The sequence below is a fragment of the Panicum virgatum genome, chromosome 6K, assembly GCF_016808335.1.
Source record: "Panicum virgatum strain AP13 chromosome 6K, P.virgatum_v5, whole genome shotgun sequence".
NCBI lineage: Eukaryota > Viridiplantae > Streptophyta > Magnoliopsida > Poales > Poaceae > Panicum > Panicum virgatum.
The window spans coordinates 37,139,747-37,209,078 of NC_053141.1; the positions used below are offsets into that span (position 1 = coordinate 37,139,747).

At 48.9% G+C, this 69,332-nt stretch overlaps 7 protein-coding genes and 1 long non-coding RNA gene across 11 annotated transcripts; 4 read left to right on the forward strand and 4 right to left on the reverse strand.

Moving 5' to 3' along the window:
- Positions 1-11,796: 11,796 nt before the first annotated feature.
- Positions 11,797-12,807, reverse strand: LOC120712458 (mini zinc finger protein 4-like). Its single transcript, XM_039998244.1, has one exon. It carries the CDS (start codon positions 12,524-12,526, stop codon positions 12,167-12,169), a length of 360 nt encoding a protein of 119 aa, XP_039854178.1. The 5' UTR covers positions 12,527-12,807; the 3' UTR covers positions 11,797-12,166.
- A 4,524-nt stretch (positions 12,808-17,331) lies between these two features.
- LOC120712459 lies at positions 17,332-19,001 on the forward strand. 2 transcript variants are annotated; one of them, XR_005690891.1, is made up of 4 exons: positions 17,332-17,516; positions 17,774-18,188; positions 18,405-18,547; positions 18,618-19,001. It is a non-coding gene; the product is annotated as an uncharacterized LOC120712459 (long non-coding RNA). The 2 variants fall into 2 exon arrangements; XR_005690892.1 differs by having other exon boundaries at positions 18,464-18,547.
- Positions 19,002-20,503: 1,502 nt separating this feature from the next.
- Positions 20,504-24,292, reverse strand: LOC120712460 (mitogen-activated protein kinase kinase 3-like). Of its 3 annotated transcripts, none has more exons than XR_005690894.1 (6): positions 23,662-24,292; positions 23,141-23,392; positions 21,664-22,476; positions 21,097-21,472; positions 20,882-20,989; positions 20,504-20,769 (listed from the first exon to the last, which is right to left on the reverse strand). XR_005690894.1 is itself a non-coding variant. In XM_039998246.1 (3 exons), the coding sequence occupies exons 1-3, from the start codon at positions 21,753-21,755 to the stop codon at positions 20,972-20,974; spliced, it is 486 nt and encodes a 161-aa protein (XP_039854180.1). In that variant the 5' UTR covers positions 21,756-21,993; the 3' UTR covers positions 20,504-20,971. The 3 variants fall into 3 exon arrangements, 1 of the variants encoding a protein (XP_039854180.1); XR_005690893.1 differs by having other exon boundaries at positions 20,504-20,774; XM_039998246.1 differs by lacking the exons at positions 23,141-23,392; positions 23,662-24,292 and having other exon boundaries at positions 20,504-20,989; positions 21,664-21,993.
- Positions 24,293-28,901: 4,609 nt separating this feature from the next.
- Positions 28,902-29,726, forward strand: LOC120713448. Its single transcript, XM_039999410.1, has one exon. It carries the CDS (start codon positions 28,902-28,904, stop codon positions 29,724-29,726), a length of 825 nt encoding a protein of 274 aa, XP_039855344.1.
- Positions 29,727-43,483: 13,757 nt separating this feature from the next.
- LOC120639201 lies at positions 43,484-45,130 on the forward strand. Its single transcript, XM_039915200.1, has 2 exons — positions 43,484-44,569; positions 44,665-45,130. Exons 1-2 carry the CDS (start codon positions 43,496-43,498, stop codon positions 45,124-45,126), a joined length of 1,536 nt encoding a protein of 511 aa, XP_039771134.1. The 5' UTR covers positions 43,484-43,495; the 3' UTR covers positions 45,127-45,130.
- Positions 45,131-52,194: 7,064 nt separating this feature from the next.
- LOC120712461 (zinc-finger homeodomain protein 9-like) lies at positions 52,195-54,009 on the reverse strand. The gene has a single exon (XM_039998247.1). It carries the CDS (start codon positions 53,638-53,640, stop codon positions 52,588-52,590), a length of 1,053 nt encoding a protein of 350 aa, XP_039854181.1. The 5' UTR covers positions 53,641-54,009; the 3' UTR covers positions 52,195-52,587.
- Positions 54,010-61,122: 7,113 nt separating this feature from the next.
- Positions 61,123-65,647, reverse strand: LOC120712462 (GTP-binding protein BRASSINAZOLE INSENSITIVE PALE GREEN 2, chloroplastic-like). The gene is made up of 4 exons (XM_039998248.1): positions 65,347-65,647; positions 62,659-64,280; positions 61,899-62,066; positions 61,123-61,660 (listed from the first exon to the last, which is right to left on the reverse strand). The coding sequence occupies exons 2-4, from the start codon at positions 64,126-64,128 to the stop codon at positions 61,286-61,288; spliced, it is 2,013 nt and encodes a 670-aa protein (XP_039854182.1). The 5' UTR covers positions 64,129-64,280; positions 65,347-65,647; the 3' UTR covers positions 61,123-61,285.
- Positions 65,648-66,886: 1,239 nt separating this feature from the next.
- On the forward strand, positions 66,887-68,914 carry LOC120712463 (probable arabinosyltransferase ARAD1). Its single transcript, XM_039998249.1, has 2 exons — positions 66,887-68,134; positions 68,223-68,914. The coding sequence occupies exons 1-2, from the start codon at positions 67,130-67,132 to the stop codon at positions 68,730-68,732; spliced, it is 1,515 nt and encodes a 504-aa protein (XP_039854183.1). The 5' UTR covers positions 66,887-67,129; the 3' UTR covers positions 68,733-68,914.
- Positions 68,915-69,332: the final 418 nt, after the last annotated feature.

The window sequence follows — 69,332 nt, forward strand, 5'->3', positions numbered from 1 at the left end:
ACAAAGTAAAAAAAAATATCTCAGCCAACCAGCCACCACCACACGCCCCTCTACTACTGAGATGCCCATTTTTATGAAATATGCACACTTGCATCAACCGGAATTCGAACCTCCTTACCTCAAGCCTCACGTGTGTCATCCTATTGTTTTGTATTAACTTTAAAATTGATTTATAGGAGTGGGTGACGCCACCATCCCCCCTGAAACTATTTTCTATTTTATTCATAAATAAAAATATAAAACTTCTACATTATGGTTATTGTGAACTACAGATACAGAAAAATATGCCAAGCATAATTTCAGTGAATATAAAGATTAAGATTGTTAAAATCTCAAAGTATGACTTGAGTTGTAGGAGATATTATATAGTCATAGCGATATGTCGGGCACAACTATTAAATGATGTTATGATTCTAAAATGTCTTAAATGAATAATGTATAAACTATAAAATTTTAGATCTTACCACTGCAACTTTGATACGAATATACTCTACATCCGAGGTTATTTGAAAAAAAATCAAAACTTCTAGATTTAAAATTAGATAAATTATAATAACTTTAAATATATTAAATGATCTTAGGTAAAAAAATTATTAACTACAAAATTTTAGATCGCATCAATCTCTATAATTTTAATATAAAGTTTGACTTAGTCCAAAATTATATGAAAAAGTTATGATTTTTTTTGCATGAGACCATTTGTAGGAGTTGTACATGCTATCACCCGCCTCTAGAAATGCATAAAGATTTCTATGAGCCGTTGAACCGTGGAGCCATCCCAGACGAGCTAACTCACTAGGCGCTGAAGTCTAACCATTTCTATGAGCTGGTTTTCACAACCTGCTAATAGATGAGAGATTTGTTTAGGGGATCTATCAGATTTGATTATTTCCCTGCCGATGATCCAAAACCAACCTTTTAAAGTTTTTCTGTTTCCTTGGGGATGATCCAAATTGAGGGAATTATATTAAGAGTCAAAGAGGAAGAGGGAAAAAAAACGAATGTAAAGCTTGGAGCATTTTTACTAGTATCTCCTAGAGTCATGAATATTAGAGCAGTGCATATTGAATTTTGTCTTGATGTTGGATTGAATTGATCCAATCATTCATGAAGGCATATGGTATTGTAACATCCAAAGCTTTGCTCGCTCTTGATGTGTACCCAACTAATGTCCTGTCCGTTGCGCGGTTGTCTCCCCTGATTTTGTTTTGTATAGATTGTTTCTACACTAGTAATTCTCACAAGGTCGTGTAAGAGTCTCACCTAAAAGCTAAAAGTACAAATCTTTCACCTTCTGACTGCCATAAATTTGGCTAGGTTGGTATAATTTAATATAATTAAATCTAGGCCCTGTAATACAGGGGAATGCTCTAAACCTCTAAACGCAGAGTCGCAGAACACTACATGCATAAAGATTTCAGAGCTGTGTTTTTTTTTCCTTCATCACCATCAGTAGGGGGGAGAAAAAGATGAGAGCTATAAACAGTACCACACATTGATCAAGAAAGCAACAGCACTAACAAGTAGTAGCATGGAAACGTGAATCATCTACGCATGGTGCAGAACCACGGCGCATTTTTTGCATGACAGGCATCAGCAAAACATAACGAGCACTCCTACGGCTCAAGACGTTCGTGCAGAGGTATGCCGTGAGAAGGCACCGGAGTTGAATGTGCGGCACAACGCCGCCGTGTCCCGGAGTGCCCCTGTGGCCTTGCTGTCCCTCGCTACTGTGCGCGGAGGAGGATCAAGGTTAAGCATGGCTAGCTTGACCCAGCAGGACGCTTAACCTAATTCTTCCATCCGTGATGGCGACCACCAGGGGGCCTCGGCCACAGACCTTGACACTGCATTTAAGCGCCAATTGTCTCCCGCGGTTAGCATCTGATGTGACCTGATGGGATAGGCGCGTTGTAGCTAGTGAGGATGCAGTGAGGACGCAAACTGGCTAGGTAGCTGGAGAAGATTTCCCCTTTTCTTTTTTCTTTTTTGATTATTTTGCTGTTTTTGGAGTGTCCTCAATGCATTTCAATGTCTAAGAAAAGCTTCCGGAGTTTTTGTTTTTTGTGAAATCCCGTGGTTCAGAGTTCAGACAAGCCTAATTGTCGGAGAAACCAATGAATCACTGCCATCTTTGAACCTTTTGAGTTTGGAAATTCATCTGCATCTCCTCCTTGTTGGCTTCACACGAATCACACGGTTAATACAAGTAATTTTTTTAAAAAAAAAAGAGTAAAGTCAATCAGCGGTCCCTAAACTTGTACCGCTATATCATCCCGGTCCCTAAACTTGCAGATCAACCATTTAAGTCCTCAAACTTCTTCATCTGGATTACCTCGGTCCTCAAACTTGTTCGGTTGTGTTATCTCGGTCCCTAAACTTAGAAATAACCCATTTAGGTCGTCAAACTTGTTCAGTTGTGTCATCCCGGTCCCTAAATTTGATTTTGAGTCTCATTTAAGTCAACACAATACGATCTAAAAACTCTATATAAAAAAATTATCATAATTTTTCATATAAACTCGAATGAAGACAAACTTTATATCAAAATTGTAGCCTTCGACGCGATCTATAACTTTGTAGTTGAAAAGATTCTAAATTAAAACTGTTTAGGGTCCCAAAATATTGCTGTAAGTCTATAGATTTTAAAATTTAAAATTAAATTTTAGGACACTAAATGACTTCAAATAAAAAAGTTTTCAACTACAAAGTTGTAGACCGTATCAAGGGCTATAACTTTGATATAAAGTTTATCTTCATTCGAGATCCTATGAAAATAGTATGAATTATTTTCTAATATAGAGTTTTTAGATTGCCTATTTTGACCGAGACTTAAAACTAAGTTTATGGGCCGAGATAACACAAATGGACAAGTTTGAGGATCTAAACGGGTGATTTCTAAATTTAGGGACCGGGATAACACGGCCGAACAAGTTTGAGGACATAAACGGTCGATTTTCAAGTTCAGGAATCGGGATGACACAGCTGAAAAAATTAAGAGACCGGTGATGAGCTTTACTCTTAAAAAAATACAGGGAGTTGTAATTGTTGTCTTGTTACTATCTTCGATTTCCGTCCAAATTCTTCCAAAACCAAGGCAAAAGAAGCAGTTCCTGCATGTAAAAAGGGATTGTAAACGGCAGATTAAGGTTTCCGGTGCGGGCTTGCGGCCCTGGTGTGATGCGAGAAGACTTGGCCGAGGCACCGGCAAGGAACCAACCAAGCAGGCAGGGGCGGATCCAGCAGGGGGGCTGGGGGGCTCGAGCCCCCCTGCCCCCCGGAAACTCCATTGGAGCCCCCCAGCCCCCCCTTAATTTTTTTTCCCTGCCATTGAAGAAAGCTCAAAGTTGAAGATGAACAGTGTGTAGTTGAGCTCCCTCTCCCTTTCTAGTCTGGATCCGCCACTGCAAGCAGGACTGCAGGAGGTGTGGGCTGGAGAGCAGGGGAGGTGTCACTGCCCTTGGAAATATGCTGGCGAGCCTTGAATGCTCGCGCTCGTGGGTCGTTAACTAAAGCCGCAGCCGCCCTTCGTCGCTTGGACCCTTTCCCTCCCCTCGCTCGAGCCACCACGGATTGCGTCTGCAGACTGGCTGTGCTCTTCCTTGGAACGCATGGCAATGGATGCGCCCTTTCCCCCAGCCCGAGCTGTAAAAAACCACTCGAGGCAAGGGACCCCAGAGGCCCTCTCATGGATGGCATGACCTGCTGCGCCTTTGCAGGGGCCGTAAACTGAAGCGCCGTACCGTCGTTGCGACCTTTTATTTGCAGCTGCTTTTGAGCTTCGGACCGTCTGTGAGAGGTGGCCACTTTGGCACTCAAGCTCTCAGCTGCTCGCTCCGTTTTTATATACATGTCGTATTAGATTTGTCTCAAATTAAATTGAACTAACTTTGACAGTCTAAAGGAAAATACAACAATAACTACACTATCTAACATATGCGCCATCAGTATATATATATACTTCATAGTGGATTCAATGAAATAAATTTGGTATATATTGAATACCAAATTTGTTTCATTGAATCATTAGTATATACTTCTATAAGTTTGTTTGTCAAATTTGACTTAAGACAAACCTAATATGACATGTCTCATTGTCCGTCAGTTAATTCTTTCGAGCTGAATGTCGTCTCATTGTCCGTCAGTTATTTAGGCTGTGTTTAGTTCCAACGCAAAAAGAATTTGCAATGAAATCTTGCTAATTTGAAGTACTAAATTTAGTCTATTTACAAAACTATTTGCACAGATGGGTTGTAAATTGCGAGACGAATCTAATGATGCTAATTAATCCATAATTAGCGGATAGTTACTGTAGTATCACTGTTGCAAATTATGGATTAAGTAGGCTCATTAGATTCGTCTCGCGATTTACAGCCCATTCATGCAAAAAGTTTTATAAATAGACTTCATTTAGTACTCCATGCATGTGTCAAAACATTCGATGTGACATTTTTTTTTGCGTTTACGGAATTTACGAGTAAAGATCTAAACAGGGCCTTAGTCTCTTTTGTAGACTGTCAGCATCCTGGCCTTAAATTAGGGCCATCCTGTCAAGTGGGCAGTGAATTACCAAAAAAAACAACAACAAGAAGTCTCTGTGTGTGTAACGCAGGGCGCGCTTGAATGCTGGTGATGGAGCGAAAGGAGAACGGCGCACGGGCTTGAATGCGTGCCTCCGATCCCACTACGGGCTACGGCCCTGCTGCTCCTCCTCCACTCCACACGTGACGATCCCATGGACGGGACGACGGGTAGAAGAAGAAGAAGCAGCACTTCACTGCAGCAGCGCATGCTCCCCCAGTCCCTTTCCGTAGCTGTAAGGGGCTGAGGGCCCGAGGGCGAGAAGGGGGTATGTAGCCATACCGGATCGCCTGTCTCTGTCTGCAGCTACTTCTCCGGTACTGCTAGATCGGTTTGGACTTGGAGGATACGCGAGTAGAGCATTTGATGCGACTGACTGCTCCTCCTCAAGGCTACACACGCACAGACACTGGATCACGATCCCCGCGTCAGCTCCAGTCTCATAAATACTACAGCTCCGGGACCTGGAGTCAACCGACGGCCGGCCCAGCCGTGTCTACGGCACCGGCTGGCGGCTGCGAGAGTCAGCGTGATCGAGTCCAACACAGATGCCGAGATTGAGTTGCCTCCGGGGAGAGTTGCAGCGATCAATCGTTGGTGCCTCGAGCTATTCGCATCAGGTGATCAGCTCGTCGATCGAATTATCCGCGCGCACTGTGTAACGTGTGGACGGGCGAATGGGATTGCCCCGTTTAATCGCTGCAGAGATGATGGAGAACGAGTCAGCCCCATCCCACGCGCGGCCGCAGGCTCGCAGCCCCGCAGCGAGACCGCCATTACTCCCCCCTGGAACGGGAACAGCGGCTGCCTGGGGCTTGGCCCCGCTACCGCCAGTCCGGCACAGGGCCCCGCCCGGCTCCCAGTCCGTCACATCACGCGCCCTCGCCGCTCGCCGGCAGCGCCGCTGCCCGGCCAACGCGCCGGGCTGCCAGAGGCGCGGCGGCCGTGACGCGACACACGAGTGGACTTGGGGTCTCTTCTCTTCCGGCGCAGGGCGGCGCGTTAATGCGAGCGAGCGAGCGAGAGGCTGGTTACTGTCCGAGGGAGGAACCGGCTGACCTGCGGCGGCGTGGATGACGCCGCGGTTACAAGCCGCAGGGGCGCCGCCATTTTGGACGGTTTCTTCCTTCCCTTGGCGCGAGGGGTGGGGTGGCGCCGCGCCTTGCCGGCAGACTTCTGGGCTGGGACCTGGGAGAGGCTCGTAGTTAGAGCTGTCGCCGCGTGTGGTCAAGCTTACCCGGCAAGCCATGCAGAGTTATTGCCGTCGCCCGTTCATTGGCCGGTCCTGTGACCTGCTGCGCTACCAATTAATGGATTGGTGATGGCGATTAGCCACCTTCTGGCTAGCCCAAAGGCCAGAGGAGAACTGAAGACTTTTTTTTGTGATTGCTCCATGCGGGAGGACTGTCTAGTACCAAATTTAGATTAAAAAATATAAAATTAGTACCATTTTTTTTTCTAAGAACGTAACCAATCTATTATTGTTCTATTTGAATCTTAGTTGTTTAAAAATAATAGGCATAAGTACAAGTAATCAAATACTATGAACATAAAAAATAAAAAATTAGATCTGAGTAACTGACAAGTATCATGCCAATAGATATGTTACAATTTTAGAAAATTTTGATACATATTTCGTATTTTTTGATTTAAAATGAATTACTTATGGATATTTTTACTTTAAATTTGAATAATTTTAATTATCACAAACTGGAAAAACACATTCAAAACCATGTAAAGGGCTAAATTTATCTAGTTTCAGCAATTGGATGATCTTTGTTATTTTATTCGTAGTTAAAGGTTGAAAATTGAGTTTTTACGATAGTTCGAGAGTGTAAACCAGATTTTTTTCCTTTTTAAGTGGCGAACTTTATCCCCTTTTTTGAAAAAAGATGGGAAATTAAAAAAAATCATCCCATTTGTCAGTTGGAGTATGAAGAATTTCCCCCAAAAGCCGATTTTATTGCCAATACCTACTCGTCGTCAAGTGCACATTAGAAACTACGCAAGTAAACATATTGTAACATCCCAGCCCAATGGGCCGAGATGGGCCAAAATGGGCCGGGCTGATTTACTCAACATACTGGAAACGGTAGCTAAACCAGACCAGCTTAAAAGGCTGGGCCTGGAAAGCTAATAACTCCGGTTCGAATCTTTTGCGCGAAGCGAGGACGAAAGCGCAAGAGGGTTATTTAGCAGGTGTGATTTACTCAACATGCAGAGTAAATCTTAGCCGTTATTCCGGGTCGGATCCTTACACATATGTTTAACAAAGTTCGCTCATTGTGACAATGTAGAGTCACGAAAGTATATGGTTGTCAAAATATCGATTCCATCATTTGATTTTCAGGATTTTTACATGGGCTTGATTCTAGAAGTCCAGATGGAACCTAAGTTTCCATGATTTTTATGTTTACAATGCTTATAATTGAAGTATTAGCTAAGACCTCTAAACCAATTTATTTGAATCTATATGCAATTTTGACACTGATTTCAGATTTGGCTCCACCTATTTCACGTAAATCGAGATACGGTAACGCGAAGTCATTTCACAAACAGGTGCTAAAATGGATTAGAAGCTGAATGAATCTAGTTTTTGTTTCTTCACCGACTTCGACTTCACCAGTGAAGCTGTTTTGGGTCAAACTCTTCCAAACAGCTTGTGCACCGTGGGGAGGCCTCCTAGCTAACACAGTGCATACTAGCGATCCCAGTTGTGCACATATTCACCGGAACGCGCCCTCGAATTCCAGTCGATCGTGACTCGTGCAGAAGCGAAGCAAGTCCATGTGAAAAACTTGGGAGAGTCGTCAGAGGCCACTATATTGTTGGCGCCGCCACTTTTCATCAGTTTGTCCTGATCATGTTTTCGATCCAATGCTAACTGATCGATCGATGCAAAGCATCAGTCTTTCTAAACGAACGTACGGGCATATGCAGCTTGGGCACGATGCCTAGCTGTTGGCGCACACGCCGCCGCCAAAGATTCGCCCCATCACCCGTCATGTCGCTGTATCCGCGCACACGCAAGGCACGCTACCCGGCCGGCCGGCGACCGATCGGGGCGAGCCGGCGCGGCGGCGGCGCGTGATCTCCGACCACGCGTGCAGCACGGGCACGGCCCGGGGGGACCCGTCGCCCCATGCCTCAAATTGATGAGGAGTGCCCGTACGAGGCGAGCGCGACGCGATAGATGCGAGCGCGCGGGGTTTGCGCGCGCGCTTTCAGGCAGGCGCACGGCCGCCGGCGTGGACCCGGGGGGTTCATGGCGAGTTATGGAGGGGTGGCCGGTGCCCGTGCCGCGCAGTGCCGACGGAGAGAGCAGAAGGCTGCTGGCTCCGGCGGCCGGGACCTCGGACTCGGCCGGAGCCGGAGACACGCCGGCGCCGACCGCGCGTGTCGGCGGCGTGCCCGTCTGCCCATGGCCCATGGGCCTCGGGAGGGCGTTGGTGGGAACAGAGCAGAGCAGGCCTGGTGGAGTCGAGGGCCCTCTCCTTTCCAATGGGCCGAGTCGGATCCGGGCTTTGTCTCTCCTTTTTTTTCGAGAAGAGCACGGGTGGGTTTTCTAACTTGGGCCGGACCGCCGCTTGCGCACCTACTACGCGTGGGCCTCTTCCAGAAGAAGACGAGTCTCGCAAAAGGCCGCGGCGGTAGATCTGGACGGAACGGCCGGAGTCGCGCACGACGTCGCGGCAGCAGCTAGCATTCTGCCGGCCGGACACCGGGTCCCAAGTTCCGTCCGCCGCGTTCTCATCGGAGATCGTCCGGTCGGCGCGCGGCTGCTGGTCGGTGGAGAACACGTCGGGAAACAAAACAAGATGGCCGCGAATATGTCTGGATTATTTTTTGGTCGGGATCGATCGCCGAAGTTGCGAGAGTGGTCAGTGGTAGAGACAGTAGAGATGACCGTTCAGTTCTGGTAGTGTAGGAATCTGTACAAGTTTTTTTTTTTTTTGCGAAAAGGAATCTGTACAAGTTCCAAACCTTTTCGCAACCAAAGAAAAAAGTCTGAAACATAACCGTAAAAAAGTAGCACTTCGGCAGCATGAATAAAAGGCTTGTTTCCTCTTATTAATGATGAAAAACATACTTAAGCACGGTCGCGGAAAAAAGTAGAAAGCTTGACTTGTCATTAAAATTCTGTTTACCGTACGATCTGGATTAAATGTGTTTGAATGTATGATTCTGATCAATTATAGAATCTACGGTTCGATGAAGATTCTACGGTCGCGATCTTGCTTAAAGACCACGATCCAATTTGCCATCGTGCCTTGATATATGTTCATGTGAGCTCAACTCATACCCTAATACAAATCACATTCGTATAATAAATTTAATACAAATCACATTCCTATAAAACTGCCAAGAACACTATTTGCCAAGTAGAGATTGCACTTCACACACGCTTGAACCGAAAGCACAGGAACCCATACTTTCCTTCTCCTTCAAAATTACGGCACTGTTCGTTCGCTGCTCCTACATGGTACACAAATATGGCTACATGGGTGAATTAGCGCATGAACCTGTGATCGAATTCGCACGCCCAAACCTAAAAGTTTCCCCATGCTCCTCCTACACGGTACACACAGCACACATGGCTACATGAGTTCTTGTGAAATCGAGAGCCCAAATGCCCAATTGGTACGGTGCAGCAGCAGCAGCAGTAATGCATACGCACGCCGTGCGTCTTTAAATGATTCCGTACGAAGACGATCGAGTACTCGATCTATTCGTTTCCCATCATTTCCAATCATTCACCGTCGTCTCAAAAAAAAAAGGCCGGCCGCCATGTTAGCGTGCATGCGTATAGTTCCTCCGCGCCACTGATCTAATTATTCTAATCTGATACTACGCATTATTGTAACCATGGCTCATGATGCCATCTAATTTTTCCTTTCACATAAGAGAATGTATTAGGTGTAAACCAACCTCTCCATGTAAACTATGGAAGCTCCAATATGAATCATTGGATCAACATCCAAAGGGTACGGGGGATTGAGTAATTTTACAATCTGAACCCTTCACATAAATGTCAAAATGATTAATCTTGTTGTATTAGTGCTGCTACTTCAATTTGTGTGATATTTGTTATATACTCTCTATTAAAAAAATAAGACATTTTGGATTCAAAATTGGTCCAAAAAAAGTCACTTTGCCCTATTTAGCACGTACACGTGCAAAATATAGGTAACAAATAGGAATAATTAAACACAGTTATTTTATCTTCTTGTTAATCTGCCCTACAATTTCTAGAATGATTTATATTTTCGGATGGAGGGAGTACGCACAAAGTCGCTACAGGGTTCATGTGCATCAGCTGCACACAAGTATGACGGCGTACACTCCATCCCATTGATGCGCCAAATTAAATCAGTGATCAGTAAAGTGGATGGACACCGCGCAGTGAATTGAAGAGAGTTTTGTACAATGGGTTCTCGTACCAGCTGCTAGCTTGGCTCAGTTGGTCAGGTGAGAGGGGGCTCACGCTGCCCGCGGCGGTTCGAGCGCCGGCTCGACGCGGTGCCTCATCTTCTTCTTAAACGATCTGCCAGTGTTTCTGGCTTACTTCAAAAAAAAAAATACTAGTGCCTTTTTAGGAACAATGTTGTGAACGGTTCATTGCCAAGACGCTGTGTATGTGTCCAAATAAATAAGCAACTTTGGTGTATATACCGGGCAACATAGGAGTGCTACACAGTAGTGCCGACTCCCAGCTCCTTCGTTTTTATAATTATATAAGAAAAGATTCACAGAGTATTCAGTGTTGGTGATTTTGGTCCAACATAACATACCCATTAATTGCGTTCTTGTTTGAAAGCTTGCATATATATATGATCGTTATTTTGTCGTTATGAACAATATATTCTAAGAAAAATTAACAGCAAAATCACATTATTTACAGCTTCAAATATTGTGTTATGCTACACACTACTATTTTGAAATATATAATGGCTGGAAACAAAATATAGTAAAATAAAAGTCCAATTTTCACTCGCGAAGTGGCACAATAGTTTGATTTTCAACCCTCAACCACAAAACCGGGTAACGGAGGCTATCCAATTGTGGAAACCGGATAAAATTTCCCCTTTGGGATGTTTACAAAGATGATTTTGCATTTTTAGAAAACACTACAAAAATTTGTTAGGTTGTTAGAGCCACTGTTTGAGGCAGGCGGAGAGCTAAAACTAGCATGACTTTTCGCATATGAACTCAAATTAGGCAATTTCTTTTGAAATGGCGGAAATCAAATTCCGCTTCTGAATTTCCCTAGCTTTGTTGGGTTTACTGATTTTGGATTCGTGAGATTCAGCTCGGAACATTTCCCAACTTTTGGTTAAGCCAATGTCTAGAGATGCAAAAAATCAAAATTAATTCATTTTAAGTCAAAAATTTGAAACATGTACTAATTTTTTCAAAAAGTAAAGTATAGCCTATTTGTTGGTCCTCTATTTGAATATTATTTGTTCAAAATAATAGGTATAACTACAACCAACCAAATAATAGGAATATGAAAAATCTAGATCCGAATAACTAACAAGTGGAGTGCCAATAAATAGGCTACATTTTTTTTAGAAAAATTGGCACTTGTTTCATATTTTTTTGATTTAAAATGAATTACTTATGAATTTTGAGTTTATACCTGAATATTTTTTATTTTGTTAAAAATATAAAAGCACTTTTGAAACCACTCCAGGAGCAAAATTTGCCCGGTTTTAATAGTTGGGTAGTTCGTGTTATCCGGTATTGTACTTGAAAGTTTTTATAGTTCAATGTTGAAAAATATGACACAAATATCATAATAGAGATGGGTGAAAGTGTTTATTTCTCTTGTTTCTATTTTTTTTGAGATAAATCTCTTGTTTCTATTGGCAATATATTCCCTCTGGTTTTAAAGAAAATGTATTTAGGACAAGCAGTGGCGGAGCCAGGGGTGCTCAAGCCCCCCCCCCCCTCCCCCCTACCACCTTGGCTTCCATGGAAGCCCCCCTACAAATTTTGTGGAGGAAGAAAGTATGAGAAAATTTTGAGGAGTAAGAAGAAGGAATGAGAGGAGGGAGGAGGAAAAAGAAAAGGAGAGCCCCCTAACTCTAGATCCGGGCTCCGCCGCTGAGGACAAGCTAATTAGTTTAGAAATATATTTGAAGACAGATAATCAGATTAGCTAGCTTTGTACATATTCGTATACCAATTAAAGTACACCACCCTCATCTATAGTGAAGAAACTGTATATATATGGACTTTATGGACAGAGAGCCAGAGAGACAGGAAATCACTCATGCATAGTGGCCTGACAAGGCTTCTTCCATCTGTAGATCTCGCAGCAAGCCATCATATGGTAACTCAACAATCTCATGCAAAAAGAAGGACAGCAGGCGTAAAATTGTACAAACACGGGTAGCGTGTGATCGATGAACAACCTTACAAATAATTTTGCAGGGGGAAAAAGGCAGTAGCAATAATTTAGCTAGGCAAGAGACCTGATCGAGCTAGCTAGCTAGTTAGAGGAGAAGAAGCAGAAGCTCGGCGCGAGTTGCAGGCGTGGGCTTGGCACCTGCGTTTGTTGCTGATCTGATCTTTGCTTTTTCTACCTCGGCGTGGCGCTGGACGCCGAGGACTCCGGCGAGCAGCCCTCGCCGCCCCGCCAGAGGCGGGCGCCGGCCGCCGAGGCGTCGTCGTCGTCGCGGCAGCAGCAGCGCCGCACGACGCGGCGGTGGAAGCTGCGGTGGCACCCGCACGCCGCGCAGCGGAGCGCGGCGGCGGTGCCGTCCTCCCCCTCGGCCAGGAACTCGCGGCACCCGTCCACGGCGTGCCCGCCCATGCTCGCCGCGTGGTTCCTCCGGCACTCACCGTACCGCACGCCGCCGCCGCCGCACCCGCCCAGGAGCACCGCCGGCGGCGGCGGCGGTGGGTGGCACCGCCGCAGGATCACCATCCTCTTCATCATCACACACACACACCGGCGGCCACCTAATTAATCTTTCCGCTCCGATACTCCTGCCTCTTCCTAATCTTCTTGCTTGCTTTGCTTGGCTCTGAATGGTCGAGTGAGGGAGAGAGAGATTATGAGGGGAGTAATGGCTAGCCCAGCATCTCGCGGGGTTGACGAGTACAGGAGGAGGCGGGCGAGGGAGATCGATCAATCGAGCAGCTGCCCTAGCTGCTAGCTAGATCACAGATTCACAGTGCAGAGACAGGCAGATATTTATAGCCCAGCTTGGCCGGGGGCCATGGCCGCGCCCACACACGCCCACCTACACGCACCTAACGCGCCCGCCAGTGGCTTAGGTTGTTTGACATGCCGGGGCGCGCGTAAAGCTCCCACATGCATGACCCTTTCAGTCATGCCTGTGGATCGGATTAGCTAGGAGAAGACCTCCTGCCTCCGGCTGGCTGAATTGATGGTCCAGCCAATTCCAACTCATCTCACCCAGCAGAACATGCTGAGCCTAAGACCTTGTTTAGTTTCTCTGAGTAATGTTTTTGAAATAAAATATTTTCACATTCCAAGTATTAAATATAAACTAACCACCAAACTAATTACAAAATTCGTATGTAAACTACGAGATGAATTTATTAATAATAATTAGTTCATCATTATTAGCACATATTTACTGTAACAATTTATTGTCTAATCACAAACTAATTAGGCTCAAAAGATTTATTTCGCAATTTACAGGCAATCTGTGAAAACCGATTTTTTTCGTCTATATTTAATACGCCATGCATGTGTCCAAACATTAATGTGCTTGATGTGTAAAATTTTCGACGGGGAACTAAACAAGACCTAAGCTACACCTCATACATATCTCATTATTATTATTATCACGTCCATTTGCACATGAAAGTTTGAAACAGAAGCTCAATAAGTACCAAAAAAATGGTTTGGATGGGTGGACTTTGCCGGGCAATTTAGCCAAGCGACAATAGTGTGTGCTCTACATTGTATATTTTTTAGACTAGAATTATGCACATATTTGCTGGGCAATTTTTTTAGACTACAATTATGCACATCTTGAGGAATTTCTGTCATGTTTTGGTTAGAAAAAAGGTCCCCTAGTTGCCTGAGTTTGATGAGCGGCTTTGTACATTCTCTGTTGATGCAGCGGCTAGGATAACATATTTTATATGCATAGGGTTACCAAGTTCACTGCAATATCCTCTCATTTAATCCTGTCACAATGGTTCCTAGTAATACCTCTTTGTTGTAATACCTCTCATTTATATGCATATATAGACTAACATACTCTTTCAGCTCCATAATAGGCACAGTACCTCTTTGTGTTTTATTACTGCCTAAGGACTTATGATGCTCTTAACAACTGAGTATGGCATGCTGATTTTACTCCAAAATTAAGAACAGCCGTATCAAAGCATTTTAGAAGCCAGATACAGTACGACGTCGTCACACCATTTAATTACATCATTGCTGTTGCTCTGTTTTGTCTTGGAAAAAAAACATATACACAGTACAACAAATAAATGTGATGAAATGAGCATAAGATGTGTGGGTCCAGCTGCTGATGAGCTGATGTGAAGGCAGGATGCCACAGCGGTGGAGCGCCACCACGCCAGCCTAGCGCGACGGCGAGGTCGGCAGCTGGGATGCTTGCCTTGACTGGTTCTCCGATCTCCTGGAGGCCCGGCTAGCCGTGTGGCAGGCAGGGGTCGTCTCGCCCGTCACTGTTGGCTCTCCCTTTGCCGCCTCCACTGTTGGATGGATTTCCTTCGCTGTTGCGGCATGTGCCCGGTGAGCATCTGATGGGAATGTGCGCACGATTGGGGATCGAGAAGGAAATTGAATGGCCGAAGGCCGTGGTTAGTTCCCACCCGTAAACGTAAAAACGCAAAATTTTGCGAAAGAATTTTGCTAATTTGAAGTACTAAATGAAGTCTATTTACAAAACTTTTTACATAGATGGGCTGTAAATCACGAGACGAATCTAATAAACCTACTTAATCTATTATTGCAACAGTGATGCTACAGTAACCATCCGCTAATTATTGTTTAATCATGAATTAATTAGCATCATTAGATTCGTCTCGCGATTTACAACCCATCTGTGCAAAAAGTTTTATAAATAGACTTCATTTAGTACTTCAAATTGACAAGATTTCTTCGCAAAATTTTTTTGGTTTACATGTAAAGGGAACGGCCTGAGATTCCATCGGCTGATAGATCCTGAGCAACGAGAGTTTCCATGTTCAGAAGTTCTGTAGCTACTAGTAGCAACCAGCCGAAACCCAAAACCATCACCGCCTCTCCCTTTATCATATACTGTCACAGTTTTTTTTCATAAGCACATCATTTTTTACGGAAATTCACTTATGAATCCGATAACATAGAACAATGGGAAAAGAAGCTCAGCTGGGTAATGTTCCTCGGTAGAGTTTGGATAAAGCATTCCCAATTAAAAACTTCATACACATATGGCAACAATATCTGAAGTACTTGGTAGCGTGTCACTATGTATTATGTATAAGCCTTAATCTAAAAAAATGTATTATGTATAGGCCCGGCATTATACTAGTTTTTATAGACTATAGAGTGAGGTGAAACCCAAGAGAAAGTTGCGACGGCAGCAATAATAAAGTCCATGGTCCCGTACTCTTGGCGATGCCATTGCTACCCTGTCCTACACGTAACGAAACCTGCTCGGCTCTGAAACCATGAAGGCGCTGTAGACTGAAACTGTAGAGCACTGTAGAGAGATTGGCCTATACTACTACGCATATAGCTGGTCCCTGGTTTGTTGGTTCATGGGCCCACCAGCGTGCCGTGGGGCCTCTTCAATCCAAAAATAACGAGATTCCTCTAAAAAAATTCAAAAAAGTTTTGCCGATCACCGTCTCAGAAAAGGTCGTGCTATTTCGTTTTTTAAAATAAAAAATGGGAGGAAAAAACGTCGTGCTAGAACGTGTTGAAAACTTGAAATATTTGGTTAATTTGGAATTCCGCTTGCATGAATTGGGTACAGTGCATTTCGATTGCACAGGTCTGGATCTGGCACTGGTCCTGCTCCAAGAAGTGGGGCTCCAATCTTAAGCTTATGCAGCAGCAGCAGGCCAGCAGCTTATGTAAGTGAACTAAATTGGCCTCATTGAAACAAATAAAAGTACTGCACTTGGGTAGGAGGGTAATGTGCAATAATTTTACTGCAGCAGTTGCCAGCTCCCAGCACATTTAATCCTGCACCGTACGCACGTTAAGCAAGAGATTTGGTCCACGGTGATCTGCAATTGCAGTTCTACAGTCCGGAAAACACAAAGGGAGATGTCATTCTTATTTTTCTTTTTTGAAAGACAAGTGCAGATGCTAAAGAAGCATAGTAACCAGTTTCTGAGTATATAAGTCAAATGTACAGACTACACTATGTTCCGCTGACAACCAGCAGCAGTACTTTTCTCTCACATCAAATCAGCACCAACCATCAGCCACCAGCTAGCAGTTTTTTCTCTCATAACAAATCAGCACCAGCACTTATATAGTAATTCCAATTTGGATTGCAGGGTTCCTAAAAGTACGAATAGAAGAAAAAAAAACATGTGATTCAAGTGGTTTCACTTGCAATCATATAGGAATTGAGAATGTACCAAACCTTCTAATGAAACGTTTGGATACACCCATGAAAAACAAATGAATTCGAGGACAGGGCACAAAGAAAAAATTATAAAAGGTCAGAGTTCTTGTTAGATTTAATTTCCTTCCAAATTGCTATGGATCGAGGCACTCCATTGGATCTTTTTAGATTGTACGACATCCAAACGTTCGGTTAAAGGAACATACCAGGAACAAAATTTCTTATATGTAATCCTATACAATTCTTCCACCCATCCTTTTTGTTCCAAAAAGGGCACTGCCATTCTTCATCAGAGGAATAAAGGGCAAGATTTGCCGTCCACTGGAATCAAAAGCGCCGCGCGTACACGTTCTCGACGCGTGCAATGCAACCCAACGCAACGCTGCTGCTGCTGCTGCGCCCTGCGCGCGAGGGACTCTGCCGCAGCCGTCGGCATCGGCACCGAGGAAGCAAAACCGGAACGCGGGGGGCCCGTCCGGTCGGCAGACCATGGCGGCGAGCACCGACACCTCGGAGGCGAGGATTCCGTCGAGATGACTCGCACCTCCGCGCGCCGGTCGCCTTTCGGCGCCCGGCGACATCGACGCGGCGTGCAAGATATCGCCGTGCCGGCGTGCCCGCGCTCGCGTGGTCCGCGTCCTGGCGATCGGATCCCACCTGCGAGACGTTTGGCGTTATACAGGTGCTGCAATAAGCCAAATTAGAAAGAAATAGACAATTTTTGATACAGGGTTTGGTTATTCACTTGGGCCTTGTTTCGACTGGAGTTTGTAGCAGAATATGAACATACATGCATATGCTGAATTCTTGAATGGATTTTTTTACAATTAAACAAATAGCAGTTGGATTATTTAAATTTCTTTGGCCATAAGCCATGTGCTTCATGCACTGGCAAGCAAATGATGGATGGGGGATCCTCAGATCGTCTGTGAGATCCTAAGGAGGCCATTGAAGATTGATGAATAAGCAAAGAGAATAAAGACATTGAGTATTTTAATGGCTGCCTGAATTCACAGAGTTTGTGGGCAACATAAATTATAGTTTTACAATTTGATCTTTGACTTTATGAATCTATTCAATGTAAGAAATAAGCATGCCAACTAATTATTTATTTCCAGCATGCATAGAAGTCTGCATCTTTGCATCAATTGCAAAATGACAATCTAAATATCTTGTAATTTGCCTTTTTCAGGGACCAACAATTGTGGATCAAGTTGTGAACATAACCCCAGCTGAAGATTACATCTACATCCCTGTTATTGAACAGGTATACAATTGAGTAACTTATGTTTTGGTCAATGAGGTGACTCGTACAAGTTCAACTCCTAATGCAGATTGGAGTACTCCTCTTCAGAGGTAACTTCAATTGCCAATGCAATTGTTTAGTTTTTTTTTCTCCCTGGTAGTTAGATCATGAGCCTTCCACAGTGGTTGTGGCAGACTGAAAACAGGGATCTCTTGTAAGAAGTGGTTGAAGGAATGAATGCTGATCAAGTGCCAACATCTTGCACATTTTTACTCAATAGTGACTAGATATCTGAAACAATCCATGTTTGATATTTTGATATTTTGAAGGCATATTCATACCTCTTATTTGTTCCCAATGTTTGCAGAGGCAATCCATGTGAAGGATATTGAACAATCAAATTTGCAGGAGAAAAATCAGAGCTGACCTGTGCACATTAAAGAGTAAACAATGTTGCTAAATGTTTCATGTTTTTTTAGTGTCTAACTGGGAGATAAACAATGTATGCCTTTCAGCATTTGGCTTCTCTGCATAAGTGCAATAGGCCTCTACAATATCATCCATTGGGACCACCATGTCTATCAAGCCCTCTCACCATACTACATGATGCACGTTTTGTTTATAGCCTTCAGTGTTTATTTTCTGACCCCTGGTTAGTCCAATTCTACTAATTCCTACTTTCATGGCTCTACAGCAGCAACAACCGGTCACCAGCTCCTCTCCTCGTGCCTCCGCGCCGCTGCTCCTGCCGTTTAGACCAATTTTTTTCGCTGGCAATATAGGTAACTAGGATTATTCAGTTCTTGAAACATTATAATGAACTGAAAACATTGGAATACTGCTGTTTAGATTGCCATTGTACAATTAGTCAAAAAGATAAACCTAGAAGATTTTGCATATGTAGTATGCTTTATTACCAACACATATATTGTTTTTTGATTGCTTAATTTGCATTATATGATGTTGCCATAGCGTTAGCATGGGCATTGTTTGTTCAGGGATGCCATAACAATAATCCCATGGATATGATCATTTTAAATTGATCAATAATTCTCAGTTGTATGGATGGTTGATGCGTGGCGGAGGTGGAGGAGGCGGTTGTGGGGAAGCCCGTGGGAAGAATCTTCCCTGGTTTTGGAAGGTAAAAACAAATCCCTTGCTTCCATCAATATCTTTATGCAAGTATTTTGGCTGATCATTTCTTTTTGCAGAGATCTGGAGAATTAGTTACAAAGATTTGTTTGAATGCTGAGAATGAGATAATACACACCCTTGCATTCTTAGCTGGTGCCATGGTTTTGTCACAGGTACTAATGAGATCTAATGAGATAACCACCGTCTTGGTTTTGTATATTGTTAGCTGTGATCTAATGAGATTATTATTTTTCAGAAATGAAGAAATACCCGTTTTGAGCTATATAATTTTGAATTTCAATGGGATTTCGCAAAACTAAAAACTAGGTTGTGCTTCCTTTAATTTAAACTACATACTTGATTATCCATATTTTCATATGATTTGTTTGTGCTTTGACACTATTATGTAAATAAATTAACCTCAAAAAATATATTTGCTAAGATCAACATCATTTTACCTATGTTGTGTTTCCATATTCATTTGGATAACTGGATGGATGCTCTTTCGGTCTATGCCTCTGGGTCAGACGATGAAAGTACGTATCTATAGTACTTCTATAGGTGTGAAAGTGTCTGCCGTAGCGTTAGCACAGGCACTTAGAGGCCAATCAGATCATGTGTTGTTTGGTATACGTCTGAAATAACTCTATGGATCATGTGTTGTTTGATGGACGTCTGAAATTTACCCGTGCTACGTGACGTTAGCACGGGCACCTTACTATTTTAATATTTTAATGTAACTTTTTGAAATCAATGAAATTTCCCTTAAAAAAAATGAGCAGAGGCGGCGGCTCACCAAAGATGGATCGCTCGATCGGTTCAACGGCCGTGCCTCGATCCTACCGTCATCCGTGTTAGGGGTGCACGTTTTTCTGCTGGCGCGGTGGCGCCACGCTCAACTGACGTGGCCTGCTTCTTCTTCAAAGCCGATACCGTTGCATGGAAGATAGAGCCTCCTTCAACCCGTTGCACGGCGGCATGCTCCACCGGTCCTCTAATGTTGCGGTGGATCTGGCACGCAACACTTAGATCCAGAGCACAGCACAGGGGTACACGGTTTTCTGCTCTCTTGCCACGTTCGATAGGCCTCGAGGCTTCGCTGCTTGCATGCTCGTCCATCGATGTCGTTGTGCTCGTGGCGACGGCGCGGTGCACGCACGCGGCACGGCGACAATGCCACCACGCCGCCGCCTGACCGGTCCGCCGCCACTAAGGGGAGAGCTCTGTGCCAGCACCCGGTGGCGCACATCCGGCACTGTGGCGGGCCTTGGACCGCGCGCGCAGAGTTCCTCTGCTGGATTTCCGTCGTCTGGGAACAGAGCAGGCCTGTGAAGTGAAGCCCCGTTTGGTTTGTAGTAGCAAGTGAAGCCCCGTTTGGTTCGTAGTAGCACAAGTAGTACAAAAATTTTGACCAATAATTAGAGATACTAAATAAAGTTAATTTACAAAACTAACTCCACAACCCTGCGCTACTTCGCGAGACGAACCTAATGAGGTCTTTGACCGCACGATTAGATGATGATTACTGTAGTATTACTGTAGCCAATCATCGATTAATTACTGTCATTAGATTCGTCGTGAAAAGTTACACACATTCGTGAAAAAAATTTGCAAATAAACTTCGTTTAATACTCCATGCATGTGAGATTTTTTTCTCGGGAATTGTGTGCGCTACTCGTGCTACTGAACCAAACAGGCCCCAATGGGCCGAGTCGGATGATCCGGTTACCTCTCTCCATCAGAGTGAGTGCGTGATCACTCGGTTCCGGCTCAGTCTGTACGCCGATGATGCAGCTTTGTTTCTGAATCGAACAAAGGAAGAAGTGACAGCAGTGAAGCGAATTCTGTCCACATTTGGAGCGGTGTCTGGCTTAGTTACAAACATGACAAAGAGCGCCGTGTTCCCGATCTGTGAAAATATTGACACGGCTGCGGCGATAAATTCCGTCACCGCAGCCAACTATTATGGAAGGACCCCATGATATAGACGTGTATTCTTTAAGGCCCGAGGCAGTAAAGAATTCAGTCTTTGCTACATACTATAGTTGTATTTTCAAGCATTGATCTTAGAGACATGCGCTAGTAGCGGCACACATACGATTTGATCAGGTGGACTTCACTATTGTTTACAGACTGAACACTTTGTGCAGGTATTGTGTATCAACTGAACTTCTTTGACTCCCTTGTAGTAAGATGTCAGAGACTCAGAGACCACTGTAGCTCATACATCTGCCCTAAAAAACACATTATGCTTGAGACTGACATGCAGCTAATAAGCTTCTGACCTAAGGTAAGATACAAAGCAGCTCCTGATGGCTGCGATCAAGTTCAAGATAATTACTTGACAGATCAACCTGAAGGTTGATGCAGAGGTAACGCCCCATGCTTATGAAGTTATGGTTTTCTTTTCATACAGATGGGCTTTAAGGCCTCAAACAGATTCCACGATCTGAAAGATAATAGGCTGCATTAGAGAATCAGAAACAGGGAACGGGGCATCCAGCAATATGCAACAATGCCATACAGGGAGCTGCTTTGGAGTTCGAGGGTGCTAACCTGAGAGGTAAAACTCCATGTTTCGACGTGTAGTTTTTGCGTTGATATGATGAAGCAACCCATGGCATTTCCTGGCTCCATAAAGAATTCCTCTCGGAAACGACCGACCCGCTTGCTCATGATGTCAAAGGGGACTTCGTCAGTGCTTGGCATCCCTTCAGCTCGTAGCCCATCTTCACAAACAAGGAGCTCATTCCCGACAATGAATAACCCAGACACACGAATTGCGACGCCTTCTTCCCCATGTGCACAACAGCGAACCTTTTCTATTACATGAACGATCTTACTACGAGGGCGGCTACATTTCAGCATTTTCCTTATTCTTGACAAGGTCCCAAATATGTCGCTTTGGCCGATATGTTCTTCCCCTAAGAAACTAGGAAGAAAAAGGGGGGAAATGTCAGGTCAATTCAGTTTTGGCAAGACAACAGGACATCAGTCTGCTATTATTGTCAGCAGTAACAGGAAATAGATAGAAACATGTGCATCTTAGACAACTTGTAAGACCATCGATGGTCAGGTTATTTTGCTTAACGCATCAGTAACAGCATCCAATTACTATCATACCTGAAAACAGACTCCTCTCTATAGAATGTTTTCATGTAGCGCCAGACAGTATCCGAACCATAAAACATCAGATAGTAATGTACAGCAAGCATCTGGGATGTAGAAAACAATGTAGGTCAGTAGCTAACTAAATGTTACCGAACTTTGTTTTGCAATAAGAGAAAACGTGATACCAGCAAACACATGAACTTTATCCCAAAATCTCACAAACAATGAGAAAGGAAAACCATGTGCAGAGATGCAGTTCATGAGTTTCACACACATGATTGCATGCATTTGGTGACAGTATGTCCGGAGCACAGAAACTGTGCTACTAGTCCTGGCTGCCTACAATTGTTATTGTTATGTTGATAAAAGAAGAAACTTTCGTTGTTTTTGACTTTCAATAGTTGCTTAAGGCCAAAAAATATCAATTCTACTCTTTACTTTAAGATAAATTTGTAGCTAACTAGGTGCGCCCAAAAGACATAAGAGTAGTACACATGCAGAAGCTTCTATAAGCTGCTGGTCGATCATAAGGCCTGGATTAAAATTGCTGAGAGTTACTAAGACAACTGAGGTGATATCTTCTAAGACAACTGAGGTGATATCAGCTAAATTAACTGAGGTAATGTATCTTGCAAGAACTGGTTCCGGTATAAATTTCTTGACCCTGATGATATCTGCTAAAGAACCGCCATCCATGTACTCAAGTGCAAAATATATTGCTCCAGAATTAGGCTTGTAAAATGCTCCATGGAATTCAACCAAGCCTGGATAGCAACAGGCTTCTGATAATGTTCCCAACTCATTAATAATCTGTTCTCTTTTCTCCTGTGAAATGAAAGAGCAGGATATTCCAATTAAATTATCATTCAGTTGTCTGCTAAATATGATAAGGAAATGAGCTCTTCAAACCAGATGTATTAGCTGACTACATCAACAGCGGAAACAACAAGAGAAAATGCTGTATAGATAGCATAACCTGAATGCTAAGATACAACATTGCAAGACACATTACAACAGAGTCTGCTCTGGTCATCTGAATTAATTTTGATAACCTGATTGCCGTACTATTTGATTCTTTTTTTTTCATTGTGCTTGTTTATTCCTGTTGCTTTGTTATCTATCCTTCCAAATACATATGCTCTTTTTCCTTTCACAAGAAACTGGGAACAACCAAGATCTTACCTTATGTATTTTTCTTTAAAAAAATGATGACTTGATTCAAATATGGGCATACAGATGTGGTACTCAGGAAAAAATAAAAAGTATTATGCTTTGGTGTAATTGATTCCATACTAACAGAAGAAATTATTTTGACACACTCTACTCAGAATTCCTGTATCAATTTCCCTGTATGCCCTGTAATGCAACACTTATAAAGTTTAGTTTACTGTGTATTTTTTCGCCAAAACCTGCTTGATCCACGGTACTCCATACACTGTGCAACATTGGCATGTACTAGAGCTCCCAGCACATAAGTGCAGAACCTGACCTTCTCAAAAACATTTATCTTCTTCAAAGCCATAATCCGATGAGCTGGTATGAAAATAGCTCTGTGGACAACACTGCTTGAACCACTTGCAACAGAACCAAAAATATGCATCTCGCGAGATGAACATCGGTATGCCTTATCAGAAGAACGTGCTTTATCTCGTCCAGTCTTTCGTTTATGGAAGCCAACCTCACTGATGTTGTATTCGCCAGAAGATCTACTCAGTAAGTTAACAGTTCCACCTTCCAAAACCTTGACAAAAGAAAAGGTGAGGAAAAGGGGTCAGGTAACCAGGAATAGGCTGAATGCTTGTTTGTAGCCTTCAATCTTCAGGATTACAAACTCCAAGAAGTACAGTGAGCGGTAGGATAATATGAAGCCCCGTCCTAAAGATCTTCCCCCAATCATTCCAAGGTAATATGGTAACAGAGGTGCAGCGCGGATTAGGGTTAGGATTAGGGCTAGTCTAATTACAATCAAGCCGCGAATTTATTTATTTTCGCGAGGACAGGAGCACGCACCTCACCTTCACGTGCTCCGATCACCGGCCGCCCTGTGCGGCTGTGCCCCCGTCGCGGCGTAGCCAGCCGCACGTCGTGGTCGTGGCCCGTCGCCGCCCAGCACGTCGCGAATCTGGTCGTGGGCCCTCCTCCGCAGCGGCCCGTCGCCGCGCACCGTCGTCCGCAGCGGCCCGTCGCCGCGCACCGTCGTCTTCACCGCAATCTGTCGCGCCAACACGCTCGCCTCCGGCCGCCCCGTCCAGGCTCCACGGCGTCGTGCGGACTCATCCTCTCCTGCCTGCTGTACGTGCTTGAACAGAGGACTCCTCTCCTCTCCGCTCCGCTGGCTGCTGCTTGTAGGAAAACAGAGGAGTTGCGGCACGGCTGGTGCTCTGCTCCCCTCTACTGCTACTTCGCTGCTGGGAGAGTGCTCTGTTCTGTTCGTCTGCTCGAGTGCCATTTCTTCTTCTGGTGGTGGTGGTGAGAGCAGAGAAGGTTGGCATCAGTTTGCTACTGCCCGTGTGATCATGGATCAATCCTGCTACCTCTGGCATTCTTCTGCTGCTACTGGCGCTACGGATGGTTGAGGTAACTAAGTCTAGAACAATACACGCGCTACGCTGAGTGGGTTCCACTGCATCGAAATAAAAATAGAATAATTGGAAAAAAATAAAAAGAGAAAATAAAAAAAGAAAAAACGGCCCCCAGCTCAATCCGCATCGAAACCATCTTCTTTTCTACTGCACAGCTCGCCCCCATGCCGCTGCTCCATCGAGCACAGAGGAGTTCGCGGTCCAAACTCACCGCCCAGCACCTCCGCCTCCAGGCCGGCGCCCCCGTGCTCCGCCTCGCCGTCGCTGCAAGAACCCACCAACTCCAGGTGCAAAAAAATGAAGAAAAAAATCCAGCACAGGTCCACCAGACGCCATCATTGACGGGCGGATCCGCCACCCGCGCGACTCCTCCAAGCCAGCGGCCAGATCCGCCACCGGTCGCATCCCCAGCCTGGTGGATCCCGGCGGTGATCGGGATGGAGCGGGAGGGGGAAGGGGCCGGGGAACTCGGCAGATGACGGCGCCGAAGGGCGGAGCCGGTCGGATCCCCCGCCGGCGGCGGGGCGGAGCGAACGGCGGGGGTCGAGAGGCAGGGAGCCCGGGAAGGGGCGGTGGCCGAGGGCAGCAACCGGTGGCGGGGGAGGAGGGCGAGGGGCAGAGGACGGCGACCAACGGCAGGAACGGCGAGGCGGAGCGAACGGCGGGGTCGAGAGGTGGGAGCTCGGGAGGGGGCGGCGGCCGAGGACAGCGACCGATGGCTGGGGAGGAGGGCGAGGGGCAGAGGACGGCGGCCACCAGCGGGAGCAGAGGGCAACGGGGCGGCGCCGAGGCATGCTAGGATTAGGGTTAGGGGAGGGACGGTGGATGACGGGGGAGGGTGCGCGGGGGCGGGGGGCGGGGGATGGGGAAGCTAGCAAGGTGACGCGGTGGGGGTGTTTGTAAAAAAATATGGATGACGGGTTTGAATAAAAAAACTGAAGGGTCTATTTGCAAAAAGACCAAAGAACGGCGTGGATCGACCCCGCTACTGATCGGACGGTCCGCGTCGAGCTATTCTCTCTGAGACACATGTCATCTCAGGAAGGCTCGTGGAGCAGCCGGCTGCTCACAGGCCGCCCTCCACACGCCGGATAGAAGTAAGAGTATATTTCTAATTTTTCCTCTTTTTTTGAAAGATTGTAATGCTGAAGTCAAGGTTGGCATACTGAAGGGTGACGTCACTCGTACTTCTCGAGCACCATGAGTCGGTCAAGGAGACGTGTGTGTTTGGATCAGGTAGGGTTTAATTGTCGCTGGCTAGAACTAACTGTTAGCTGGCTAAAATCAACCCTTTACGGATGTTCAGATACTACGTGGCTAATAGTTCGCTGAAATATTGACGCACTTTCTCCGTCCTGGAATGCAGGCATTTCAGAGTTCAAATTTTATACTCAAATATAAATTATTCTGAGTTAAAAGTAGACCCAATTATATTAATTGTGCATTATTTTCAGATCTTTTTTATAGAAAAACGTGCATACAACCATATAGGAAAAGATACATGGGAAAGGGTATGCTACTTTAATTAGCACATACTGTTTAGTTATCCAAACAAAATTCCAATGTTTAATAATTAGAGGTAAGAGAGTCTTTTTCTACACAGACATAATCTGACTTAAAAACTCCAGATCGCCTTATATTTGAGGACCGAGGGAGTAAGTCTGTTTTGTCCTTGGTGGATGAGAGAGAGACAAGAGCATGTAGAAGGGCAAAAGCTAACTTTTCGGGGCATCCACTCATTTTTATTTTAACAAATGGCCACCAGAGTGTGCCTATTTCGTTGACATAGATAATAGAGGAAACAAGCTCCGTTTGGTTAGCCTATAAGTTTCTAGCAGTAGAACATTAGAAATTGTTTATAATTTTAACCGCTAATTAGGAGTATTAAATAAAAACAGTTTACAAAACCAATTTGAGAATCCTGTGCTAGGAACCCTGACGAATCTAATGAGACCTTTGACCGCATAATTAAAGGATAATTACTATAGCATCACTGCATCCAATCATCAATTAATTACCTTCATTAGATTCATCGTGAAAAGTTACACTCATCCTTAAAAGAATTTTGCAAATAGACTTTATTCTAAACTTCATGCTTGAAAGATTAGCCCATCTATTTGGCTGGATTGGCCAACTTAGCTGGATTTGGCCAGCTAATGAGCTTGGCTAACAATTAGCCAATCTATTTGGCCACATATTTGGATCAATTAGTATGATTAATCTTTAGCGACTGACAATTAGTTTTGCGTGTATCAAACAGGCTCCGAGACTCCGAGTTGAGACTATTTTTCATAATGGCGATACTTTTACGTACTCTGATGCAAGAACTAAAATATGCCTTGATATACTGAACAACAACGGCAACAACGCCTACCAAAATTCCCTTTTTAACGTGGGCACCATTACCCAGCAACAGCAAAGCCCAAATCCGTTTCTTTGTTTTTTTTTTTTGGAAAGCTAAAGCCGTTTCGAAATGACAGCGCACACTTGAGGACACGAAAGGATATCCTTACCTCGCCGCCGCCGTCGCGTAGGCCGCCGGCGGGCGGCGCGCCGCTGCCGTTCGCGTCGAAGGACAGAGGCCGCAGCCTCCGCTCGAGCTCCTCCAACCCCGCCATTGATCTACACCTCGTTCAGCAGAGTGACTGACTGAATGGGGACGCGAAGCAGTGCGGGCTCGCCAGTAGGCGCGGGTGGTGTTTGGTTGGTAGGTATGGTCGGAGCATGTGCATTGCGATCTTCGGACGCCACGTAAAAAGCTTCCTCCGGAAAGAGACGCCACGTAGGCACGAAAAAGGTGCTCATGTGCTCCACGTCGTCACACCAGCATTATTGAATATCCATCTGACTGGCTGGTCGAGTCCCGTCTAAAATGTTAACCGAGGGCACACCAGGATTGAATGGAGTACTTTCTCTGAAAAGCTCTATTGCCAAGGGATAGCATATTGTTTTACTAAGATCTTGTTGGGTTTTTTTCAGTTTAATTCAAAAGTATCGTCACATCACATCACATGTTTACACACCAAATATTAAACATAGACTTATTGCAAAATTAATTTCATAAGTCGTGATATAATCACAATACGAATGATGGAGGTAAGCACCCGGTCCCCCAACAAAGCCCCTCCTCATCTTCTCCAAGGCCCAACATCCGGCCCAATAAAGGCCAAGGCAAATTGTAGCAATCTGCGCAAGACGGCCTGCGCCAGAGCGATCAAACGAGAGGATGGACACGTAGCAGCTTACTGACCGCGGAGGCAAACAGCAGCAGTCCGTACCGCGCCGCCCGGGCCTTGCTCACCAAGGAGACGACCCGGGACGAGGGCGGGGAGGTCACGCCTACTCCCCGTGCCGCCGTACACACCGCCCACTCCCGAGGAGCGTGATCGTGCATCAGAACAGGGCCTCCTGACGGGGACATAGTGCGGACTGTGCCAACTACCCGTACCAGCGACAGAGAACAGGAGAGAGGGCGTCAACTCTTCCGCCCCGCACGCCGTCATCATGACCCCCTGGCGCACTCCGTCAGGGACAGGCGACTGCGACCGGGCGAGGCCGCTTGACAAGCTGAGCTCGTCAGCGAGCGTGCCACTTCCCGGTCAGAGCCCGCTCAGGGAAGGACGCACGAAGCGCGCACGGACGGACAAGCGACTGGATGACTGCCGGACCTCGACCGAAGCACGAAGACTATCCCGACCGACCAGGGATAGGACGGGAGGACGAAGACCCTTTGCCCAAGAAAACCGCCCAGGACAACTGCCACTGCTTCTGACCGATGGAGCGGGGCCCTCCGACTGACAAAGGCAAGAAGTCAACCACAGCAAACAAGCAACACACACTAGCAATAAAATTGTGTAAATAGGGGGTCCCACTTTGAAGTATAAAAGGGGGATCCAACACACGTAGAAGATAGAGAACCATTCCTTCACTACTCGAAGCCTTGTAAGCTCCCCGGCAACTTTGAGCATCTAGGCTCGAGCAACAGAGAGAGAGCACCACCCTTCATACTGGACGTAGGGCATTTCCGGCCCGAACGAGTCTAAATTTCTCGAGTCATTGTGTGCTAGACCATTCCGATCCAATGCGCAAGACACGAGCAATCAAGTAGTTTGGTAGTCGCCCAAATCCGGCTGCGACAACAAATTTATTAAGTATAATTAGTTCATAATTTGACCGCTAATTGCTACAATAATCATCCGATAATCATGCATTATTTATACTTAATAGATTCGTCTAGAGCTTTAATTGCAACTTATGCAATTAATTTTATATTAAATTGACATATGAACTTTCGAGATATCCGAATATTCGATGTGATGACAACTTAAAATACCAAACGGGGCCTAAGTGTTGTTTTAGTGGTAAGCGATATACATGATTGTTTACAGCGAGAAACCTATATTAATTTCGTTAATCAAGATTAATCGGCTCAGCGGCTCTCATGCCTTGTTCATTTAAAAAAAAAATGGATAGAGGTATAGAATTCTTTAAAGGTTTCCGAACGAGTGAAGAAAAATTAATCGGCTCAGCGGCTCTCATGATTCTTTAAAAATGAAAGACCAACATACAGGCCGCAGCGGCTGCCGGGGCGTTCGTCGCCGAAACACCGAACACCTTGTGTGCGTACTGTTCTTCTTCTTCCTTGCGTCCGCCGACGATTGTGAGCGCATGAGAGCGTCGCGAGGCGAGTGCGAGCTGGGAACGCGTGTTCGAGCTCGCCGCGGTTCCAACAGGCCCGCGTGCTTCGAGGAGGCGGTCGTGTTCCGGAGGCAGATGGAGGGCCTGAGCAGGGCGCGGCTGCTCGGGGCGTTCGACTTCCTGCGGTGCAGGGCCCGGGCGCGCTGCGGCGTCGCGCCGGGAGCCGCCGGCCCTCCGTCGGCGCTGCGCGTCACGCTCCTGCTCCGCACCGGCGCGCGGGCGTTCAGGGACGAGGCGGCCGTGGCGCGCGTGTTCGAGGCGGAGTGCGCGCGCGTGGCCGGGTGCGCGGTCACCGCCGCGCGCTCGGCCAACCTGACGTTCTGCGACCAGGTGCGGCTGCTGAGCGCCACAGACGTGCTGGTCTCGCCGCACGGGGCGCAGCTGACGAATATGCTGTTCATGGACCGGGGCAGCAGCGTGATGGAGTTCTACCCGCTGGGGTGGAGGCAGAGGGCCGGCGGCGGGCAGTTCGTGTACCGGTGGATGGCGGACCGGGCCGGGATGCGGCACGAGGGCTCGTGGTGGGATCCCCACGGCGAGCCGTGCCCCGGCTCGCCGGACATCCTCAGCTCCTACAAGAGCCGGCAGATCGGGCACGAAGAGGCCTACTTCGCGCGTGGGCGGCCAGAGTCGTCGCCGCGCCAAGGAGCGCAAGACGCGGCGCGGCGGGGAGGCGTTGGGAGAAGAGCGGCAGCCGGGAGCGGCGGACTGCGGCTGCAGCTAGCTGCCTTGCGTGGTGTGCTCAGCCTAACATTGTGTTTCACGGAAGTCTCGTTTGGTAAAACCGGTTTCTAACTTTCAAAAAAGAAAAACCGGTTTCAGCCATTTTTATTGGTTTCGCTACCGCAACGAAAAGCAATGCAGGAAGGAATTAAAGTGGAACTGAAGTATACGAGTCATCATCCTGTGAACTTCTTGATGAGCCAATGCTGCCCCAGAGCGTCGCCAAGCCCCCTGAAGCGCCTGTCGGCGTAGGTAAGCCGTAAGGGCGATCTGCAGTCTACCTGCAGGGTAACCATTTTGTCATCCATCTCCTTGACATCCTCCTTGAAGGTCCACACCTGGCCGATCCTCTCCCAGGCGATGCTGCTCAAGCTTGCAGACGACACGCTGCACGATGGCTGCCGCGACCATCTCCGCTGCCCCGCTCATGGCTGGCCCTGCCCCTGTTGCATTGGACCTTGCTTTCGCGCACACCGCCGGGAACTACATGTGTGGCGTCAGAGAAGTGGGTCGATCTCGGTGCAGAGGCAGAGGGAGAATTGGAGAGGAGCTGAATCATTAACTGCTACTAGTAGTAATTTAATCCGTCCAACAGTTGAATTATCTGCGTGTGAAATGGACTGACTCACTTTAGAGGTCTTAGCACAGATATTGCACAGGCCGTTGACTTAGTTGCGTAACTTGAGATTACATGCATGTTGGGATCGTTAATAAAGCATTTCCTTTTGCTCACAGCATGCAAAAGGCAAAGAAGAGTCGGAACTACTAAACGCAAAGAGTCGGATACAGAGTTTAGATTTTTTATATGGGGTCGAGATTTAAAACTCATCATTCAGTCAAACTTACTCATACCCCGAAGCAATAGCTACCTAAACTTTGTCCTTTAGGTAATCATGGTCCTGTTTGGAACATTAGCCATGACTAATTTTGAAGGTTAACATTTAATATAGAATTGATAAGCTAAGAATTACTCCAAGATATACTGTTTGGATGTATTGGCTAATGTCCGCCCTCTCTACCATTTCCGTATCCGAGTGTGCGTGCGTACTCAACTTTTTGTGGAGTTCATATAAAATTAACCCGCAGCTCTCCAGCTCCTGACGGAGACGCACGTGTGATTGTGGCAGGCTCCCCTTCTGGCTCGCTGCTCAGCCAATAGTTGCAGACACAGTGTTTCTTCGACGGTTGGAGCGGGCGTCTCGCGAGACGTCCGTTTCCTTCACTCTCTTCCTTTCTCTCTCTCCTCCATGTAGGTATGAGCTAGCTAGCCGCCCATCATAATACTTGTTCTTAGCATCTCTTGGAGGGCTAAGGATTTTAGGGGGTTACACTACTACAAAACGGGATTTTCCAAGGCGGTTGCAAAATAGCTCGGAGGTGGGCAGGCCGGCAGCCCGCCTCCATTAATGGTGGCTGGGCTGTCAGTCTCGCAACCGCCTCGGTTAATATCTTAACCGAGGCGGTCAACTTAACAAAACTGTCTCGGTTAAGGGCCTATTAACCGAGGCGGTTGCTTTAAGGCGTACCGCCTCGGTTAATTTTTAACTGAGACAGTTAGGTTAAAGCAACCGCCTCGGTTAATAGGCCCTTAACCGAGGCGGTTTTGTTAAGTTGACTGTCTCAGTTAAGTACCCAATATAACAGCACAACACTGCCCTCACCCTTCTTCCCCGCGACTCTCACTCCATTTTTGTTTGTTTTGAGCTCAAAACACCAAAATTGGCCATTTCAGAGGGGGGAGGTTTTGCCCTTAGATTTGGTGGAGGTGGCACCGCAAAAGGTTAATTTCTTACTCTCCTCTCTTTTTGGTTGATTTTGGTGCTTTTGGTCTGAAGGACCGGATAGGCGACCAGAGGGGGGGTGAATGGGAGCCTTTAAAAAAATTCTCAAAGAGAACAAGGCCTATGTCCCGAATTCAACCCGACGCACCTTCCTTCTAACCGTCAAAGTGACACAAGCCAACTCGTGACGAGTTCACCATAGGAACGGTTAGGAAAACCTCGACGCAAAGCGGAAGCACGCGAAAAACTATTTACTCGAGCTAGCGTTAAAAAGGCTTTCTCTAAAAAGGCATGTGAAGATCTAGAACCAATTAGCAAGATCAAAAACTAATTAACTCAAGCTAAGCAGGCAGTAAATAAATTATTTGAATTATCACCGTCACAAAGATCCAGATAGGCAATAGCAATGATTAGGCAATGATTAGTGACTGTAGCATGAAAACGATGTTTGCAAGTGACTAAACAAACCTGCTGCCGTGCTCACCTTTGCCTGCTTATGCTGATGCTCCACGCACGCACTTGCTGCCGTCGGCCTTGTGTGTGGTGCTTGTCTCTTGCTAGGAGCAGCAGCTGCTGCTGGCTGCCGACCACCGGACAGTCCGGAGTTTGTGACCCGGACAGTCCGCGGCACGCTGGACAGAGACGAAAATCACCAAACCGAAATCGCCTCTTCAAAAAATCCAACCACAACTCGATCCAAACTCGATCTCAGGTCACAAAATTAAAGCCAGATGATCTACGCATGTAGGTGACCATTTTCCCAAAATAAACTTCAAGATTAACCGAGTGGATTGAGAGAAATTTCAGATCACACGGACACAAGCCAAAAACCGATCTCGAACACAAAACTCACCCGATCTACGTTCTTGTGAGGATTCAAGTGATTTCCTTCGGTGGAAATGCTCAACTCACGTCATAGAACAAATCAAGGCAAGAAAAACGAGATCAAACGATTCACAAACGAAGAAATCGCGGACTCTAGAGTTGGGGGTAGGAGAAGAACGTGAAGAACACAAATCACAGCACAAGCAGGATCATCACGAACACAAGTGAATCAAAACGCCCAGAGGGCACAGCACCGATCGGGGGTGCACTTCCCAAATTTTTGTGTCTCTCACAAGAGTATTTTCTGGAATTCTAAAATGAGGCTAGCAGGAAGGAATAACGGGGAGGCGACGTGCTCTATCCAGCCAAAAAGAGAGAGAAAGAGGAAGGGGGTGAGAGGGGTTTTTAACCCCAACAACTCTCACCCAAAAAGACTACATTACCCCTAGACTCAAATAAACACTAGAAAGCCCGTAGGGGCAAAACTGGAAAAAGATACAAGGACTCATCCGACGGTCGAGGTTATTTCTTCGAGTCGAAGTCTTCTCCGTGATGCCGCCGTGTGGATGAACTCCGGTCCGCGGTTTTGGAGGGTCCGCGAAACCCGGGTAGGTGGCCGGTTTTGAGAAAACCGCCAAAACTCCACGCGCGGGAAGATTCCCGCCTCCACGCCGTGGCCCTAGACGTCGTTCCCGCCTCGGCTTCGTGACGGCCCTAGACGCCGCCCGACGCCCGTCACCTCCTCGCCCGTAGCGAGGCCCTAGACGCCGTCGACGCCCGTCGCCTCCGTCAGTCCCGAGACCGACGCCCGTGCCTCCACGACTCGGCGTCTTCAACCGCCGTCCGCCTCCTTGGTTTTGTGGCGCAAACCAAGAAACCCGCCTTCCGTCGCCGCTTGCGCCCTCGATTCAGGAGTGGACGCCACAGCTGCCGCCCGGTCCGAGCTCCGGTCCCGGCTGCCCTTCACCGCCGTCCACCGCACGGTCCATCAGCCACAGCACCTCCACGGCAGCTCCCCGTCGACACTTGACGCCCGTGTACCTACAATCCAAAGACCAAGCGCACGATCACACCGCACGGTTGACAATTCACTCATCACAAGCAGGATAGAGTACTCTCGTTCCTCAATCTCCCCCTTGATGAGTGCATTGTCAACACACCACCTGTAACCAGAGAAGTGATAAAAAGAAACAAAAAAGCGAAGAACTCAAGCAAGTGACACAAAGATCAGAAAGGCAAGACCAGTCACTTACTCAAGCACAGATCGATCCCCTAAGACAAGGGCAACGGCTCGACGCAATCGATCAAATGCCAAAACATGACTCCTCAAAGACAGAGGTAACGCTCGACGCAGTCATGCTGGAAGTGGAAGGAAAGCAAGGAAAATCAGGAGCCAAAAACAAAGCAGAAACTCCCCAAGCAAAGCTTTTTCCTCTCACACGTGCAACTCTCCCAAAATGATGCACTCTCAAAGCCCTGTGCACAACAAGTTTTTCAAAAATCAAACAAGTCTCCCCCTTGTTCGATCACTTCTCTCAAAATTCTCCCCCTTGTTGGCACATGCACACATCAAGTCTAAAAAGACCTAAAGCTCCCCCTGAAGCTGAAACTCCCCCTGAACAGATGCTATGCAATGAATGCAATGCAGGAGGTGTAAGTGAAAGCATTCAGGGATACAAGGATATGAGCAACATCTAGTCACAAGCACGTGTGCATCCATAAACAAGACCTGCATCTAGCTCAACAGGGTATATTATATCAGTCTAGAGCTAGGCAAGTTCAATTTATGAGAAATAAAAGCATCACCCATGATCTAGCACTAACAAGTAGGGAATGAAAAGCAGTGCTACTCATACTCATACAGGTGAGCCAAATCAGCCAAAAGAAGTTGCCAACAATCATTTTTCAATCAATTTTTATATCAAGCAATTCTAAGTGCCAGGGGTTGAAAGCTTGTCATGCTTTACTTAGCAACGAGACCAAGCCTATGCCAGAAGACAATCAGAAGCTTAAAGCACTCGTTTCAGTCATGCACAGCCTTGCCCGGGTTCTCACAAGTGCAAAGTGAGCCGTCCCGAAAGCTCGATCAGTGCGACAAGCAATCCCACCTGGATCTTTTCCATCCATTTCCAGAACAGTTCAAGCAATTTTATCAGATTTAGATCATTTCAAATATGAATTGCTGAACGAAAGGCCACACTAGCATGAATAAGATAGCAAAGCATATCAACATGCCCTAACATGCTAGTAGTCAAGACAGGGTGATCATGTTTTCAGATTTTCAAATCAAAATAGCTTAACTCAGATGATGTCATATACACAGTAGAGCAAGCTATACACGATCAAGTTTATCAACTCACACTAGCAGGCACTAGAAGATCATAGCAATGTATACAAGAATGCTAGTGCAAGTGCGACAATGCAAAATGCAAACATGTACAATGCATATGCACAATGCAACTACCAGTCCTAGAAAATAAAGAGAAGCAAATAAAATCTACAAAGCTAACCAAAGAAAAGTCAGCAATCAAAAGGGGTAACAAACCCCAAGCTCCCCTCGCAAGCGAGCAAAGGTGTCCTGCTCTAGCGGTTTGGTGAGGATATCTGCGGTTTGCCTCTCTGAAGGGACATGGATCAGGTCTATGTGTCCTCTCTCATGGTTGTCTCGCAGGAAATGAAATCGGATGTCTATGTGCTTGGTTCTGGAGTGTAGGACAGGGTTCTTTGCAATGCTAATGGCTGACATGTTGTCTACAAAGATAGGAACCCTACCGAAACTCAATCCATAATCCTGCAAGGTTTGTTTCATCCAAAGTATCTGGGAGCAGCAGCTAGCAGCGGCAACATACTCAGCTTCTGTGGAAGAAAGCGCTACGCTAGCCTGCTTGCGAGAGGACCAAGACACCAAAGATGTACCGAGAAATTGACAAGTGCCGGATGTCGACTTTCGATCCAACCGACACCCACCGAAATCGGCATCAGAAAAACCCACCAAAACTAGAGAAGAATCCGCAGAATACCAAAGACCAAATTCAGGGGTGAATTTCAGATACCTGAAGATGCGTTTCACCACCTGCCTGTGGGAGGTGCGCGGAGAAGCCTGGTAGCGCGCACAAAGGCAGACGCCGAACTGGATGTCCGGTCGCGTCGCCGTCAGGTACAGGAGCGAGCCGATCATGCTCCTGTACTCCTTCTGGTCCACCGCCTCGCCGTCCAAGTCCTCATCAAGCGCCGTAGATGTACTGATCGGAGTCGGCTGAGGAGACAAGTCGCTCATGTCGAACTTCCGCAGCAAGTCTCTAGTGTACTTGGCTTGATGGACAAAAGTGCCCTGAGGAGTTTGCTTGATCTGCAGCCCGAGGAAAAACTGCAACTCACCCATCATGCTCATCTCGAACTCCCTGGACATCTGCTCAGAAAACTTGGAGACAAGAGCGTGAGAAGAGCCACCAAAGATAATATCATCCACGTATATCTGAACCAAAAGGAAATCAGTGCCAGATCGCATGAGGAACAAAGTCTTATCAACACATCCCATTTTAAAGCCCTGAGCCAGCAAAAAGGTTTTCAATCTATCGTACCAAGCTCTAGGTGCCTGTTTCAAACCGTAAAGAGCTTTCTGAAGTTTATAAACGCGGTTTGGAAACTTGGGATTTTCGAAACCAGGGGGTTGCTTTACATAAACCTCTTCTTCGATAAAACCATTCAAGAAGGCAGATTTAACATCCATTTGGAAAACCTTAAAACCCTTGGAAGCAGCAAATGCAAGAAAGATTCGAATAGCTTCCAAACGAGCAACAGGGGCAAAAGTTTCCTCAAAATCAATACCCTCTTTTTGACAAAACCCCTGGGCAACAAGACGAGCCTTGTTTCGAACAACCAAACCATCCTCACCCTGCTTGTTTTTGAAAACCCACTTCGTTCCGATGGGATTACAAGCAGGTGGAGGCTCGACTAAGACCCAAACTTGGTTTCTTTCAAAATTTTCAAGTTCCTCATGCATGGCATTGACCCAATTAGAATCAGAAAGAGCGTGTCCAATATCCTTGGGCTCAAAAGAGGCAACAAATGCTGAATGAGCAAAGCCAGCGATACTTGTTACCTTGGACCTGGTGACTCGCTCGTTGAGATCACCTAGCATCTGTTGAGGTGGATGGCGACGCTGAATGTGTCGCGGTGCTTCCCGTGTCGAAGTCGCCTCCTCCTCAACCAAATCTGGTGCCTCCTCAGGTGCAGCTGGTGAAGTCTGAGTCACCTCCTCGAACAGCCCCCGTGAAGTAGACGTAGTCGGATCGGGGCCTTCGTCATCGTCCGAGCTCGTAGCAGAGATAGCCGGGTCCACAGCACGCGTGGTAGCCACAGCCTCGCCATCTGCAGCTTCTTCCTCCTCATCTTCAAAGATGGAGGTGCCGAGCTCATCATCTCCTGCAACTTCAAAGACAGAAGAATTGCACGGTGCAGTCTCGTCGAAAGTGACTTCACAAGTCTCTCTGACGATGTTAGTATCAATAATCAGAACACGGTACGCTCTAGAGTGAGAAGCATAACCGAGAAAAATACCGTCAGACGAGCGAGACTCAAACTTATCAAGATTTCCATCTTTCAGCACAAAACACCGGCAACCGAAAACTCTGAGATGGTCAACACGGGGCTGGCGTCCAAACCGCAACTCATAAGAAGTCCTGTGCATGAAAGCACGCAAGAAAATGCGGTTGGACACGTAACAAGCGGTGTTAACCGCCTCAGCCCAGTATTTGCGAGGAGTCCTATGCTCATCGAGCATCGTCCTCGCCATCTCAACCAGCGTCCGATTCTTCCGCTCTACAACTCCATTCTGCTGTGGAGTGTAGGGAGAAGAATACTGGTGTTCGAGCCCTTGATCACTGCAAAAGGCATCAAAACGAGCGTTTTTGAATTCTGTGCCATTGTCAGAGCGAATCGCTCGCATGGCCTGGGGAAGCTCGTTTTTCAACCTCAAGATCAAGTCTCGAACAAACTCGAAAGCCTCATCCTTGGTTCTCATGAAAAAGACCCAAGAATAGCGAGAAAAGTCGTCCACAATCACAAGCACGTACCACTTCCCACCAACAGACATCACCCTGGAAGGACCAACAGTGTCCATGTGTAGCAACTCTCCAGGGTGAGAAGTCATCACCTGATTAACAGGCGGATGAGAAGCAGCAATCATTTTCCCGTGGCGACACGGATGGCAAACAAGGTTTTTCTCAAACTTCAATTTGGGCAATCCTCGGATCAGGCCAAGTGAGCTCAGTCTCGACAACAAATCGAAGCTCAAATGTCCTAGTCTCCTATGCCACCTCCACAAATCAGAAGAAGAACCAGCCATCAAGCAATGAGAAGGGCCAAAAGGAGTTCCAGAGAAGTCAACCAAGAAAACTCGATCGCGAGGTGTAATCCGGCAAACCAAATCTCCCTTGGAATCCAGAACACGCGAACAACCCTCCTTGAAGCGAACCTCAAACCCCTCATCAAGAAGTTGCGAAACAGAAAGCAAATTGAACCCAAGGTTCGAAACCAAAGCAACCTCTCTCAGGGTAAAGCGATCAGAAACTCGAACAGCGCCAAGTCCACGTACCTTTCCTCTTCCATTATCCCCGAACACAATATACTCCTTTGAGCGCATCGGGGTGAGGCTGAAGAACCATTTGTCATTTCCGGTCATGTGGCGCGAACAACCGGAGTCCATGATCCACCTGTTCTCCAAGCCTCCAACCTGCACATCAGTAGTGAGACAAAGGGTGAGCAAATGTCTCAACACTGGGGTTAGCAAAGTGAGAAGCAAACCAGTGTCGAGCCATTTGCTCTACAGAAGGGTTAGCAAAACTAGGCAAAGCGTATCCCTCGTCCCGTCTACCGTGTGACTGATGAACACCACCGCGAGAAAAGCGTGGAGCATTGAAACCTCCTCCAAAGCCTCGGTCCCGTGGTCCATAGCCGTACTGAAAACGACCAGGAGCACGACCGGCAAAGCGACCACCCGCTGGAGCACGGTAACCACCACCGTCTCCCTGACCTCCACCTACACGGCGCGCCCTAGCATCTCGCCTATCACCACGCCGAGAAGGACCATGCACCCGAGCAGAGTACATGTCCGCGTTTCGTCTCTCCTGCTCTCTCCTCACAGCCCGCTTCCTCCTGAAGCAAAACTCCTCCAGGTGACCTTCCCTGTCACAGAACTCGCAGTGGTACCTCACCTCATGCTTGGGAGGTGGGGGCCTAGCCTGCGGACGAGGAGGAGCAGCCCTCTTCTTCTGGGCAACCTGGGCTGTGGCAGCAGGGAGCGTGTCGAGGGAGTTCCTCAGCTCATTGGGCTTTGGAACCCAAACCTGCTTCTGCGGAGGTGCTTTCGGTGGTTCTTTAAGCACACCATCCGCGGGGTCAACAAGCGAAGGCTGCGTGCTCGTGCTAACAGTGTTTCCAGTAGCCTTGCCAATCTTACCGTACAACCTGTCAAAGTCTGACTTTGTGTACGTGTAACCAACCCCAAACCCATCACCACGCTTGAACTGCTTGATCATCATGCCCAACTGCGGCTCACTAGCAGAAACCCAACTAAGAATCGCCCTAAGATAGGTATTCTCATTCTCCAGGTTGGCTTTTTCTACCGCAAGATTATCCAAATCAGAAATCAAACTAGGGCAAACAGAGCAGTCAATAGGTGGGCTAGACTCTATGACCTTAGTCTTTCCAAAAGACTTGATCAAAGCGTTCTTCTCATCTAGCTCCGACCTAAGCGTGGGACAAACCTTGCAAGCACCAAGCAGAACTGGCCTAGACTTCATCTCCTCTAGCTCGCACACCACAGTAGCAAACTTGGACTGCAACGAAGCTAGATCGGATTTAAAGATAGGACACTCATCACATTCAAGCACATCGCTAACGATAGGAGCGTCCTTAACCAATTCTAGTTCATGCTTGGCCTTAGCGAGCTCATGAGACACGTCAGAAAGCGAAGTCTTAGCAACATCTAAGTTCGCGACGTTCTCATCGTGCTTGGCACGGAGAGCAACAAGATCATTCATGTGAGATATGCAGCCAGCGCACTCATCCTCACTAGATTTCTCCCTAGCACAAGCCAACTCAGCCCTAAGCTTTCTACGCTCTCTAGCTGCTTCCTTAAGCAGCCTCTTCTGGTTGTCGAGAGCGGCGTACAACTCCCTAACCTCTGTATCAAGCAGGTCGATCGTGGAGTTTACCTCTGAATCACTCTCGGATCCAGGAGAAGAGTCGACGTGCGTCGGTGTAGCATGTCCACCCGAAGACGCACGAGCACCATCGGCTTCGCCCGCCATGGTGCAGAAACCCTTGCGCCGACCGGCCGTCAAGCACAGGCCGATGAAGCCGGTGGCTTCCTTGTCCCGCTTCTTCTTCTTCTTGTCGTCGTCGTCGGAGGTCGGTGAAGAAGAGCGGTCGGTGTCGGAGCTCTTGTCGAGGTCGCTGAGCTGCGCCAGGAAGGCCTTCTCCCGCTTCTTGGCCTTGTACTGGAAGCGCTTCTTGAGCGACTCCTTGTCGAAGCATCCTCCCTGGTCACGACTGCGGTGCTTGTGGCGCCGACGCTCCTTGTTGGAGCCTCCCTCGTCGCGGTCGCGGTGGCGGTAGTAGTCGGAGTGGTTGTTCTGGCCACCGCCGGACTTCTTGGGGCAATCGGCGATGAAGTGGTTCAAATCGCCGCAGTTGTAGCACCCGGGGTTCTTCTTCCTCTGCCTGTTGTGGTAGACGCGCTGGAACTTGCTGATGAGGAGGCACAAGTCGTCGTCGTCCAGCGTCTCCAGCTGCTCATCTGTAACAGAAGGCAAAGAGGCAAGAGAAAAGCCAAGAGCAGAGTTAGCGTTAGAGCCAGATCCACCACCTGGGCCAGTCACAAGAGCGACGCTCTTGGAAGGAGGGGCACCATTGAGCTTGGCTCGTGTCTGGTTATCCACCTCCGTGGCCTTGAGCTTGCTGAAAAGCTCGTTCACCGTCAGAGTCTCATAGCCAGCAGACTCAATGATGGTGTTCACCTTGAGATCCCACACAGAGCGATCAAGTGCGTAAAGCAACTTTAGGGCCTTCTCATGCTCTGTGTACTCAAGGGCACCAGCAGATCTGTTCGCATTGACCTTGTTCACAATTGACTGAAAACGACTAAACATCTGGTCAATGCTCTCACCCGGCTCCTGTGTGAAGTTCTCATACTCACGCCGGTGAGTCTCAAACAGTCTGGCCTTCACCTGAGGTGTACCCTCGTGGTAGTTCTCAAGACACGTCCAAATTTTGTGGGCTTCCTGAAAACCCTGGACGCGTGAGAACTCCGCACGAGAAACGCCAGCGAACAAGGCATTGACGGCCTTGGCGTTAGCCTCGTGCTGGGTCACCTGAAGAGGCGTGGCCCGAATAGCAAGCACCTCGTAAAGCTGGTTCGTGGTAATCTCCCAGACATCGGCTCCCATGCTCTGCAGGAAGGCTCTCATGCGAACCTTCCAGTAGGCATAGTCCTCGCCGGAAAACACCGGGATCTTACCAAGACTTGCCATGGTCGCCGAGTGGTTTTCGAACCGGTTAAGGTACTGAAAACCTCAACCAAGCTCTGATACCAATTGAAGGACCGGATAGGCGACCAGAGGGGGGGTGAATGGGAGCCTTTAAAAAAATTCTCAAAGAGAACAAGGCCTATGTCCCGAATTCAACCCGACGCACCTTCCTTCTAACCGTCAAAGTGACACAAGCCAACTCGTGACGAGTTCACCATAGGAACGGTTAGGAAAACCTCGACGCAAAGCGGAAGCACGCGAAAAACTATTTACTCGAGCTAGCGTTAAAAAGGCTTTCTCTAAAAAGGCATGTGAAGATCTAGAACCAATTAGCAAGATCAAAAACTAATTAACTCAAGCTAAGCAGGCAGTAAATAAATTATTTGAATTATCACCGTCACAAAGATCCAGATAGGCAATAGCAATGATTAGGCAATGATTAGTGACTGTAGCATGAAAACGATGTTTGCAAGTGACTAAACAAACCTGCTGCCGTGCTCACCTTTGCCTGCTTATGCTGATGCTCCACGCACGCACTTGCTGCCGTCGGCCTTGTGTGTGGTGCTTGTCTCTTGCTAGGAGCAGCAGCTGCTGCTGGCTGCCGACCACCGGACAGTCCGGAGTTTGTGACCCGGACAGTCCGCGGCACGCTGGACAGAGACGAAAATCACCAAACCGAAATCGCCTCTTCAAAAAATCCAACCACAACTCGATCCAAACTCGATCTCAGGTCACAAAATTAAAGCCAGATGATCTACGCATGTAGGTGACCATTTTCCCAAAATAAACTTCAAGATTAACCGAGTGGATTGAGAGAAATTTCAGATCACACGGACACAAGCCAAAAACCGATCTCGAACACAAAACTCACCCGATCTACGTTCTTGTGAGGATTCAAGTGATTTCCTTCGGTGGAAATGCTCAACTCACGTCATAGAACAAATCAAGGCAAGAAAAACGAGATCAAACGATTCACAAACGAAGAAATCGCGGACTCTAGAGTTGGGGGTAGGAGAAGAACGTGAAGAACACAAATCACAGCACAAGCAGGATCATCACGAACACAAGTGAATCAAAACGCCCAGAGGGCACAGCACCGATCGGGGGTGCACTTCCCAAATTTTTGTGTCTCTCACAAGAGTATTTTCTGGAATTCTAAAATGAGGCTAGCAGGAAGGAATAACGGGGAGGCGACGTGCTCTATCCAGCCAAAAAGAGAGAGAAAGAGGAAGGGGGTGAGAGGGGTTTTTAACCCCAACAACTCTCACCCAAAAAGACTACATTACCCCTAGACTCAAATAAACACTAGAAAGCCCGTAGGGGCAAAACTGGAAAAAGATACAAGGACTCATCCGACGGTCGAGGTTATTTCTTCGAGTCGAAGTCTTCTCCGTGATGCCGCCGTGTGGATGAACTCCGGTCCGCGGTTTTGGAGGGTCCGCGAAACCCGGGTAGGTGGCCGGTTTTGAGAAAACCGCCAAAACTCCACGCGCGGGAAGATTCCCGCCTCCACGCCGTGGCCCTAGACGTCGTTCCCGCCTCGGCTTCGTGACGGCCCTAGACGCCGCCCGACGCCCGTCACCTCCTCGCCCGTAGCGAGGCCCTAGACGCCGTCGACGCCCGTCGCCTCCGTCAGTCCCGAGACCGACGCCCGTGCCTCCACGACTCGGCGTCTTCAACCGCCGTCCGCCTCCTTGGTTTTGTGGCGCAAACCAAGAAACCCGCCTTCCGTCGCCGCTTGCGCCCTCGATTCAGGAGTGGACGCCACAGCTGCCGCCCGGTCCGAGCTCCGGTCCCGGCTGCCCTTCACCGCCGTCCACCGCACGGTCCATCAGCCACAGCACCTCCACGGCAGCTCCCCGTCGACACTTGACGCCCGTGTACCTACAATCCAAAGACCAAGCGCACGATCACACCGCACGGTTGACAATTCACTCATCACAAGCAGGATAGAGTACTCTCGTTCCTCATGGTCCAGATCTAAATGGAGGAGAGAGAAAACCGAATCCGGTTCTAGATCTGATTATCTAACTCTAGTTTCTCGTTTTGTGCAAGGTCTTGTCCATGGACATGGCAGAGTGGATGTACAAGATACCGAGGGCTGGCAACGATCTAACTTTTATGCATTTTGTGCGAAAGTTTGTTGTCGCTGCGAAAAATCATGTTTGGATGCATAAGGACTAATTTGAAGTTAAAAGGTAGGGACTAAAAATTATCCATGTATCCAAAAGGGCCCCGTGATTAATCTTGTCGTCCATGGTAATTTAATTTATTGATTGATTCAGACGCCAGCACAACATAACTAAGTTGGTTCTGAGATTGAAATGCGTGCTTAAGTGACGGTCTTATTTTAGCCGGAATGTGCGTCCATTATTCCTTATTATCCTATAATGTGATGCGGCTTTTCTATGTTTCTACTCCACACCACGGATGACCCGGTCTGGTTTTCGCGTAATTCACAGTACTCCCCATGTGCCGCATTTAAATTTAAATTTAAATTTGTAAGTACCATCTGCATTCTACACAATGACCAATAATTAAACAGACCTGACGGCCAAGTTGTCGCCATTTTTGCGGCTTGAGGTACCATGGATCTGGTCGCGTCAGTGTACCGAAAAGAAGCACCATGTGTCCTTGTGGCTTATCAAGGTAGCTACACAGCTGATAGGTCAACGTGCGACCTCCTCAATTCCTCTTCATATCCATGCATGCATGCGTGCACGAGCCCGACCCAGCAGGCCAGCACCATCGTGCAGAAACGACAAGCGATCGAGCAGCTCGCCGAGGCGCCATGGCCAAGAAGGACGGCGCCACGGCGAACCTGCTACACCGTCGTCGCCTCAAGACCGCGCTCTGCCTCGTCCTAGGCCCCCTCCTGCTCGCGGCGTTCTTCTGCCTCCACCTCCGAACCTTCGGCCTCTTCTCCCCCGCCGCCCAGTGCGCCGGCCAGACCGCCGCCGTCGACGACCTCGTCCGCCGCCTCCGCTCGCTCGCCACGTTCCACCCGCTCAGGGACCCGCGGGATCGCGCGGCGGGGGCATGGTTCGTCAGCGCCCTCAACGACACGGCCGAGCCGGAGGGCGAGGCCAGGCACCTGAGCCTCCCTTCCGAGGCGTCCGCCGGGCGCGTCCTCTGCGTGCGCGCGCCCCCCGGCGTCGACGCCTCCTACGCGCTCGCGTGGCGCGACGCGCTGCCCCGCGGCGCGGCGCTCCTGCCGGGGCTCGCGTTCGTGTCCGAGTCGCCCTACGACTACGACAACCTCTGGCACGGCCTCACGGCGCTCGCCCCGTTCGTGTCGTGGCACGCGCGGGGCGGGTGCCGGGCGGCGCCGGCGCGGTGGGCGCTGTTCCAGCGCGGCGCGGCGAGGGCGCGGATGAGCGGCTGGCTGGCGTCGCTGGCCGAGGCGGCCACGGGCGCCGAGATGGCCGTGGAGACGTTCCGGGATCGCGCCGGCCCCGTGTGCTTCGAGGAGGCGGTGGTGTTCCGGAGGCAGATGCAAGGCCTGAGCAGGGAACGGCTGCGCGGGGCGTTCGACCTCATGCGGTGCAAGGCCAGGGCGCGCTGCGGCGTGGTGGACGTGCCGCAGAGAGCCGGGAACGGCAGCCGCGGTGGCGCTGCCAGCCCGCCGGCCGTTCGCGTCACCCTCCTGCTTCGCAGGGGCGCGCGGGCGTTCAAGGACGAGTCGGCTGTCCGGCGCGTGTTCGAGAAGGAGTGCACGCGCGTGGCCGGGTGCGCGGTCACCGCCGCGCACACGGACAACCTGACGTTTTGTGACCAGGTCTGTGGCTGCCCACCAGTGGATGCATGGCACGGACGGTTGATCTAGCGAGCCTAACCATGTCCGTTTTTTTATTTTTCTCTTTGCCTTTGTAGGTGAGGCTGCTGAGCGCCACGGACGTGCTGATCTCGGCACACGGGGCGCAGCTGACGAACCTGGTGTTCATGGACCGGAACAGTAGCGTCATGGAGTTCTACCCGCTGGGGTGGCGGCAGAGGGCCGGCGGCGGGCAGTTCGTGTTCCGGTGGATGGCGGACCGGGCGGGGATGCGGCACGAGGGCTCGTGGTGGGATCCCGACGGCGAGCCGTGCCCCGACTCGCCGGACATCCTCAGCTGCTACAAGAGCCGGCGGATCGGGCACGACGAGGCCTACTTCGCGGAGTGGGCGGCCAGAGTCTTCGCCGCGGCCAAGGAGCGCAAGATGGGCGGGGCACCGCCGGTAGAGCGGCTGCGGGAAGCAGCGGCCTGCAACTGCACCTACATGCTCAACCTAACACTGACTGTGTTTTGGCATCGCGGTCAACCATGCTCTGGTTTGGTAATAAAAACAGTTTGAGGTATTTTTGGTGTTTGATTAAACATAATTTTGGCCAAGATTTACTTTAAAAGATCGTCAAAAGCAAGTTGAATTGGAGTGCTTTTGCCAAGTAAACAGAGCTAAACAATTGCTTTGGTTCCCTATGGTGAAACATGTCTTATCATGTTCGAGTATCCAACTTAATATGGGTGAGTGATCATGGTTTTAGCTAACGCTTTCGTTTAACAGCAAACAACGTGATCCTCGACAACGAGGCCATCACTTTCAGGCTCGCATGTGACTCTGATCCAATTGCCAACTACAATGGTTAGTAGGCTCCTTTTGGGATGGCAAGCGATTGCGACAGCGAACGGGAATCATCTAGGGCGACCAATGAAGCTCTTGGATGTTCTCTTTCAACCTTGCTTAGTTCTTGCTCTACGTGAGGGCACATGGGGGGGAGAGCGAGGGTGGGGGGGGGGGATCAGTAAAAGTGCACCTAGATGTTTTACCTTTTCAAATTAGATTGTTTTACCTTTTCTAGCTAGATATATAGTTTTTTTATTATAACGACATAGCGTATTTAGGGTTTAGCATATAGCATAATCACATATAATGTTGAATGGAGGGAATAACTGATAGCATACTCACGTATATGACATAAGGGTCTATGTAACTTCAGAGCATATGCTATAGTTAATTCATTGGACTTTTTATCTCTTGACTATCAATCTATTTTAGGTGACATGTACATTTGTCACTGATGGTGGTTGACTCCACTACTAAAGACGCTCTGATGAAGCCACTGATCCGTGCCTGATCTGCGGAGCAGTGGCCAATGCCCTAATCCATAGCGACAAGCTGAACAGGCTACAAAGCCATCTCCAATTGACTCACCAGAAATGAAGGAAGGAAGCAGTTGCCAACCAAATCATGCATGTCACTTGATCTTATTATCTTCGCCCTCTACCATTGTTCGTGATCAGCCATAATCTAGGTGGTGGTAAAATTGACCCTTTTGTTAGTTATCGTCGAGCGTTTGGAATGAATAAAGGGGAGAAAATGATGGGAAAGTTGTAATCTTATGAAGCTTTCGGCTGACTTTTTGGTTGGGTTTTCAGAGATAAGATCCTCATCCCTCTAGCCATCCATCACCCTCTTGTTCGCGCGCAACTTTTTGTCAGTGTGAGATGCATCGCCTTTGGCCTAAAATCTAGACTTGGTGTATGGAACGTTGGCCACCTTGGCCAATCCAATATGCACCTCTGTGTCAGTGTGGAACAAATGATATATAGGGGTGCTATATTAAGTGCATGAAATTTCTGTACGTATCTTATCCATACTGATCCGAGGCACGTTAAAAAAAAGATAAATTCTAGTAATTGTGTAGTATCTAATCATCATTGATATAATCTCTATTAGATGTATGATTTTTTCTTAAAAAAAGTACCCACCTCTACCATTTATAACAAAACAGTGCAAAATAACCTTAATCTATATTTAATAACCCACATCTTCCATTATGATAAATAATGCAAATCAACCTCTAATCTTCATTTGAATTATCGACATATGCTGTTATAAAAAAAGTAATCTTAATAACCCTCAAATTTTGCATCCAATTAGGCACTTCTTCCATTATTAAATAACACGTAAATCTGCCATCTAAAAAACTTATCCTAAAGCACACAATATATGGTTCTATATTACCCATTTTTACTATTTTCAATATAGATAATACAAATTGAAGTATACAAGCATTATGTGTGACATCACAATGTACAGCATATACGTATGCAGAAAACAATTAGAATTCCGATTCTAAACATATAGCTCAAACTAGGGGTTTAACTAAACATATGGCAAACATGTATAGAGGTGTGATGAAAGAAAAAAATGTATGGACGTGGAGGAAACATTGTATACTGTAATTCATAATTAAAGTCTACATCAACCAGATACATATAACTACAAATCTATCAGATGAGTTTTACATTAGAATATCTATTAATTATAAGGGGGTAATCTAATTTGATTATTGGTTATTATGGGTCATAATTTATTATGCATTTCTAATACCTATGTCTCTCAATATGATGGCCCTTGCAGGAGCATTTGTTGATGGATTTGTTACTACTAAAATAAAACATAGTTTACAATGACAACGTTTATGCATTTCAAAGGCATGGGAATCCCTATTAGAATCATGGTGCGTTTGGCAGAGCTCTCAGAGTTGATTCTCTGCTGATTCTATAAAGTGATTCTCTAAAATGAACTAAGAGGCCAGGAGTAGAAAAAGGTAGCTTCGCCTGATTCTGTGAAGTGATTCACCATTCTGATTTTAAAAAATTATGCTAGAGAATCAAAGAGAATCACTTTCAACATAGAATCACTTCTCTCAGAGAAATCAGCTCTGAAAATTCTGTCAAACGCACCCTTAGTCCTCAGCTTCGTTGCTATATTATCCACACGAAATCTTTGCCAATAGTATATATGGTATGAAGTAACTTGCAACTTGTTTATATGGCAGAGGAAGTAAGATTTGTCTTTGAAAAAAGTAACATCACCACTTTGAGCAAAACATAGTCATGTGAGATCTTGTTTTGAAGCTCTAGATAAAACAAACAGAACGGTATAATCGGATTTTGATTTGCATATGTGGTTGTAGGACTATAGATTTTTTTAACTTTTACCGGATCACTTGCGCCATGTCACGTGGCTGCTGCAGGACCAGAAGCCACGTCGGAGAGGCATAATTGTTTTTTCCATTTTCGGTGCATGTATAGTTGCTAAATATAGTAACTAGTAAGGCTCTCCACTTAACTCTAAGTGGAGAGAGCTCTCCACTTAACTCTAAGTGGAGAGAGCTCTCCACGTAGGGAGTGATTGGTAGGGTGCATATGGGCTATCAAGGCTTATGTAATGCAGGCTAGCAGTGTTTGGTAGGGTGTATGTAGGCCTTAGCCAGGCTTACGCTGTACACTGGAGGGTGCACAGCCTGCATAGCTGGAAAGGAGTCTCATCTGCGTTTCCGGTTATGCAGGCTTGCTGGAGCCTCCGCGTGCTGGTTGGTGGGCCTGGCTTGTGCGCCCAAGGGGCCTAGCTTGTGCAACGAACTAGCAGTTCCCCGACGGCTGGCGCTAGAGTTACCGCCCGCACCAGCACCTGTCAACGCCTCGCAGCACGGTGAGCTGGGCGCCGACGACCGGCCGCCGCCACATCTGGTCAATCGGTCTGGACCACTGTTGCGCAGCCCGATGGGTTCGCGAGCAATCTGGTGGCGGGCACGTCTCTACTTGTGCGAGAAGCGACAGGGGCAACACGCGCCACCGCCGATGCGGGCTAAGCCTGCCATCGCCTGGAAGTACCATTGGGCGCCCTCGGTGGTAGGCCGTGCACGCAGAAGAGCTCTATGGTCGGGATGAGGACCTCGGGCTGGCACCCGCGCACCACGGCGGTGGCACCTGCGGTCGCAATGAGGAGGAGACCCTGCAGCCTTGCTGGAACTCACCCACAGCACCAAAATCTCGCCCAATGCAGGGCCAGGGCAGCGGAGGACCACCGCGCGGCAAAGAGCAACACGCTGACAAGCTGCGGCGCCAAAATCTCGCGTAGATGAAGGAGAGCAGGAGACGAGGAGTACCAGCTTTAGAGGAGACAAGGGGCAGAAAAGGATAGGGGTGGACGAATGGGTGATCGCAAGAGCGATGGAATTCCACCAGAGCAAACTGACGGGGAGAGGAAGATGGTAAGCTAACCGAATCTGTGCACGTGGTGGGCTGATCCGGCTAGAGGAGCCAACCAAACAAATTGGGATAGGCTCTAGTTGTGCACCCCAGTCCTTAATGCAGGCAACCAATCAAGATCTTACACAAGCTAAAAGTGCTAGTGCATCCAACCAAACACATGCACCAAGGTTTGTACAAGTCTAGCTTGGACTGGCCATGCATAACTCTTAGCCAGGCTACAACTTAGCCCCCTAACCACACCCGTAGTTGCCTCCTTTGCAAATTGCCCGTCGCAGCACTTATTGGAATTGCTTTGTACTACATTAGTCCATTGAGAATGTGGTTGTGGGCCTCTGGCATGAAAAATCGTTTTTGTGTGGATTTGTGAAAAAACATGCACGTGGAACACAAAGATTTGTAGAAATCTTAAGGATTTTTTTTTACCGATTCTAGAAATCACCTCCGAGTTTTCTTTTCGGCGGTTCAACGAAGAGAAGATAGCCCCCACCTGATGCATTGCGTTCTAGGGCAACTGACAATCAAAGAGTTTACAGTAAGTGCAGTCAAGGACTCTAGGAGTACAAATCAAAGGAGGAGCTGAACTAAACGGAGAAGAATCCCGGTTTGCTTTGCTTATCAGCTGCTCCTGCAAGCTCGAAGCGGAGGCCCTGTTTAGTTCCCACCCGTAAACGCAAAAACACAAAATTTTGTAAAGGAATCTTGCTAATTTGAAGTACTAAATGAAGTCTATTTACAAAACTTTTTACTTAGATGGGCTGTAAATCGCGAGACGAATCTAATGAGCCTACTTAATCTATAATTTGCAACATCGATGCTACAGTAATCATCCGCTAATTATAGATTAATTAGCATAATTAGATTCGTCTCGCGATTTACAACAAATCTATGCAAAAAGTTTTATAAATAAATTTCATTTAGTACTTCAAATTAGTAAGATTTCGTCGCAAAAATTTTTTGCGTTTCCAAAAAAGGGTATCGCATAGTTTTTTTTGTTTCTTTAAAGAGGGGAATCGCATAGTTGGCACGCTAGGACAGGCCGTAGATCGCACTGCTGGTCTTGGGCCCCGCCCATGCCCTGGGCCCTGGCAGAGACGTTGCTTGAGCAGTTTGCCCAAATCCTTTTGCTTGGCTTGGCTGCACATCTTTCCCAGACAATTACTGTGCGCATCAGAGCCACTCCCCTCTTGGACAATAGCCTTGCTCAGCTTGGTGCTTGGTGGAAACAGGTGCACGGTGTAGTTCTCTAATCCATTGCAGCACAAAAGCATCCTGTCGCTCCACCAGGGTTTCAAAAACCGGACGGGAACCGCCGGTTTCCGGATTTTTTTCTGTTTCCGGTCCGGTCCGGTCCGGGACGATAAACCAGGTCCGGTTTTTTATATTTTATGTTTCTAAATCCAAAAATACAAAAGTCATTTTTTGCTACTGTTCCGGTTTTGAACAGTAGCACCGGTTTTTGAAACCCTGCGCTCCACTGCCCAGTGGCATTTCCAATTACGGCAACGCTCTTGAGATTAGCTGCTAATGCCGTTGGGAAACATAACCTGAAAGGCGCCAGAACAGGGAAATGATCAAAGGACTGAAAGGAAAGGGAGATAACAGGTGTAGTTACAACAAAGAACATCAGCCTGCGATTAGCTAAAAGGGCGGCAGTAGGCAGCATGCCACGGCGCAGGGGAGCAGGGCTATGCTTTGTCAGGGTGATCGGTCACATGAGCCCCATGAACCATTGACCTACTCCTACCTAGCAGCCACATCTTTTGGGGAATTGCAGAGCCATCGAGGACCAGACGAGCGGGGGGGGGGGGATAAAGCGAGATCAGGAGATGCCTCTCCGCTTCACTTCGGCTGCTATCTCCAACTATTCCCCCATCCAACTCCCTCCAAGCATACTATTTATTATATTTTACTATCTCCATCTAAAAGATTCCTCCTCCTATAACTCCTTCTCTCCAACCATTCCCCCCATATCTATTCCCTCTATATACTATCACTCATTAACTAACTATTTATTTATCGTTTTTAGATTTTAAAAAAATCATACATTATTTGTACTGTCATAATACACATTATCATTATGTTACGGAACTCAAACGAGATTAATATCATGAAGAAATAATGTAATTAAAGTATAAGGGGAGATGTAATCTCCCTCCATACATGAGCGAAGATTCATCTCCCCCCTACATAGGGAGAGCTGTGGGGGAGCTGTTGGAGCGCTCGCTCCGCCCAAAGCCCCCCTAAGTAGAGTGGGGGGCGTTCTAGGGGGCTGCGAGCCAGCTCGCCTCAGTAGTAGCAAATAGCAACCCTGAAAATGCCATCACACACATACAGGTACCAGAACATGCTGTCGATGAAACTGTTTGCAAACTTACGAAGGTCAGGGAATCGCCATTCGCTCATCTTCCCACCACCAGCTCGTAGATGAACTTCTGTATGGAAAGCACTGAAGATTACGAAGGATTCTGCGCGAAGAAAGGAAACAGATCGGCGCTTCGAGGCGTCCTTCCTTCCTCGGCTTCGCTCCGCTAGAAAACAAACAGGGGAGACGATCAGAAATGCCATTGCTTGGAGCTTTCTGCCCCGTCCGGCAGCCAGACTGCCGGAGCGACGCGACTGCCAGCCACGGGGGCGTCGGCGCGGCGCCTTGTCTTCTTTTCGGCGGCGGCCGTGGCTTTTACAGGGACCGAGCGCGACAAAACCAGGCGGCACCCGCCCGCCCTGTGTCCCGTTCCGGCGTTCGGCTTCGGCGTCCCCCACCACGCGCTGTAGCCTCCTGTAGGCTGTCCGCCCTGCAAGTTCCACTCCGAAAGCACAGGGCACTTCCCGTCGTTGCCGATCAGATCCAGCAGCAGATTACTCAGCAGAAGCCTTCATCATCATGTGTCGTCGCGTACTAATCCTCTCAAAAATAAAAAATAAAAAATCGCGTGTCAAGAGTAGTGGACGATCGTTGTGCTGAGAAAGTTTTTTTTTTAAAAAAACAAAGTTTTTCACGCTGCCTCTGCACAGTAACAAAGCGCGCTGCACTGGCCCACTGCATGTGCAAGGAGCAGGAGCTGTGCATGTATGATCATTCATTGAAGCTGCCGAGCACGCCCACCAGCCGTTTCAGTTTCACGCGCTATCGCTACGGCTGGCATTGACACTGTAGCTACCGGCGCGGGCCAACCGGTCTTTACTGTTGCGTACTTCCCCGTGCACTGCCGGCCGCTGGTGCTTTGCTTGATGCCAAGGAACGGTCATTTTTCAGGCTTCCAAACGGAACAAACGCAGGACATCACTCGAAAACAAAAACGCCCAACAGCCAGCATGAACGGAGTGAATGTTTTTTGAAGAAGTTTGAACGGAGTGAATGTGGCACAGAGCATTTGGAACTTATCAAAACAATTTGATTGGAACAAGCATTGGAGAACAGCTGGAGGTCTAGATGAAGACAATTTGCTCAAGAACCCGCGACCATCATCCACAGCTCAAGAACAAGAACAATTTGCTACGGCTATTAGTACCAGTCTACCACCTGCTAGTGCTGTACTAGTGCTCATCAGCGCAAATCCTGAATCAACATTACATCGTCAGATCCCGGAAGCCCACGTTTTGGTTTGGTAGATCTTTCTTGGGCTCCACCATTAACAAAGACCAGCGAGCTCCACTAGCGCCAAGCACTCCGCCATTAGGGTTGGTTGGTTGGTTAATTAGACACGAGGCTTCGAAGAGAGCCACGGCTGATTAGCGCGACAAGTCTTGATGACTAGGCGGACAGCGGGGAGTCGGCGCCGCTCGCCACCGATGGCCCCGGATGGACGACGCGGCGGAAGTAGTCGGCGGCGCCGTTGATGTTGAAGTCGGCGTGGACAGGCGCGGGCGGCGGCGGGGGAGGAGGCGGCGCCGGGGCAGCGGGTGGCGCGGCGGCGGTGGCGTGGGGCGGTGGGACGGCGGCGGCGGAGGAGGACGAGGCGCTGCGGCGCGCGCTGTGGCCGGCGACGAAGTTGTGCTTGTTGTTGTGCATCCAGACCTTGAAGACGCCCTTGGTGACGCCGATCTCGCGGCAGCTCTCGTCGACCACCGCCTCGTCGCGCTTCTGCAGCCGCCACCCCAGCCGCTCCGACAGCGCCTGCATCCGCTGCTTCTGCTCCGGGCTGAACTTGGTGCGGAACCGCTTCGGCGCCGCCGCGGCGACGGGCGGCGCCGCCGGGCCCGGGGGCGGGGGCGCGGGGGTCGAGGCGCCCGGCGCACCAGCGCCCAGCGCGAGGCGCATGTGCGGCGCCGGCGGGAGGTAGCCCGGCGGCGGCCCCACCGCCGGCGCCGGCAGCGGCGACAGCGGGCGGTCCTCGTCGAAATCCGACCCCTCCTCGTCCGACGACTCGGTCTCGTCGTCGAAGGCAGCCGGCAGGCGGTCCTCGGGCGCCTCCTCGCCCCGCAGCGCGCGGGCGTCACGCGCGGCGGACGGTTGCGGCGGCGGCGGCGGGGGCAGCGCGAGGAGGGGCGGCGAGGGCGGCGCCTCGGGGACCCGGCGGTGGAAGTTGCGGTGGCAGCCGCACGCGGCGCACCGCAGCGAGCCCGGGTCGGCGGGGTCGGCCTCCGGCGCCGGCATGAACTCGCCGCACCCGTCGAGGGCGTGCCCGCCCAGCCTCGCCGCGTGGTTCTTGAGGCACTCCCGGTACACCCCCGCCTCGCCGGCGCCCCACGCCGCCGCCGCCGCCGCCGCGGGCCTCATCTTCTTGCCCGCCGCCACCGCGGCCCCAGCGCCGCCGCCGTTCAGGAACAGCGCCGGCATGTACTTGACGTCCACCACCGCCTCCATCCCCTCTCTGCCTCCCTGCTGCCTCGGGCCCACTCCGCCGCCGCTCTCGCAGCACACCACGCCCCCACAAGGAGCCCACCAAGATCACCGGTCGCGCCTGCCCCGGCCGGCCTGCTTGCCCCCCGGGAGGAAGGACACGGACACGGACGAGGTGGGGTGGAGGTGGGGAAAGAAAGGTACAGGTAGGGAGGTGAAGAGAGGCGAGGGGATAAGAATGAACAGAGCCGGCGAGCTGAGCTGAGCTGAGAGCGAGAGTGAGGGCCAGAGACTGAGAAGGGATGTGAGTGAAATAAATACACGAGTAATTAATTAGCATGTGCACGACTGAGAAGAGAAGAAAAGCGGCAAAAAAAACTTTTTTGAAAAGAAAAAAAAGAAAGGAAAGGAAAAGAAGGCGAGGAGGCCGTTTCATCACTGTCACCCACTCGATCAGCGGGGTGGTGATGCAGGAGCGGAGGGGGAAGCCGGGAGGGTACAAGTGTACAGTGGCGCAGGCCACGTTTCGAGCTGCGAGGCCGCCGCTCATGGCGTGGTGGCAGCAGGGCTAGGGGGGGGGCTCCCTCTGGCCTCAGGGCTACCTATCGGGCGCGTAGGTCTGGTGGGAATCACGATGGCACATGAGACGAGCCAGGTGAGTGGGAGCACGCGGAGGCGACGCGAGTGGGGCGGGGGGTCTGGTTGTGACGGCGGCAAGGCAGGGCCGCAGGATGCTGATCGCACGTCGATGGTGCGTGCGTTGGACCCTGGACGAGGACGACGGACGGGATATGATTGATTGACTGGCACAGGTGCCATCGGACCGTTGGATCGTACAGTACTTTGCATGTGTGAGCATTCTTTCTCCCGTTTCGAAATTAATTAACTACAGCCTGTATTTTGCCGGGCTTGCGGAATAATATAATCTCTCTCAATAAATAAGTAAAAGACCATGTTTTTTTTATAGAAAATCCTTTCAAAAATAGAAAAACAGAAAAGGAAAATTGAAAAGAAAAAGATGAAGGAATGAATAAAAAGGAATAAAGATGGACCATGGATGGAGCACCATTATTATATCTTTGATTCTGGGAATTAAACCGCGGCATGGGCGTTTTTGTTGCTGATGCTCCATCCATAACTGGATAGATAACTGGACATTGATTCAGCGCGCGGTTCTCAGAAAGCGTGCTTGGAGCAAGAATTCAGGACATTCAGATGAAGAAATCCAGTTACATTTCACAAAGGCAATTTGCTGCTGCAACTTCTGGCAAATTTACAGCCAAGGAGAACGATCGATAAACCAATGACACGGTTTCATCTGCACATGGAGCCTCAACGGCGATGATCAATCTTGTAAGGACTCAACGGCTCCGTAGGAGCCGTTCTTGAAGTAGGCCGCCGCCGTCCCCGGCTCCCCGATGCGCACGGACCGCACCTCGCCGCGCCGCGCATCCTGTGCGCGTACACGCGCTTCGCGCCACGACGCCTCCCCGAGCATGAACACCTGCAGCGCGTTGAACCCGCGGGTCAGGTCGCCGGCTCGCCGCGGCACGGGAGGTGCAGGATCCCGGACCGCCCCGCCGCCGGGGTGAACCCGAAGCTGTGCGCCTTCATTCCAGCTGCAGTAGCCGTGCGTCCCGAGGTACGAGACGGGTACCGGCGGGATGCCCAGCGTCTCGCCGGTGGCCGGGTTCGCCGGCGAGATTTCCCCTCCGGGCTTCTTGTTGTCGCAGAGGCAGAGCAGCCCGTTGCACATCCGGACCACCAGTCCACCACCGTGCCGGGGCCGGCGGTGATCCGCCGCACCTCTCTGCCCCACCCGTGCGCGAGGTCGTCGACGACGGTCGCCGAAGCCGACGTGGGCCCTTGCCGTTGGCATGGCCGAGATATTTTAGCCGGAGTAAACTTGAGGGGAAACGGAACGGACTCGCCAAGATCAAGAATTCTGGGTTGCCACTTGCCATTGCCCAGGAACGAATTGTGGTCCATCAAGGTCAAAAATTCCAAATTTGTTTTTGGGGGGGGGGGGGGGCTAGGCTAAAAATTCCAATTTTAAAAAACGTGCACCAATATATTGTCCACAACATACGCGTCCCACAAGTACTAAACACTTGGGAAATCTTGCTCCGCCTCCGCAATGGCGGGCGAGGGTTTCGACGTACCCACCGACGCCTTCGTGGAAATCTTGCTCCGCCTCCCGACGAGCGCCCGGCGGCGGTTCCGCCTCGTCTGCAAGCGGTGGCGCGACGTCATCGACGAGCGCACGCCGGAGCGGCAGATCCGGACCAAGACCCTCGTCTTCGACTTCGACAACGAGGACGGGTGCCGCGAGCACGAGGGCGCCTTCCCGAGCTCCTACGGAGTCGTTCGCATGGTCGGCACCTGCAACGGCCTGACCTGCCTGCACGACGCCGGCCGCTCCGCCCTCACGGTGTCCAACCCGGTCACCGGCGAGGCGCTGGCGCTCCCGCCGCTCCACGGGGCGTGGGAGCTCTCGGGGCACTACGCCTTCGGGTGCCACCCACGACGGGGCGGTACAAGGTCGCGCACGTCCCGGGATGCCTGGTGTGAGAACCGTCCAATTTGATATTATTTTAAAGAAAAAATTCGATTCATGCCACTACAACTCCGTGAAATTGGGTGTCATGTTGAAAATCATGCCACTCAATGGCATGGATTTCAACATGAGATCCAATTTCAAGAAATTGGAGTGGCATGGATCCAACTGACCCTATTTTAAATGAATCGTCGGTCATTATTATTCAGATGAGAGTTAATACGTGTTTGCCGGAGAGCGTATCACGTATTATCCCACATCTAGAAACACGAATAACCGACACGTCATTTATCCAAAATAATATCAAATCCGGTAGTCCCGGTATGTGCTCCAATATACGTCCAGAATCAGCATATGCACATATCGTTTACAATCGAATACATCGCCAATAATCCACAAGGAGCAGTTTTACATTACCAGAGTTCAAAACTTAAAATTACAAATTCAATATAGGAGGGTTCGACTAACTTCCATTACAAGCTTTGGGCTCACGAATGTCATATTAAACAGAAACATAAAGTTTATTGCATTTACATACTCTCACGAAGTTCAGCTACGATAAAACATACTTAAGATGATGATGCCTTGCTCAAGGACATCACCACAGCCACAACGACCTACTCCTCCCCCGCATTAGGATCAGCGGGGTAGAAGTGGCCGAACACCACTTCCGGTTCACCTGCAATTAGGTTTAGAAAGCAACCTGAGTACAAAAGGTACTCGCAAGACTTACGCGATTAAATAACCAAGGATCATGCATTGGCTCAAGTAAAAGCTTTAAGGTTAAGTAATTATTGCATAAGCATTAGCTCTCTTCACTATCACCTATCAGAATTGATTATTGTTGCCCAAACCCCTAAATAATTTTAGTTGATTAAAAGAATAACATAATAATCAATAGATCATTGACAAGACATGAAACCAACACCAACAAAACCGGAACTCTCTAAGAGGAATTCGGCGAACCAAGAGCTTGCTCATATCCGAGAGTGCGACAATTCGAATTGATTATAACCTTGCAATGGTGTACTACTTTACCCACACGACGCGAGGACCATGCGACTCACCCAACCGATCACGCCGGGCAAGGGGGTACTCACGTCAACCGTTCCCAACAAGGCTCGATCATTGAACCTCACACCTAGCTTATGAGTAGAGACTTAGTTCCACCAGAGACATCTCTAAACTTTCCTACACATAGGTCCACCTGGGGACACACTAAGCCTCTCTGCATAGCCCGTAGCCACGTATCTAGGACTGCACATCAATGATCAAGTCAAAGAAGATAATTGGCTCATCCGCACCATTATATTGGATATGTGGTAGCACGAAAAGGTGCTCAAGGCCGATGGCATCCACTCGGTCCTTAATCGATCCAAGCGGACTATGCCCATGTGACTTCATTCTCTAGGCCCTACCATTCCGCTCGAATCTCGGTACTACCACTTCACTAGCCACCAAACCAAACCAGTGCGATCAAGGGAAACCGGTAAATGTGATACCCCAATTGTTCTTTCTAGTAAGCCAGTTGAGTATTCTAAGCAGAACTAAGCATCTAGTCAAATTAAGTTATTAACTGACTAACATGTGGCAAGGACATGGTTAAACAATTCAAGTAAGGATAGTGCATCAAAATAGGTAGAAAAAATGCAATACATACATACTATATATAACCTAACATTACCCAAGTGAGATAACTAAGCTAGTCAAATTAGATAGGTGCAAGGAATTATGTTTAGCTGCTTGCCTTGGTTAACTTCGGGTTCGACCACAAACGGGACTCCGGGTTCAGGCTCAATGGACTCGGTGGGTTCCACGGGTTCGACCTCCGACGGCTCGGTCAATATAATGCATGAATGCGATGCAAGAATTAAGGAATGAATTAAACAATAAGCATAAATCATGAAATAATTTGAGCACGCAGAGGACATCACAAAGAGCTCATGAAAATTGGATTTGCAGGAAAAGGATTTTCCTATAATTAATCATAAATATATTAATTTTCAGCCACTCTAAACAAGATAAATCAGAAAATACATGCAAACTTAACTAAACAAATCCAAGAAAATTGTCTTAGATACTAGGCATGAAAACAAAGCTAACAAAACTGGTTTTACTATTTTCTCACTTTCCAGAAAAAAGATCTATATTAAACCATTTTCAGACAATGTATAAGAAAACAAACTAAAACTTTGATAAACAGCAAGGAATCATGTGAACAAGTTGCACTACTGAAAACTACACCTCACAAGGAGTCTAACAAATTTAGTTTGAAATTTTTAGAGCAATACTCAAATAAATAAGCACTAAACTCACTTTTGCAAGATAAATCTACAGAAAAGTAACATGTAAAACAATATTTTTATTGAGTAGATCTAAGCTAGAGGAATCCAACAAAACAAGTTTCATAATTTTTGGAGTTATACACGAATTTCTACACATTTTGCACGATTGCTGCTCAAACACAAAACCCTAAAACGCTAGGTGCACCCCGCAGAGCCGGCCCTGAGACCGACAGGCGGGGCCCATGGGCCAGCGGCCCACCCAGGCTGGGTCAAGGCAACGCTGGCCTTGACCGCGGCGTGGGCGCGGCCACTACGTCGCGTGTCGCGCGGTGCGCGCGCGCACGCGCGGCCACGACGACTACGAACGGCGGCGGCGCGAGGCGGCACGGCGAGGCGGGGCCGGAGTAGGCCGGGGAAGGCGCGCACGGCGATGCGGAGGCGGCGGCGAGCCTCACCGGCGGGTTGGATGGCTGGGAACGGCGACGAGGGGGCGGCGCGACGGCGCTAGGCGGCTGCGGGCGGAGGCGCTCGCCGGCGGCCTAGCAGGGAGGGGGGAGGTCGGGTTAGGGCCCTAATCGATCAAGGATGGGGAGGACTAGGTGGCGCGCGTGCTAGATCGGGGAGGACCTCACCGTCGGCGACGAATCGCGGCGGCGACGGAGCTCGGGGGCGGCGGCGGCAATGGCGGCCGGGCGGCGCGGGCTCGATTCCGGCCGGGAGAACGCGGGAGCGAGCTCGAGGAGGCTGGAGGAGGTGAAGGGCGAGGTGAGGGGGGCCGTGGGCGCACGGAATCGAGGAACGACGGCTGGAGTTGGTCGGCGCGGCGATGGGGGCGAGCTCTGCTCGAGCTCCAGGAGGAGGAAAATGGGGAGGAGAAGGAGAACACGGCAACGGGGAAGGATAAGGCCGGCGACAGCAGCGCGGATAGGGACGCGTTCGCGGAACGAGGATCACCGGCACGTGGCGCGAGAATGGCCGGCGGCGGCGACGCGTGCGGTGCGGCGCCGAGCAGAACAGAGAGAGGGAGGGAAGGGGAGGCTGACGAGCGGGCCCGGCGAGGGATTTTTATTTATTTATTTATTTCCTTGGGCTGTGACAACGGGCGGCGGCACGACGCGGTGCAGGTGCTCACCGTGGGCGAGTCAAGGGCGGCGCGAGCTGCCACTCCTCCTCCTGCGGCGTCGCCGCCGTCGACGGGTCCGTGTACTGGTTCGCCTCGCGCGCCGACTGGGTGATGGCGCTGGACCTCAGGGACGAGCGCGTCACGACCTTCTTGGGGCCGCCGGCCGTGCGGCGCGTCGCCGCGGGGAGGGAAGCGGAAGCCTCGAGGAAGCGGACGAGCGTCCACGCGAGGCTGGGCGTTGCGTTCCCGCGCCGCGAGCCGCGAGCCGGCGGGGGTACGCGTCGAGGTGTGGGTCCGGGACGGCGGCGGGCGGTGGAGCCGGAGGTACATCCTCTTCGAGACCGGCCGGATCCTCATCGGGCCGCACCTGACGCACGGCGAGTACGTCCTGAGCACGTCGCGGGACAGGAGACGGCTGTACCGGCGCAAGGTGGGCGGCTGCACGGACGCCGACGACGGGGGGGCCACGCCAACGCGGCCGTCGGAGGGGGCAGAGCTCCTCACGAGTAGGCTACCTGGCGACGGGCTCGTGACTTTTGCCTACGCCGAGACTCGGGAGCCATTGCCGAGTACTCGCGGTCGCGGATGAGAGAACTGGCTGCAATTCCCTCCAGGGAGGAGGACAGGCACACAGCACACTCCAGCGGTGCCGGCGTATCCGATTGGGATTTTTCTAGAGAACTTCTGGTTTTTAAATCTGATTCCAAAAAATTCGATCTGTCATATTTGAATGGGAATTGCTGCTGTAGAATGAAATTCATTCCTCAATCGGTTTTACATGTGATGGGCGCCAAGCACCGAAACCTTCGTATTGAAGGATAGCAAAAATGGCTATCTCCTAGACAGAGTTCGGAGCACCATCTGCAGTCGGTACCTATGCGTTGCTAAAATATGCGGTCATATTACAAACTTGAGTTCAGCCTCTCAATATTCAGCTTGATAGTTGATACTATTAGTTCCCAAGCTCAGCACCTATAATCTCTGTCTCAATCTCTATCGCTACTATTTCTAAATCCTAATAAGGACCGGACGATCAATGCCTCCCACGATTACGACATGGCTTATACACAGTGAAAAGAGCATAAAGTTAGTGGTCTCATGTAGGTTTATTATATAGTACCCCTGCTTTCATCCATCTTCCGTGCTAACAAAAAAAAGGCTAACTGAAACAGAGAAAATTGGAATTAAAGTAATATAGCAATGCATTAACTGACAAAACCATTGGAGCTAAATATGTGAATTAGACTGCCAAATTTGATACAGGTTCCAACTTACCTCTACACTCCATGTTTTGAATACTGCTCATTGAAAAAATCTCTATCACAAGCTGAAAACAGATGCTCAAACATGGGTGCCTGCTGCTGCAACCAATAAACAGTCCTTCATTTCGCAGCGAAAATAAGTAGATAATGAATAGGCCACGTCTGCAAGTCTAAATAGTCTCATTTTTTGTGCATAACTGAAATAGGCCATCTAGGATATCGCAATCTTCCTCAAGTTGCAAGAATTGAATCTCTAGGATGCATGCGGTATTGACAAACTGATGCAAAGAACACATGGAAATTAGATTAAAAAATGAGATATATGTGAGGAAAGAAAAACATCACAGGATGCAGCCCATGTTAACAGATACCAAGAACTGGTATAACCAAAAAGCCATGTTGACAGAAGAAACAGAATCCTGACTTTATCTCTACAGAATCATCACTCCACCATTTCTTCCAAAAGAAGCTTTTCTTCTTCTTCTTCTTCTTCTTTTTTTCTTTGCTCAGCCTTTCTCCTCTCGTTATTCTTTCTTGTTTCCTCACCTATAGCATTAGCAATAGCAATGGGTAACCAAAATCCAGGCCTTTCGAGAAATTGGGCTCGGTGCAGAATCATCGCATCACGTTCTGTCACACCAATGCCCTCAAATGTCCACAAGGAAACAGTGGCTGTGCCTTTGAGGCCCAAGGAGTACCATCCAAGGCCAGAAACAGCGATGTCCATACTGTTGACATCCCAGCTCTCCCCAGACACCTCAATGCGTCTTTCTGTCCAGTGACCCAATTCATTGACTCGCTCTGGGCCAATTGGCGGCTACAGCAACAGCATATGAATCAGTATGATACAAAGTGCGTATAATGATGGAAAACTTCATTTGCATATGAATTGGACAAAGCTCACGATAGAATGTTTGTTTATTCAATCAACATTAAAGCATGTACTGTTTTTCAATTAAGTAACCTTACTACCGAGTAGCCTAGAAGTGGCCTTCTGTTAAAGATAACTAATTGTGTCATTATGATTGATCCCCAGCACTCTAGAACAGATTTACCTGAAGTCTGATGCCAAAATGTTGGTCTCGCAAGTCACCAGCATTTTCAGTCTTTCCAAGATGGAGGGGAATATTGGAAGATGCCCAGACAGTTACATAGATAGTTTGGGCTGATGATTTTAGCACATCCAGACGTGTTAAGCCTCCAATATGGACGGATTGTCCTACCTGCAACAGTACAAAGACATAAAGAAAAGAGAAGATTATAAATATTCCGCCATTAGAATGAGTTTTAAGGCTGATATTGTCTGTCAGGTTTTGAAAGCTCCAAGGGCAAAGAATTGCACAAGGATATTCAGAGTAAAAGGTAAGGATAGATGAATTATTTAAGTGTTGAACTGTTTCATTTCTTATCTGGGAAACTAACAAAAACTAACATGAATAGCCATCATCTTACAAAATTTTATTTCAAGGAAAGGAAATGCTAGGAGGGAGTGGGAATTCAGGTTTTTCTTTTGGTAACAGAATCATGGACTTTGACGTACTCATCATATTATTTGACGTTTGAGATATGCCTCTAGTATAGGAACATGGGCATGTGGCTTATTTCAAAGATAATGATCGCGTCCATATAACAGATTGCACAAAACAGTCCTTTCCAATTATGTACAGTTATGGAACCTTGTAGATATAAAAAACAGTCCTTTCCAATTATGTACAGTTATGGAACCTTGTAGATATAAAGTCCATTTTTAAATTATTGTGCAGATCAACTACCTTGATGAAAAAAATGATAGAAGTAGTAATAGAAGTCACTTACTTTCACCCTGAAGGATCGTGGCCGCAATTCTTTCCTTATTTCAACCATCTTTCGTTCCTCATTATTTAATCTCATTGCCATTACGTACGGATGCAACAAGCCAGGAGTGTCATACATCTTTGCTTTTGCAGGTAAAACACCTGTTACCCTCAGTATGCCTAATGTTGTTCCCGGAACAGCAGCTTCAGTCAATCTTGTGATTTTAACACCTTGTTTCTTTGCAATTGCATTGATCAGTGTAGATTTCCCAGCATTCTGTGCACCAATCACCCAAACATTGCTACGAGGTCCTGCTGAATCCTTTATGTATGAAATAAGGTTTCTAACAGCCAAATCTCTGTGGACGCTGATCAAGAAAACAGCATCTAGGTTTGGTGCTCCAAAAGCCTTAGCACGGCCACGAACCCACCTATCAAACCGCACTCCCATTTGCTGCCATGGAAGTAAATCTACCTTTGTACCAACAAGAACAAGCCTAGGTGTTTCACTCACCTTAGAATTCCTCCTTCCTTCAAGTGCCTTAAACAGTGACTTGGCAGCTCGCTTGGGAAATGACCCATCAAAGTCTGCACAATCCACAACCATGACGATAACTGGGGTGCTAGCTGACCGCTTCATCAGCCGAGACGAAATGAACCTATCAAAATCGAAGTCCGGGATCAAGTTCTCAGCCTTGTCATTCTTCACAAGCCCGTAATTCCTCAGGGAGTGGCACCGCGCACAGACCACAGCCAAGTCCTCCTCAGTCTCAGCCCTCTTAGCCTCCCTCGCCCGGCGCTTCCTTTCGGACTTGGACAGCTTCTCTTTCTTCAGCCTCTGGATTGTCTCCTCGGTGATGTTCCCATAACCGACACCTGGTGGGGTGAAACCATCCAGTTCTTTCCTCCATTTCTCATCCTCATCTTCTTCCATCTCCTCCCAATCGGAGTCCCAATCACTGGCAAAACCATCAATATCAGTGCCAGCCTTCACCGCTGACTCATCCGCTTCATCCTCCTCAATTTCTTCAAGGAACTCATCGATATCGCTGTCCAGGTCATCCAATTCATCATCTGATTCTGACGTCAATGCATCTTCCGCCACCTGCGCCTCCTCATCTTCAAGAAATGCATCCGTATCGGCAGTCAAAAGCCCTTCTGCACTTTCTCCCATTTTGTCCTGGGAGCTGCGGGAGGGGTTCTTGAAGAAGCCAGGGAGATTGGGATCCACATCCTGCATGAAGACCCCACAGCCAGGACATACAGGCCGGCCGACAGCGGCTTCCTCGCCTTCACTGCCCTCGCTGATGACCGGGGCCAGCGGCCTGCTGCGCCTGCTGGTGGATACAGCGAAGGCAGAAAGGCTGCGTCTCTGATTCACGAATGGTGGGGGGAGGAAGGGGAGGAAGCAGGGAGGTGGAGCTGAGGGGGAGAGGATGTGGAAGGGAAGGCGAGCCGCCGCCAGGGCGGGGATGGGGAGGGGTTTAGCCATACGGGAGAGGTGCAGTGGCGAAGAAGATAGAGTGTTTCGTCAGAGTTTACTCGCAAGCTTGGGACCTTTCTTTCTTCACTGTTTTTCCCTTTTTTTTCTCGTGTCCGGGAAAGTCTTCTAGGAGTAATTTTGATTCTTCAATCCTTCGGAACCTGAAAAAAGATCACAACTAGATAAGTGGAAGAATTCCTCCTAACAGCAACAATTAATATGGCATTAGTAAAATTAGCAGCTAAAAATAACCGTGTAGCACTCAGTTGACTATTAATAACACAATGGTACACACAAGTCTCAGTGGTCAAGCTAGAAATGAAGAAAACTTATAAGTTCTTATCAGTATATATCACTAAAAATGTAGAAAACATCTGGATTGCAGATTTAACTGTCACGGAAGTTGGCTGCCTACCTGCACAGTGTTTGCTCGACTGTGAATTCTGAATTGTTACTTCAGATTTTGCTATCTAAATAGGAAAAAGTCTAAAATACTCCCCTCAACTATAGCCAAAGTCCGAATAACCCTCTAAACTATAACTTGGTCCAATTTACCCCTAAACTATGTCATTTAGTTCATTCTACCCCATAATACAATTTGTTCTTTTTGTTTCTCCATACACAAGTTGAATTTTAACCTCAAATTTTGCAGGGTGGCAGTGAACATCAGGATGCATATTTTAGAATTTTTTTATATTTTTTTAACTTTATTTTTCATATAATTTTGAACTCCAATGTTTAATTTTTGCTAAATATTCTAACATATCATAATAATGATAAAAATTATGATATATTTTTCTCACATGTGTTATGATGTGTACTATCATTTTGTAAAATTTCAACTTAAAACTCCACCTATGCATGAAGAAATGAAAAAGACAAATTATATTATGGGGTAATTTGAATCAAAGAGCATAGTTTGGGGGTAAAATAAACTAAACAATAAACAATAGTTTAGAGGGTTATCCGGACTTTGGGTATAGTTGAGGGTAGTGATGTAGACTTTTTTCATCTAAATATAGTTGGAATAGTCCTAAAATAGTGGTCGATGAACTAAGTACGAAGCAACAAGAGGAAGCTCATCTATGCAGTACGGTATGAATACTCGTCAACAACCAAGCCTGCCAAGCATCTCCATCCAATCCTTAAATTTCAAGCTTGCAAAATCGAAATTAATGTAAAATCACGTTCGGCTTGAGGCCTTTAGGCCAGGAGGAGATCAGTTACCAGTGAACCCGTTCCTTCCCCGTTCCACTTCCAGTTCCAGCCGCAGCCGCAGCGTGGAAGGGGGAAACCCACCGGAGGTCGGCGACGGGCGCTAGAGGTCCGTCGAGGCGTCGCGGGCGGGCCACGCGGCGCGGACGGCCGGCGGCGTCGGGCGCAGGCGCTCGTGCGCGCTGCGTCGGGCGTCGGCGCTCGTCCTTCCTTGCCAGCTGTCCCTCGCCGGCGGGGCTCGTGCGTTCCAGCGCGCGGCGGCGGTGCCGGTGCGACGCGGGCGGGAGGCGGGTCGGGGGGCAACGGACGGGATGAGATAGATAGGGGCGGCGTCGGGCCGTCGGGGTTAACCTTGGGCCGGGCCCTTGGTTGTACGGGAAATAGCCTGGATACGTGTCGGCCAGCGTATTGAATTTGCTTTTTATTTTTCTATCTCCCCCCACTAATTTAAGCAGCTTGCGTTGATGCATGCCACGCACTTCGCGCCAAGCGGTTTATCACTGCGATTGCGTATTGCGATGATCTCTGCACAACGGGTCAACAGCGAGTGGCTCACGGGCACGCTTAGGGCGTGATTGGTTTGCTGCTGACTCCGGCCAGGCTCGTACCAGAGAGCCAGGCTCCCAGCGGCCAGGCCGAATGCATGCAACACTCAATTGATTGGTTGACTGCTTTTGTCTAGCCTAGATGCTCAGCGATCTTGTTTGGTTCACTGCATATTGGAGTTTGTACACACGCTAAAGCTTACTTTGGTGCACTATGGACATGCACATGCACCACCAGAGCCAGGCTCTGGGGAAACGCCCATTTTTACCGCATCCCGCGAGCCAGGCTCGAGGACCTCTTTTGCACGCGACGGGCCAGGCTAGCTATCCACAGCAGGCAACCAAACGGATCCAAGTCGCACCACGGGAGCCTGGATGGGGGGTGATACAACCAACCAATCAGGCCGCCGCCCAGCCCAAGCAAACATGGCGGATCAAACGATGACTTCTTCCATCTCCTGCCACGCTTGCTCGATCCAATCCTCCTGCTCTGCTTCCTTTTGCAACCGGCGCGCTGCTCCTAACTCCCAACCGTCGGCCACCCGCATCCTCTCCGGCCGTTCGGTGGCGTCGTACGTCCTCGCCGCCACCTCGTCACGCCATACGCGTCCTCCAGCTACTGAACTGGCTTAACTCATCGATGTGCTACACTTTTTTTTTTGAAAGATTCGATCAGCACGTAAGGATGCAAGTTGGTACTCAATGGTATCTTATGAATCAGCTAATTAATTATAATAGCATGGAATTTTAATTCATTTTTACTTTCAAATTGTTTACCCGAAATGTCATTCTAATTTTTTTATTAATTTTTTAATCGATCCAAGGACTCAATATATCTAACTTGTATCCTAGCTACACTCCCAAGAATTAATAACAAGTGAGGTGCCGGGAGCTTCGATCCCGCCAACTTTGACTATCGACAAATTTGTTGGAAATCCGGTCCGGTCGCGTGCAGGTGCAGGCGTGCAGCTGACATTGGCGCAAACAGGGAGCCATCCACCAAGGACGAAAACGATAGGTCTAACAAGCAGTCAAGCACATAGCCATCGTCCTAGGATCAGCATGCAGCACCGATCGCAGAGGCCGAAATGGTGAACCAGATCAAGACGCCCTTCGATCGTCGAGCCGCGCGCCGCCGGCTAATTCTTGGGCGATGGTTCCTGAGGATGCGGATCGATCGTCTTGTCTCCCGCGGCTGCTCTGACAAGGTCCCGGCGGTGAATTGAAATTGAGTTGCATCGCTCGCGTGGATGGTGGCGGAGAGGAAGATGCAGCCACCGCCGCCGCCCGAGCACCGGAGGGCCCTCCGGTTCGTGGCGTTCCTGGCCGTCTCCCTCCTGGCTTTCTCCTGCTGGGCTCTCGTCAGCTCCAGGATCAATGACGCCGTGCCCGATTCCGCCGCCTTGGTGGGCGACGTCGACAAGATGCCCGCGCTCGCCGGGGACGGGGAGGAAGGCGCCCGCCGCCCAGCGCCGGCGGCCTCGGCGGCCGTGCCGGCGAGCGGTGGCGCAGCGAGGTTGATGAGCGATCCGGTGATCCGGGAGCCGCCGGTGGTGCGAGAAGGAGGAGGGGAAGGGGAGCGGGGCGGTCGGTGCGACGCGGACACGGCGGCGCTCCGGGTGTACGTGTACGACCTGCCGGCGGAGTTCCATTTCGGCATGCTGGGGTGGGACGGCAAGGGGGAGGCGGCGTGGCCCGACCTCCGCGACGGCCGCGCCGCGCCGCACTACCCCGGCGGGCTCAACCTGCAGCACAGCGTGGCGTACTGGCTCGCGCTGGACATCCTCTCCTCCACCACCCTGCCGCCCGGCGGCGCGGCGGGCCGGCCCTGCATCGCCGTGAGGGTGACGAACGCGAGCCTCGCCGACGTCTTCTTCGTGCCCTTCTTCGCGTCGCTGAGCTACAACCGCCACTCGAAGCTCCTCCGCGGGGAGAGGGTGAGCCGGAACCGGGCCCTGCAGGCGGAGCTGGTCAAGTACCTGGCGCGGAGGGAGGAGTGGCGGAGGTGGGGCGGCAGGGACCACCTCATCGTCCCGCACCACCCCAACAGCATGATGGAGGCCAGGAAGAAGCTCAGCGCCGCCATGTTCGTGCTCTCGGACTTCGGGAGGTACTCGCCGGACGTCGCCAACCTCAAGAAGGACGTCATCGCGCCGTACAACCACGTCGTCCGCTCCCTCGCCGACGACGAGTCGCCGGCGTTCGACCAGCGCCCCGTCCTGGCCTACTTCCAGGGCGCCATCCACAGGAAAGCCGTAAGAAATTAAACATGTTGCTCTGTTCTCTGTTCGAATTGCTGGAACCGGAAGAAGCTAATCTTTACCCGGCCGGCCGGCGTGGCAGGGCGGGAAGGTTCGGCAGAAGCTGTACCAGCTGCTGAAGGGCGAGCCCGACGTGCACTTCAGCTACGGCAGCGTGCGGCAGAACGGCATCCGGCGCGCCACCGCGGGGATGTCGACGTCCAAGTTCTGCCTCAACATCGCCGGCGACACGCCGTCGTCGAACCGGCTGTTCGACGCCATCGTGAGCCACTGCGTGCCCGTCGTCATCAGCGACGACATCGAGCTGCCCTTCGAGGACGTGCTGGACTACTCGGAGTTCTGCGTGTTCGTGCGCGCCGCCGACGCCGCCAGGAAGGGGTTCCTCCTCCGGCTGCTCCGCGGCGTGCCCCGCGACGAGTGGACCAGGATGTGGAGGAGGCTCAAGGAGGTGGCGCGCCACTTCGAGTACCAGTATCCGTCGCGCCCGGGCGACGCCGTGCAGATGATCTGGGGCGCGGTGGCGCGGAAGATGCACTCCGTCAAGCTGCAGCTTCACAAGCGCGGGAGGTTTCAGAGGACGGCCTGGGAATAATCGTGAGGGTCTTCTAGAACGGGTATGGAGGGAGGGAGGTTCAGAGTTGGATTGCAGACTCAACCCAAGTAAATAAAAGTTTCAAGTTTCATCGGTCGACCAATAAACTTTGTGTGCCCATTTTGCAATTTATGGTCGCAATGGGCGACCATCTTGCTGATGGCTTTTGGCTGACTATCACAATTCACACTCCTTATAGAGTTCCTCTTTTGCATTAAATAGAGTTTACTTTTGTTTAGTTTGATTACCTTTATCTTTGAATTCGGATAAGCCGAAAAGGTAGTGATTGATAGCAATGACATGGTGTCTAGGTTTCAAGATACAAGTACCGTAGTGCAGTTTGGTACAATCAGGCCCACCGCGTTGAGCAGCTTATTGCTCAAGACTGTAACCTTTGAACATTTAGTAAAGCTTTTGTTTCTACAAAAAAAAAAGTTAGCATGGAAAGACAACCTACAACGCCATAAGCTTGTTGCTCCCTCTGTTCCAAAATACATGCACTTAAGTTTTGTTACAAGTCGAACTTGCTTAAGTTTGACCTTGTTCAACGAGAAGAATATCAAATTTATGACATAAAATATAATATGAAAATATATTTCA

Coding starts and splice junctions, on each gene's coding strand:
- LOC120712458 (XM_039998244.1), bottom strand. CDS start 12,526: ATGATGAAGAGGATGGTGATCCTGCGGCGGTGCCACCCACCGCCGCCG.
- LOC120712460 (XM_039998246.1), bottom strand. CDS start 21,755: ATGCTTGCTGTACATTACTATCTGATGTTTTATGGTTCGGATACTGTC. Junction 21,473..21,663: donor AGAGAGGAGTCTGTTTTCAG/GTATGATAGTAA, acceptor TTTTCTTCCTAG/TTTCTTAGGGGAAGAACATA.
- LOC120713448 (XM_039999410.1), top strand. CDS start 28,902: ATGAGAGCGTCGCGAGGCGAGTGCGAGCTGGGAACGCGTGTTCGAGCT.
- LOC120639201 (XM_039915200.1), top strand. CDS start 43,496: ATGCATGCATGCGTGCACGAGCCCGACCCAGCAGGCCAGCACCATCGT. Junction 44,570..44,664: donor ACCTGACGTTTTGTGACCAG/GTCTGTGGCTGC, acceptor TTGCCTTTGTAG/GTGAGGCTGCTGAGCGCCAC.
- LOC120712461 (XM_039998247.1), bottom strand. CDS start 53,640: ATGGAGGCGGTGGTGGACGTCAAGTACATGCCGGCGCTGTTCCTGAAC.
- LOC120712462 (XM_039998248.1), bottom strand. CDS start 64,128: ATGGCTAAACCCCTCCCCATCCCCGCCCTGGCGGCGGCTCGCCTTCCC. Junction 62,067..62,658: donor CACGATCCTTCAGGGTGAAA/GTAAGTGACTTC, acceptor GTACTGTTGCAG/GTAGGACAATCCGTCCATAT. Junction 61,661..61,898: donor ATTTTGGCATCAGACTTCAG/GTAAATCTGTTC, acceptor CTGTTGCTGTAG/CCGCCAATTGGCCCAGAGCG.
- LOC120712463 (XM_039998249.1), top strand. CDS start 67,130: ATGGTGGCGGAGAGGAAGATGCAGCCACCGCCGCCGCCCGAGCACCGG. Junction 68,135..68,222: donor GCGCCATCCACAGGAAAGCC/GTAAGAAATTAA, acceptor CCGGCGTGGCAG/GGCGGGAAGGTTCGGCAGAA.